The 72089-nt window shown below is 41.3% G+C and overlaps 1 protein-coding gene and 1 long non-coding RNA gene across 2 annotated transcripts in view; both read left to right on the forward strand.

Annotated features, from left to right (window-relative positions):
* Positions 1–7900: 7900 nt before the first annotated feature.
* On the forward strand, positions 7901–55748 carry LOC125481579. The gene is made up of 3 exons (XR_007261400.1): positions 7901–8074; positions 50485–50599; positions 55647–55748. It is a non-coding gene; the product is annotated as an uncharacterized LOC125481579 (long non-coding RNA).
* Positions 55749–63245: 7497 nt separating this feature from the next.
* Positions 63246–72089, forward strand: part of gabrg1 (gamma-aminobutyric acid type A receptor subunit gamma1) — a 93878-nt gene continuing 85034 nt past the window's right edge. Inside the window, exons 1-3 of the mRNA XM_048600314.1 lie at positions 63246–63255; positions 63400–63454; positions 69681–69829. Of these exons, the coding sequence (XP_048456271.1) occupies positions 63246–63255; positions 63400–63454; positions 69681–69829 (214 nt within the window). The remainder of the gene's footprint in view (positions 63256–63399; positions 63455–69680; positions 69830–72089) is intronic.

The raw sequence follows: 72089 nt of genomic DNA on the forward strand, positions 1-72089 counted from the left end.
CAGAAGATACAGAAGCCTGAACACACACACAAGCAGGTTCAGGAACAGCTTCTTCCCGGCTGTTATCAGATTGATGAATGGATTCTCTAGCCTCAAATAAAGATTGATCTTGCTAACATTGGTCTCGCCTAGCACATGCCCTGTGCAGTGTAACCTGTATGCCTCTGTCTAAGTCTCTTTGATCCGTACATTCTTTGTTTGCTATGATATCCCTGTACTGCTCATAAACAAAGCTTTTCACTGTATTTCAGTACACATGACAATAAATCAATCAATCAATCAATCAGATGAGAAGACGTGAGATCAGTCTACTTGCTGTCAAGGTGATAAATTCACTCACTTAAAATAGCATTATTATTCCAAATGGGGATTTTTTTTCTCCTGGCTGTTAGCTCTCATCACAATAATATTATTCACATTTAAACATGGTTCAAAAGCATGGCAATGCACTAAAGTAATGAATAAGTAATTTACTAGATGAATCATTGGAAACCATGTCTACTTACCATTAGGAAGTCAGGTATAAATTTGGGTCAACATACCATCAGTGGAAGAACTAGCATAAGACTTATTTACCTGTAAATACTGTTATTTAAAATGTCTTTGTCAAGAACAGTAAGGAATTTCTTCTTATTATACCAACTAAAAGGAATTACTCCCTTAGTATTGATAAATAGAGCATGAATAAATTGCTAGCTGAAATCTCTTTCATAAACTTGAGTAAGTGCAGACAAGGAGAGATGAGGCCAATATATAACTTTTTTCGGCTCGATCTGAAATGACCGAATAAGTCAATATGGAAACATATTCAAATTGTTGACACATTTCTAGCTTCAGTGCGAGGTGCTGAGTGGGAACCAATTTGAAGCAATACTTTGGACTTGCTCGATTCATTAAATCATTTTGCCATGTCTTCCTTGAGCCATCACTACTTTGTAAAAATTTAAAACAATTTTTTAAACTTAATTGTGTAACTTATGAATTAAAGCTCAGCTATTTGAATGCATTCAGCAAGCCATCTCCCTGCAGTTGTGGATTGATTTTATTCAAAGCACATAGATTGCATTACTTGTCATTCAAAAGGTCGAGTAGGGTTGAGATTTGGATTTAATGTTTTCTTAAAAATGGCTTTGAAGACAAGGGATCTGGAAAATCCAATGGGTAACCTGCTAACCCTCCACCCATGTGAACTTTTACAGAGAGGGTGAGAGGTGTCAGGCAGCCTGACCTCTTTCTTGGCCATATTAAGAGTTAATTAGTGGCTAATTAAGGGTCATTTAAGGGCCTTATCCCATGGCCACTGCAATTGATCTGAGGTAAGGGGAGGCCCACACCTTATGGGAGTACTGGTTACAGTAGCTGATATCTGGTAAAGGGCAGAGGAGGTCATGATTCCTTTTTTGGAGGCCCAAAAGGCCAGGCAAAGGCACCTCATCTCTTTCTCTCAGCACCTGCTTAGGTCTTGTCCCAACGTTAGGTCTCCTCAGGGCCTCTTGAACTAGCTCCCTATCCCCTTGCTGAGACCACTCACTTCAGCCTTACAAGGGCTCCTCAGTGTCAAACTGCCTATAAATCAGCTAGGAGTCACTATTTTCCATTTAGCACTAGGCAGCTATTTGGCCAGCAGCTTTATAAGGCTGATAGAGTGGAGTGTCACCTTGAAGAAATTAGTGTTGCTGCCAGAATTAAATGGCTGTGGGGCAGCGGCATAATTCACAGGCAGGCTCCTCCTGGCTCCTTTATTCTGAGGTGATGGGAAGGGGGAAGAAACTGTGCCTTGTAAAATTCAGCTCAATGTTTCCACGTGGATCACAAAGCCTGCTCTCTTAAATCATACAACACATTATTCATAAGATATAGATTTATAACACTTTCAGACATCAAATTAATGACACTTTCCCAAGATGGGTGGGTTTGGACACACTTCTACAGTAATTGCATATTGGTGAGATTTAGAAGTATGAAATAAATCTCACATGTCACAACAGGAGAGTGGTTTGCAAAGTGAAACATTTGGACAGTCATGAATTCTGTGCAGAAAGCCTCTTGATGCTTGGGTCAAATTTGAGGCTTTATAAATGTAAGGGATAAATTGAGTTTCCTACACTATTTGAACTGCACAGCTGAAGCTGGTGTGGAAATGTAGGCACACGGTAGTATATAAACCTCATTCCCACTATAGATGGTATTTAACTTCTAATGCGCCGGTTAACTCCTTACCAATAATAGCGGAGTGAGTTGGTCTTTTTATAAGCTCTGGGATGTGAATGGGAAGAAGTGAGGCTAGGCCAGCAGGAACCAATAGCATTGCTTTGAAACTAGATATGAGGAGAACTTCTACTTTTTCTGGTTACACATTAATATAATCGAAGAAAGAAAAATATATCTGTTCCAGTGCCTTTGAGTACCATCGTTTAGGTCACATTACATCCAGAAAACAGAAATGAAGTTGCACTATCCATTTGTTTATTTTAAATTTATCATTGTCCTAAAGCAAGCATTACTTAATAAAGTTACTTATTCACTTTCTCAAGGGTTGTAGCATTGTGTCACTTTGGGAGCCAGTGTAAAGTTTAGGAGTGAGGCATCATGCCTGAAAATTAGATCCTACCCCTTTCCTGACCCCACATGTTTTGTTTCCAAAAATCAGACACAAATGGGAACTAGCTTCTCCGCCTGTCTATTTTGCTGTTAACATACATTAAGCAGTCAGAAATTTAGGTAACACCTGGCTGGGAAATCTTCATTCTAACATTAATTCATTAGCAGGATTACAGCATTTCCATGTTGGACAATATGAAAAAGAATTGGAAGGGCTTTGATTACTTTAGAAATGGTCTGAAAAATAGTAGAAAGTGGTACAAAGAGTGAATTGGTAAAAGCACAACAGCACATGTAAACTGAAATGTTTTTCCCACACACCTTAATAGGTAGTGGACTGTCAGAAGAGAAATGAGATCCAGTAAAGATACAAATGAAATTGAAACTTGAGGTGAACTTAGGTACTTCATATACTAGACTATTATTGCCTTCAAGTTTTCGATAGTGAAGACATTTCCTTCCAAATTGCAATAACAGAAGTCAAAATAAGGTGTTTGATATAAATAGGATAATTGTCTAAGCCAAGTTTAAAAAGTTTAAAATTTTTTTTTGAAAGATTGCATTTAGGAATACAGCATTACACAGGATCATGAAAGGAAACATTTTTGTCAATCTGGCTGGCCATTTCACTTCAAAAATGATATTCAATAGATTTTCTCACCAAATCACCTCTTGAACATTCCTTGTGAAATTATATAGGAATAATTCGCACAATGCAGAGCTGGGCAAAGAAGTGGCAGATGGCATTCAACCCGGAAAAGTGTGAAGTGATTCATTTTGGAAGGTCGAATTTGAATGCAGAATATAGGGTTAATGGCAGGATTCTTGGCAGTGTGGAGGAACAGAGGGATCTTGGGGTTCACGTCCATAGATCCCTTAAAGTTGCCACCCAAGTTGATAGAGTTGTTAAGAGGCATATGGTGTGTTGGCTTTCATTGGCAGGGGGATTGAGTTCAAGAGCCACGAGGTTATGCTGCATCTCTATAAAACCCTGGTTAGACCCTGGAATATTGTGTTCAGTTCTGGTTGCTTCATTATAGGAAGGATGTGGAAGCTTTAGAGAGGGTGCAGAGGAGATTTACCAGGGTGCTGCCTTGAATGGAGGCAGGTCTTATGAGGAAAGGTTGAGGGCACTAGGGCTTTTCCCATTGGAACGAAAAAGGATGGGAGGTGTCTTGATAGAGGTGTACAAGATGATGAAAGGCACAGATAGAGTGGATAGCCAGAGACTTTTTCCCAGGGCGGAAATGACTATCACGAGGAGGCATAATTTTAAGGTGATTGGGGGAAGGTATAGGGCAGATGTCAGAGGTAGGTTCTTTACACAGGTATGCAGGTTAGTTTTGATCTTAAAGTAGGATAATAGTTTGGCACAACATTGTGGGCCGAAGGGCCTGTACTGTGCTGTACATTTTCTATGTTCTATGTTCTAAGAGATTCTGCACAGAAACAGTCCAAACTGGTGATTTTGCTCCATTCAGTCACTCTTGTCTTTTCTCATCTATCGGTATAAACATAACTTGTTATTAATATCACCATAATATACTTATTGAGCGATTTATTAAAATCATTTATACTATTTGCTTCAAACACTCCCTGTGCTGGTGAATTCTACGTTTTTACCACCCTCTTCCTGAAAATCAAAAGTGTGAAATGGAGTTAAATTCAACAGTGGAAAGCCTTGAAAAGCACTGAGAACAAAACCAGCAGTTTCACAAGCTCTTTGGTTTAGAACTGCTATCTCAGTAGAGATAGGTTACACTGTTGATAAAATGCTATGGATTTTTCATCACCAGTTTTAGATTCATGTACTTTTTTTTATTTTTTAACTAGTGGGTCCATTCCACAAAAGCCCATTAACTGGGAAGTTAATGATTGTACTTCTATCAAATATAGTATAGCCATCTCCTTCTCCCAAACAGAGATGCTCTGTGCTGCAGAGTGAGTTGAAGCACTCCGAATTAATTACTGTTCACTTGCAGACTTCAGTCCTGGACTTAATGATTTAACTATCACAATGATAATTATCTTCCAGAGTTCACTAAAGAGGTCTTCTTGGAGCACTAGACATTGCAATATTCTGAAATATCCTCCCAATACTGCGCATTAGCTGCTATGATGATGTGCTCTCTTGTGATATTACGTGAACTCTGACAACACTACAAGACTGAGCTCTTACAGAGAACAAATATCAGACGAAGATTTATTCATAGAATAACAAAATATTTTAGAACTCAAGCACAAACATGGGGATAATCTGTACTGATTGACTGACTAACTTCCCTTAAGAATTACAAAGTTCAGTGGTAACTATTTAAGATGGAACTGATACCTTTACACAAGAATATCACAATACATGATGTTACACTGATGGCATCACCTAATTCTTTCAAAAGTACATGTTTACCTGACCATCCATTCATGCAATAATGCTACAAATCCCTTTCCTTCAATGAAAGAAAACAAAGTACTCCTTCATTTCTTTGCATTGTGCAATAACTATTCCATCGCCTTATCAAAATAAAGTGCTCAAAATATCTGACTGTTAAATGATTAAACTATCTTGTTTGTTGGCATTTTCAATCTTAATATCATCTTCTGGCAGAAATGCCTTCTTTTAAGTGCTCCAAGATTTGTGGCTATGAATTGTAGGTTTGAATGCTTTCAAGTATATTTAGTTCACTGCATTTCCCACTGATTTTCCTAAAGATCCCTCAAGTTTTGAAATAATGCTACAATTTCCAGTGACCTCCCATCTATGTCCAGCAGCCACATTTATTGCTATTGTATTAGAGTTAGCTCAGATAGAGAGAGCTCAAATTTTGTTTTCATGAGTGTAATAGAATACTCTCCACTTGCCTGGATGAGTGCAGCTTCAATAACACTCAATAACCTCAACACTATCCAGGAGAAAATGGCCCCCTTGATTGGCACTCCATCTAACACCCTTAACATTCACTCCCTTCACCATCAACACACAGTGACAGCAGTGTGTATCATCGACAAGACACACTATAGAAATACACCAAGGCTTCTTAGATAATACCTTCCAGCATCTAGAAAGACAATGGAAATAGATACAGGGGAACACTATCACCTGCAGTTTGCCAAAGAAGCCACGCACCCTCTTGATTTGAAAATATATTACAGTTCATTCACTGTCACTGGATTAAAATCCTGGGTGTACCTACACCATATGGACTTCATTGCTTTGAAAAGGCAGCTCACCACCACCTTCTCAAAGGCATTTGAGGATGAGTAATAAAACTGGGAGATAGCAAGAACTGCAGATGCTGGAGTCAGTGTTAATACAGTGAGGAGCTGGAGGAACTCAGGAAGCATCAGAAGAGCAAGAAAGTCAATGTTTCAGGTTGGAACCTGCTGTGTTCCTCCAGCTCCACACTGTATTGACTGAGTAATAAAACTGGCCCAACTGGTGACACCCACATTCCATGAAAGAAATTTTTGAAAAGTAAATGTTATTTCTGGAAAAACCAGTTAATATGAATTGACTGATTAATTCTTTGCAACAAATGCATGTATGCTGATCAAAGATAGTATTTATTTAGTCAACATCTTGAAGGTTGATTCAGTCTAGTATTATGGACTCGACCAGGCCACCTCAAAATATTTTAAGAAGGTAGCCTAGGCCCTAACTTTTTCTTATTTTAAAGGTAGATGTGACATACATGTTCCAGATATGATGTAATTGGTCAAACCACTCGATGTTAAGCAAAACACAATTTATTTAAATACTATAGTTAAAATACAAACAAAAGAAAGAGGAATTTAGAATATCTTAACTATTGGAAAACATAACTGAATAATAGAAACAGTACTTATTACTAATTAACAGTTTTAGTGTAGGAACATTCCATAACAATACCCCTTAGCAAAAATGTAAATTCAGGCACAGATTCTTACAGGCAATTCTCCACTCCAGGAGGAAACAACATCAAGAGACATTTCAGAGAATGTAGCAGGTAGGAATCATTTTATTGAGGCTCCAACTCTTCTGGGACCTCAACAGCTTCTGTCTGCTACAGCTAAAAACTAGAAAGCTTGATCTGTGAGAACTGGCCACTTCCCTTCCATTGTTACGACTGTTTTAGAAAAACAACGTAAAAGCCTCCCTGATTGTTGACTTAAGGCATCTCCTGTGGCCACTTTGATACCTCTGCCTTTACAACCTCTCTTCAAAAAAACCCAGGACAAAATAACCTTTTTAAAGTGACAGCATCGTCACACCAGTACATACCTTATAAATATTTTCTAGTCAGCCTGTTCAGCGATGTTATTACACACCTCTGAAGCAGGTGGGACTAGAAACCTAGGCCTCCTGGTCCAGAAGTACCACAGGATCTGCTTAGCAAGGTGTTGGATTTAGTTTTATAGGAACATATTCAGATTTATTATAACAGACCTCAAAGCAGGTAGGACCTGAACCCAGACCTCCTGGCCTGCATACAGGTGCACTACCACTGTGCCACAAGACCCTCTGTAAAGAACTGAGTGCTGTCAGAGAAACCAGTGATTTTGGTTCATATTGGGATTGAATCAGTGACTGACACGCTTTAAAAACCGAAAGAACTGCAGATGCTGTAAATCAGGAATAAAAACAGAAGTTGCTGGAAAAGCTCAGCAGGTCTGGCAGCATCTGTGAAAAAAAATCAGAGTTAACCTTTCGGATCCAGTGACCCTTCCTCAGAACAGGATGAGTGCAGCTTCAGCAACACTCATGAACCTTGACACCATCCAGGAGAAAATAGCTCTTTTGATTGACACTCCATCTAATGCCTGAGGAAGGGTTCTGAGGAAGAGTTACCAGAGTCGAAGCATTAACTCTGATTTGTTTTTAATTGACACGTTTTAACCATCTGGGCTAATTGGCCACCATACCCAGCTCCATTGTACATTTTTGGTGAATACAGTTGCATTCGAATAATTGTACAATTTATTGTCAACACTTATCTACTCCTTTAAGAGAGAGATACATATACTATTTTAAATTCTTAACACATCCGCTTGGACTCATGCTAGACAACGCTGTATGATCAGAATTACATATTGTTAAGCTTTAGATAAGAAGGATTTCACGCAGTATTTTGCAAATAGGACACCTTTAACAGAAACATAACAAATTTTCCATGCTATTGATTGTGAATCACAACTGAGCTTGCAAGTCCCACCCCACTCCACTCTGATTTGTAGGAAAGCTTATTGCTATAATTTATAGACGGGTTCGCGAAGCTAAATGGTTGTTTTCCCTGTCTGTTAGCATTTGTCGGTATAGTTCCGGTTGCAGGCTGGTTTGGATTCTTATACAGCAGCAGAGTCAGGGTTTTCCTATCAATACTGTGTCTACGATGGGTTCAGAGAAACATTGTTTTTTCACATTTTTGCTTTATGCACCTTCTTCTTTTTCCTTCAAATTGTATCTTTCTATTTTGGTGGTGTTTGTTTTGAGAGCCTGGTAAGTGCCTGGTCAAAAAAAAATGTTGCAATTGCGCCTGACAAAGGGAGCTTGGCTTTTTTTCTGCTTGGTACACTGCTTGCACATCAATTCAATCTTATACATAAATGTATGCAGCAGTGTCCTTGAAAGCTGTTTCAGGATAACTGCTGTAACCTATTCAGTATACATTTTATATGTTGTCTCAACATGCAAGTTAAGCAAAAACTGCTGTGGTTGTATATTCTACAATGTTTATTTATTTATATTCTCAATGTGCTGCTAATTTACTCAGTATAACATGCTGTAATGCATATTTATACAATAACTGGGTTGTCATCTGTTAATTACCTGAACATGTGTATTTTTAACTTTTTGCTAATCTGATGGCTAAATGCTACCATGATTTGGTCAATTCTGATCTTTATAAAACAATACACTATAGGATTGGGACTTAATATGCTGTACAGTGTTATAAATTTAAACAAATTTTGACATGTTGTTATAGAAATTAACTTCAAAATTGCTATGATGAAATTATTTGGTGTATTATTCCATTGCAGTGTTTTTATGCAGGTGTTTTAAGTTCTGTTTCACTGGATGATATTCACTCCTATTGTAAGAAACGGTTAACCTGTCTGTTCTGAAGTAGTTTCAAGGGTTCCTTGCTGTTGGATTACTAGAATTATAATTTTTTTAACTTCAGCCAAAAAGTCAAGCAAATTGTGATCCCAACATATTGCTCCCTTTGAGTCATTTGCCAAGGAATTGAATGTTTTTTGTTTGAATATGTTAAATAGTGCCTCACATTTGCTTTAGACAGCCATCCTGAAAATTAAACTTTAAAATATTATCAGTTCATGTATGCAGGTCTTATGGTTGATGGGTGCCATTCTTCAGATGTCTGCCATCAAAACCTCCTGTTTTGTTAAAATCTTAAGCCACCACCTTTAAATGGCAGCAAGTTCATGTCAAGTTTTCTTACATTTTACCCTCCTAAAAGACTTTTGACTGTTTACAAACAGTTACAATTGCTGCTCCCCACAGCTTATCACTTAGTGATGTGGTTACACCAGACTTTTTGCAACATTGAGATCCTTTGACCACAAGCAAAGTTTTTCTGAAGAAACTGTCCATGTTCATCTCCTAACATTATTTACCACCTTGTCTCAGCTGATCTACTACCAATACTACCACCACCACCCCTCCCCAATCTCCCCCCCCCCCTCCACATTTGTACTTTTGTCACCTCAAGAGTTCACTTATTCCAATGTTCTTTTGGTCAAACTCCATCCTCTGCTGTCTAGGCATCAGCTTATTTAAAAAATTGCCTGTATTTTCTCTCCTGCAACAAGACCTGCTTGCAGCTGAGCTGCATTGGCTTAAGACCCCACAAAATCTCAAATTTAAAATTCACACTGTTCCATTCCCTTCATCATCATGTAATCCCCATTTCTATAAACTTTTCTACCTCTGCAGTTCCCCCCCCCCCCCATACTCCTCATTTTGACTCTAACCACTTGTGTATTTTAGTTTTTGACCTTTTTTTCCCTTTGGCAGTTTCACCTTCAGCTTATCTTTAACTTCTCTGGAACTTTCTTTACTTCTTTAAACTTCAGTGAAAGTTTACTTGCTCCTTCTAATGTCTTTCCTTAGTTTAGTGTTCATATTACAATTTGGTGAAGTATTTTCAGGTATTTTTCAATACTGAAGGTCATATGTAATATAAACAGCTATGAATGGAGTGGCCAAGTTACGCGCAAGTGACTGTCACTTGGCATAGAATCTGTAGTTGTAGATTGCGGGATCAAGTTTCTTGAAGTGGGAACCAAATGGGTGTAGAGGTTACGTCTGATAACATTGGTAAGAAACAAAAGTCAAATTGGGGCTCGTGCCTCATTTTAATACATTGGGAAGCTACCAGTACTGTTGTTGGGGGAGCTTATTACTTTTTTGTTTGGTGAGGATGGTGGAATGGTTCCATTATCAATTGCTTGAATCACAGTTCTCTCTAATTTATAGAAGGAGAGCTGAGAATTTCTGGCTGCTGCAGGTCACCTTGCTCTGATTTGCAAATCTTGCTCATTGTGATCCTTCAGCTCCAATGTTCTGCAGGCAGTTAAATAGTGCCACATGTTCTTTAGCTGAGTTGGCTGCTCTAATCGAGTTACTGGTGGGTGTGTAGCAGGCCGGAAGAACTAGCTAGAAACTCCTGAATGCAGCTGAGGATTCACTTTTTGAAAATCAGACTGGTATAGCCTCTTTAGGCTTTGTGACATAGTGGGAAACACTCTCTCTTTAGAGAACAAGTTAGAATCTTACTCCTGGGCATGCTGGCCAAGGAAAATGGATTCAAAAATTGCCAAACAGCTTGCATGAGTCTATAAATCCTTCCAGCGCAATAAAGGCTAGACATTTCTAGTTAGATATGTGCTTGGGGGGCAAAAAAACAATTAGAGGCTCTATTTTAATCTATAGCTCTGGGATGTTAAAGACCTATATTGCCACAGCAAGTTGGACTCCTAAGGAAACTGGCTTGATGGCCAGTGTTTGTCAGATTGGTGCAAACAGTATGGGATTTCACTTCAGCCCCACCTGCACCCCAACCTTCACTTCTAACTGAAGTGGATTTGGCACTTGCCTCTATCCATCAATGGAGACAATGCTGCTAGCGTTTGAACTCTACTTTGAATGAAGGTGTACTTTGTTTATGGATCTGCAAGCAATACCCAATTCCATAATTAAATTAACACTTGTGTTTCTACATTGCAATGGCCACCTCCTGCCAATCCAATCCCCCTTCCTAACTCTTTAAATGAAGTGCCAGGGGTAATTATTAGTATGAATGAAAAATGTTTTTTCACAGGAAAGATGATATTTTAAGAAATTAATATTTGGATTGAATAGTAGAGTGCCCTTTTTCCCAAACTTGATTATTTACCCATTAGAGTCTATTGTTGTAATGGAGGCAGCTACCAAGTGTGCTGCTAAACATTGCTAAAGATTTTATTTCTCTCTACCCTTTCCAGGTCAGGCTTTATTCAGAAAATTCCAGATCGGATCACTGTTTAGTTGGTTTGTTTTGATCCCAGTAGAGACTGGTCCCTTCAAAAAAAAAATTAAACTTCCAGTGACTGACTAAAAGAATTACATAAGCTATAAACTTGACTATAAATAATATAAACCTGAGAGCATCTTTGACAAATCACATTTTTGTAGGCAGCCTTTTATTTAAACTAATTCACTTTCTGGTTATACATCTAAAGTCCCATGTACTTGGCACTTAGAGAAGGAATCAGTCAGTGATTCTTAGCTTCCAAAGATTCACTGCTTCAATTGCATAACTTCTCCAAACTGACTTCCATGTTGAAGGTTGTCCTGGAGATTTCTTCTTTTGCCGAAGCTAAGCAAATCATCCAGCCTCCTTGAAATCCTGAGCTCACTGAAGTATAATTGTATTTTAAATATCTATTAAAAGAATCCCCTATGTATTTAGTGATTTTTTTTTTAAGAACTTTTTTTCCCATTAAAAGAAGACTAACATTGGCATCCAAGACAGCTAATCATTTCAGAACTCCTGGAAACTGTCAGTCAAACTGAACTTGCAAGTCCTATTCTTTTCTGAAGAAGGGTCCTGACATGAAATGTCAACTTTCCTGCTCTTCTGATGCTGCCTGACCTGCTGTGTTCCTCCAGCTCCACACTGATCTCTTGCAGCTCCCACCCTTGTAATAATGACATGTAGAAGCCGTGAAGCACTGATTCTACTTGGTAACACTTGAGGGCTATGTCAACAAACAGCTCCTGAAACTGCAAGCCCTTTTCAGCTGGTGCATAGGCAGGCTGCCTTTGTTTTCAACTGCTAAACTAAGGCCACTTGACTAACTTGACAGGTTGTCAGTTTCATAGACTTTTTTGAGGTCTTGTATCTACCATGAAAGTTGTAAACTGCTCACTGGATAAGACCCTCAATCCAGTACAAATGAGGTTTGTTTTTAATTCAGTGAGTTAATGCTTCTACTGAGCTTGGCTTTCCATCAAGAAAGAGTCACACCAACCCATTTTTTTTTTCCCATTAATGAAACAGTGTTTATCACAAATGGGTTTTGATACTTGCTGTAGTAAACTGTGAATGCTTCACAATCAATAGGTAGATTTTGATCTCCCCAGGGTTGTCAGATGCTCTTGTCATAATCCACAGATGTGAACATTTTACACTACCTCTCCCAATTAATCAACTTGGGCCTCACTGTTCCCACAGAAAGCTACCCAGGCTTGTCAATCTGGTTGGGAGGTCACTACTCCTTTTTTAAAAACGTTAAGTTCAGCAGTCTTGGAGCACACTAACTTGGACACTTTTTGTATTTTTAAACGCTTCGAGCACTTTACTATCACGGTGAACAAGGAAATAATTTAGCATTCTATTGAAACAATGGCAAGAGGCTAATTTGAGACATTATGAAATTGTCAGCTCAATGTGCTCAAGAGACTGAAAAGATCATTTTCTGTTTCTGTTTTTCTAAGAAATCAGTACAGCTATGCCAAGGAACTAGGATAGCAAATAATGCAGGTAAAATTACCTACCTTCACACCAGCACGCCACCAGCTATACTATAAATTTGTTTGCCTTGACCAAGAAATATTGCATATGATGCGTATTTCAAAAGACTGCAGCTGCACACACTAATCAACAACAGAACACCAAATCTAAACTTGCTTGTTACTAAGTGTTTGGTTGCAAGGTAATTGAGTTCAGAACAACTGCCTTTGAATTGAAAATAAATAGATGGACTAAATGCAAAAATAATGTTGATAGATATTGTCTTTGGTACATTGTCTCCAATGTTTACCATTCAACAAATTCAACTCATCCATTGTCTAATCAGTTGTGATATTTTTCACAAGTTGGTTGTCCAGATATGGTAGCACAGCAATATAAGTGCATGTTGTATAATTCAGTTTTATTTGGATAAGATTTCCTCTTATACTCCTGCCATCTGGCATGTACAGTGCTATTCACTACAGTAGGAGGGAGCAGCTGCTTGCATCTATTCTACCTTGGGCCATTTACAAAGCCTCAGGGCATTTTCAGTCGAATCTGACTGAGCTTTGCATGAAGACTAGGCAGGAAACCAAGGACAGCTTCTGGCCTTGGTGCCTTCTCTCTATAGAGCTAAAGAATTATTTTTTTAGACTTGGTTGTGGAATCTCCATTCTGCCTCTAGAAGGTCCTCCGTTATCATCTATGTAGGATGCACAGTGATCATGAAGTCGAATGCTGAGCACAATAACTCTAACTCTATTTAGTAATTGAATATGGGTGTAGCTATCCTTGCCTATTGAGTTGCTTACTAGTGCCATTTCAGAGTGCAGTGGAATAAGGCATGCTGTGGGTCTGGAGTTGCATAGAAGACAGACCAGGTATTAATGACATATTTCCTTCCCTAAAGGACATTGGTTCACTAATGGTTTTTATGACCACTGTGGTTATGTCCCACATAACATCCATTAGGGGCTCTGTTACTAGTACAGTGACATCACCACTGTGCTACTGCCTCGTCTACTTCAAAGTATGATTGGACCTGTTATTGTTTTAGATTTGAATATTACAAACTATTGCTGATCACTCTCATTCACCCCTTACTAAAGTTGAGGTCACAAAACCCTGCTGCTTGTATCTGAACCAATTTCTGCTCACTTGTCATCAAGCAGATTGACTTGCTTTTGGTTCTGAGTAAAGCATGGTCTTGATTTTTAAAATTCCCATCAATGTTTTTTGATACATACATCAAGAATTAAAACCAGATGCTGTAACCAGATCTGGAACCCCCTCCCTGGACCTCTTTTTGCCCTCCCCTTGAGATATTCCTTAAAACCTACCTCTTTGACTGTGATTTGGTTACCTGACCTAAATATCATCTTATGGCTTGGTGTCATGCATTGTTTATAATGCCAAAATGCTTCAAGAGCATGTTTGTTTTTAATTGCATTGAAGATGCCTTACAAAATTGCTGTTGTGCCTGATGCAGGTGCAGGCCCAATTCCATATTCTTAATGGAATGTGGCAATGCAGTGGGAGCAGTATCCTGAGCTAATGGCTTACTGCTCTTGTTTGCTATTCACTGTCTGGAAATAATCATTTAAGCACAATGAATGAAATATCTTTTATTTTGATGTACTGCTAACCATGACATATCTTAACATCCTGAAGATAACTAAAGTCACTATTACAGCACCGGAATTCAAACAGTTGAAGTTTCTAGACTCCAGCTACTTGTTTCTGACCAGTCTGGGCTTTCTTCTGAAGAAGTCACCAAACATTTGTAACAACTTAAGTCAACTCCAAAAGATTGAGAAATGATTTGGTGCAATAAACTAGGATGTTATTGCAGGAGTAGCTACAAGAAGCTATCCGGTCTGCCATTGTGCTAAACATTTTTGTGCTCACATGTCTACTGTAACTTGTTTAAAACCAAATTGGCATCCTGCTGTGCCTTTGACACCTCTTTCTGTTGCCTCCCGTCCCCCCCTGCCAAAGGGGAGTTCTCTCTCTGGTAGAACAACCAAAATATTGAGTTTTTTTGTTTCTAAGTGTCTCTTGCACAGTTCTAGCTTCCTCTTGCAGTTTCAAGTACCACTTTTTTGTCTCCCAGTCTGTATACAGAATTTTAAGCATGTGTTTTGGTATCCACACTTAAGGCTTTTTTGTTTTGTCTCTCTTCAGATCTTCCCTTATTGACCAGGTTCCTGAGATATACAGGAAAGTAGATAGAAAATAATATCTTAAGTTTTTAAAATGTGAATTTCTTTAAGACATTTTTCATCTTTTTTGTAAGATTTATTCTGGGTCTGTCGTTCTAACTTCTGCATCTCACCTGCCATCTTCTCTGTCCCTACATGAACAAACCGAGCTATTCTTTTTTCAGTGTGATACCATCCATTTCAATTTCTACTCTTGTGTATTCTTTCTAATTGCCATTGGTTTTTTTATTCATGCTCCTCCATATACTGTCTACTGATTTTGCAAATGCTGCCAACGATGTACTGCAATTTTAATCTTGCCTCCAATTACTGTCATTGAAGTATTAAAATTCTCAACGTATATTGTGCAGATTTAATCATTTTGTCAACAGTATGTAGCCTTACCATTGTCCTCACTTCACTTGATTCCTTCTACTCTGATCATTGCTATTTGGTTCAAATACATGTTCTAGATAAATCTTTTTTGAAATGTGGCACTCAGTAATGCATCTTTTAACTTTCTGGTGGTAAACTGATCAAACTCTTTTTTTATTCACAACCTGTGAAGCATATACAAATATGCTTTTTTTTTACTGCAAGATCAGATTGCTCTTGGGTTAATTTTTTTTTGCTATTATTCCGGATCAAATCAAGATTAATTTCTGTTTCTCTCCTGATTTTTCAAGATCACTTGGGCTCATTAAACTTTGTTCTAAAATGCTTGTTCTCTATGGGTTTTGGTTTCTTGGACAATTTTTAATGAATGCCTTCAGTCTCTTGGCACATTTGTCTGTTTATTTTTGCTTTTAGAAATTTAAAAAAACAAAATTGCTGAGAAGCCCAGCAGGTCTGGCAGCATCTGTCGAGAGAAAGCAGAGTTCATGTTTCAGGTCCAGTGACCTTTTTCACTGTATTCATTTAAGTATACGTGACAAAGCTACTGAGCATGTGGAGGAGGTGGAGATGAATCATCCACTTTGCACTTCTGGCTTTATCTTTTGTACTGATGTACTGGGCTTCCCCATCATCGAAGATGATGAAATTTGTGAAGCCTCCTCCAGTGCGTTGTTTAATTGTTCACATTGTTTAATTCACAGCTGCATGTAGCAGGACAGCAGACCTCAGATCTGATTTGATTGTGGGATTGCTTAGTTCTATCACTTGTTGCTCGAGCTGTTTGGCATGCAAGTGGTCCTGTCTGATAGCTTCACCAGGTTGACACCTTTCTTAGATCTGCATGTTGCTGCTTCTGGCTTGCCCTCCTGCAATCTCCATTGACTTGGGGTTGGCCCCCTGGCTTTGTGGTTACAGTAGGGTGGAAGATATACTCGACCATGAGGTTGCTGATTGTGCTGGAGTACAATTATGCTGCTGTGAACCATCAACAGTGTCTCGTGGATATCCAGTCCTCAGTTTCTGGGTGTGTTTGCAGTCTGTCCCATTTAGCATGTGATAGTGCCACCTGACACACTGGAGGTTATTCTTAATATTAAGGCAGGACTTTGTTTCTACAAGGACTTGTGTGGTGGTCACCCTTACTGATTTGCTGTCATAAACAGATGCAACTGCAGCAGGTGGATTGGTAAGGACAAGTTAATTATTTCTGTTTAATTCCCTTCTTGGTTCCCTCACCACCTGCTGCAGGCACCATCTGGCAATGATGTCCTTTAGGACTTGACAAGGTCAGTACTAAAATCCCCCACCCAGGATGTATTCTTCAACCTCACCATCCCTTAGTACTTCCTCCAAATGTTCAACATGGAGTGCTGATTCTTCAGCTGAGGGGAGTATGGCATGTGATAATCAGTGGGATGTTTCCTTGCCCATGTTATTCCTGATGCCACGAGACTTAATGAGCTCTGAGGACTCCCAGGGCAACTCCCTCCCAATTCTGTCATTGTGCTGCCACCTCAATCTGTCCTGCCTGTGGTACAGGACATATCCAGGGAGGGTGGTGGTGGTGTCTGGGACATTGTCTGTAAGGTATGATTCTGTGAGTGTAACTGTCTGACTGCTGCCTGAGTCTGTGACTGCTCTCCAGTTAGCACAAGCCACTAAACGTTAACTAGGAGGATTTTACAGGATTGATTCTAAGGCTGTTTGCCACTGTTCTTATTTCTGGTCAATGCCAGGTGGACTATCCAGTTTCATTTCTTTGAGACTCTGTAGTGATTGATACAACAGTGTGGTTTACTGGGTGATTTCAGAGGGCAGTTTGCTGTGGCTAGAGTCTCATTTGGGCCAGACAGAAGTTGGCAAACTTCCTTCCTTCCCTGAAGCTCATCAAACCAGATGAGCTTTCTCAACAATAGTTCTTGGTCATTGGTAGATTTGTTAATTCCAGATTATTTTATTGAATACAAATTTCACCATCTGCTGTTGTAAGATTTTTGAAGCCAGGTCCCTAAATATTAGCTGAGTCCCTGGATTAGTGTTCTAGCAATCATACCAGGCCACTGCCTAGTAATGCAGTGTTTTCAGTTCACCAGCTTGATGATGTCTCATTGTGTATGCCTGGCATGCCTTCCTGCAATCTTCGACCCAAGGCTGACTTCTGCCTCCCCTTCCACACACCCCCCCCCACCCCTAAAAAAAAAAAAAAATTGCCTGTAACATGTGATAGTGAGGGATACAGTAGGCCATGAGTTTTTAAGATTCTGATTGGATGCAATTCAGCTGCTGATGGCCCACTGTCCTTCTTCAGTGCCTGGTTGGAGTTGTTCGTTCATCTTGGTTTATTCCATTTAGTGTGGTGGTTGGGTTACGTGACATGATGGGTATCTTCAGTGTAACCATAGAAAGTAAGACCTGGGAACAGAAGTGAGCTGTTTGGCCCACTCCATCATTTCAAATGAGGTTAGGGCTGATCTGAATCCTCAATTGCACTCTCCTGTAGTTCCCTCCCTTCCCCCCCCCGCAACCCATAACCCTTATTCCTTTAATTAAAATCCATCTATTAAAGCCTTGTGAATCCTGTGTTTCCAGTGACTGGGTGATGGTCACTCCTACCAATACAGTCATGCGCTGATGCATCTATGCCAGGTAGATTGGTCAGGATGAGGTCCTTTTGTTTTGCTGTTGTTAGTTTCCCTCACCAGCTGCTGCAGATCAGCTTAGCACCTTTTTGATCCTAAAGCCCATTTATAATATTGCTTCTCAGTGTTCTATTGCATGCAACATTTTACACTCCCTCTTCTGCATCATACCGTCTTCAGTGAGGATGCAGAGTACTGAAAAGTCATGCTCTTGTTTGTGGAGTGGAAGACATGTTACTCTTTTGGTTTCCTTAGAGGATGACTAAGGGAAGAGTAGAAGCGCTTTGTTATCAAGGTAAATATATAAAGAATTTCTTGGGTTTCCTTACAACAGCTTGCCTGCAGTTTTTCATGTTGTATTTACTTTTTGACTATTTTCCTTGACTACTTCTACACACTAATATTAAAGGCCTTCTGCTAAATTGAGTTCTTGGTATTTGCCTTGTGTTTCCTTTTTTTTTGCCCTGTCCTATTCCAGATATTGCTGTACATCCAAGGTGGGTGTAGATTTTGGAAAAGAAAACCTTTTTCTCATTTGTGGGAGCATATGTTTTGAACCTTGTTTTTATTGCTGACACTGACTTAACTTCAAGTAGCTATTTTCTTCTAAATTTTGCTAAATCATTCAACTTGGTGAAATTGGACTCCTCCACTCCCCTTCCACACCCATATTAAGAACTTTTTTCTTCTAGTCTACCTTCATCCTTTTTCCTTGATCTTATGTTTGACTGTTACCATCAAACTGCTGTTTCTCTAACATTTTAACTTGTCATGTAACAAGATTATTCCCTGGACACAGGCCAAAGCTACCTGTTTTGGGCTTGCTATATACTGCTAAAAAGGAAGCGGAGAACCACCAATATTGCTACTGATTTTAAAACACCTTTTCAAGTTTGTTAGAGACAACAAGGTGCAGGGCTGGATGAACACAGCAGGCCAAGCAGCATCATAGGAGCAGAGAGGCTGACGTTTCGGGCCTAGACCCTTCATCAGAAAAGGGGGAGGGGAAGGGGGTTTTGAAATAAATAGGGAGAGAGTGGGAGGCGGATAGAAGAGGGATAGAGGAGAGGATAGGTGGAGAGGAAACAAACAGGTCGAAGAGGCGGGGATGGGGCCAGGAAAGGTGAGTGTAGGTAGGGAGTTAGGAAGGGGATAGGTCAGTCCAGGGAGGACGGACAGGTCAAGGGGGCGGGATGAGGTTGGTCGGTTTGTTTATACCTTCTCTTCCTTGTGGCTTCTTTTGTGGGTGTTAAGATTTTAAGAATGCTTTTCCAGCAAAATGACTACCCCATCTTTTCCTTAGTCAGTCTAGATTGCCTCTCATGATCATTTGTTTTAAGCATAACATGCGCTCCAACTAATACAAATGTAGTTCTTTATACACTGCATGGACTGCACAGTATCCTTGGGTAAGGCAAGGGCAGTGGGATCTGCCTCCTAGTCAAAACCACTTGGTGCACAGACATGGCGACATTGTGTTATTGCTCCTCAGACCTAGAATCACTAACAGTGAAGTGCTGTCCCTCCTACCTGCCGCATGAGTTTAGTTCTACCATCCTGACAGCAGTCTACTTCCCATCACCTGCAGAAGTGAAGAGTGATCTTGATGAAATTTGTACCGCTACAAATGGACTTGAGACAGAATGCTCTGAGGCCTTGTAGCTAGTGACTTCGACCAGGCCAACCTCCGGTGCTGCCAAAGTATTGTCAACATGTCTCCTGCTGCCATCAGGGGGCTGAACACCCTTGGCAAATGCTACACAACCATCAAAGATACCTACAGCTCCATATCCTGTCAGCATTTTGGAAATTCTGATCACAGTGCTGAGTTCTCCTCCAACTTTCATGCAGAAGTTGAAACATGAGGACACTGTATAGAAAGTAGTATAGTGCTGGCCTGAGGCAGTGGGAGAGTTTCTGCAGGACTGCTTGGAATCAGTGGACTGGACCATATTCAAGAATTCAGTGGCCATCCTAGATGAGTATGCCACTACCATCACTGGTTTCATTAGCAATATGTAGAGGACTGTGTGCCAAAGAAGTCAATTCATATGTTCCCCAAGCAGAAACCATGGATGAACTGCAATCCATTGCCTACTGAAGACCACCTGTGTGCTTCATACTCAGCCCTTCCTATACTCCCTGTACACTCATCGCTGTGATCAAATTTAATCTGGATTCCATCTACAAGTTTGGTGATGATGATACCGTCTTTTGTAGGCTGGATCTCAAATAATGAAGAGATAGACTACAGGACAGAGTGCTTGGTGATGTGGTGTAAAGATAACAATCTCTTTCCCTCAATGTCAGCAAAACGAAAGAACTAGTCATTTGACTTGAGGAAGCAATGTGCAGGACAGGCTGCTGCCCACATCAACAAAGCTAAGGTGGAGATGGTTGAGAGTGACTATCAACAATCTGTCCTGGAACACCCACATTGATGCAATGGCCAAGAAGGCACAGCAATGCCTCCAATTACTCCAGAAGCTAAAGGAAGTGGGCATGTCCATAAGGATTCTTACCATAGAAAGCATTCTATCCAGCTATGTCTCAGCTTGGTATGGCAACTGCGGTGCCCAGGACTGTAAAACTAGAGTTGTGAACACAGACTAGTCTATCACGCAAGCCAAGCTTCCATCCATTGACTCCATCTACTCTTTGCTGCCTCAGAAAGACAGCCAACATCATCAAAGACCCCTCCCACTCTGGTTATAATCTCTTCCAACCTTTTTCTGTCAGGCAGAAGATACAAAAGCTTAACTACACATACCAACAGGTTCAAGAACAGCTGCTTCTGAATGGACCTCAAATTCCAAATCTAATGTTGATCTTGCTTTTTGTGTACCTTCTCTATGTAGCTGTAACATTGCATTCCTCGCCCTGTTCTCATACCCTTAGGCAAATCATACCAAAGTGCCTGTACTGCATGCAAAACAAAACTTTTCACTGTACCTGGGTATATGTTACAATAAATCAAATTAACCTGTCTGCTCCATTTCACACCTGCAGACTCCAACTAGGAATGTTGATCAGTCATTTCTGCTTTTTCAAGCCATGTTCCAGTATAGGGTAGATATCACCATTCAAGCTATTTGCATTCACAGCTCCACTACCTCTTCACTAGACTTCTTGCATTGGTATTTATGCCATTTAAGCACCACCAAATACTTTTTTTGGTCATGTTTTCTGCTTTTTTTTTGGTTGACCAGTTAAATTAATTTTCTGCCTCCCTTGTTTAAATCCCTTCCTACAGCACCAGCAAAACATCCTGCAAATACATTGGCTTGACCCTCCTGAGCTGCAAATACTGTCTAGACCAGGTTCCACTTCACCAAAAACCAAGCATAATGCTCACAGAACCTAAAGCCCTACCACCTGCATCATTGCTCTACTGTGAATAGGACGGCTCAGTACGAGGAAAGATGTGGAGGTTGACTGGACAAGGGGTGAAGCTGATTACACCCCTCTGTCATTTGCTTTTGTTAACGTGAGAAAAGAGAAGTTGTTTGACACTTACTTGGATCATTTCATTCTGCTAGCCTAAGAAGCCTTCCAAATGAGGTTTTTAATGTGGTTTCATGATTTTGTAATTACCTTATTGTGATGAGATGAGGGGGTGTGGTGCTAGAGGAGTGAACTAACCGTCTACCCTTAAGTGAATTAAAAGTTGCGTTTTTAAGATTGTATCAGGAAACACTGGAAGTTTAAATGGATCATGCCAATGGACTGCCTAGTTCTACAGGCAATGGCTAGGGCAGTCTATCCTTAAAAGTTAATGAAGCCCTGGAATTAAATTGACGAAGGATTCATATTGCATTCCAGACCCTCATTAATGTAAAGTCCACCCTTGAGTCGCAAAAATTGAAATTGGAAGGGAGCTATTTGGAAGCTGCTTCAGTTTAAGTATAGAAGAGCAACTGTGTGTGTGTGTGTGTGTGTGATTTTTAGCAATGCGCAAAGCTCATTGTGAGCTGTGAAACCAATTAGAATGAGGCAGATATTTATTTTAATCTCTGATCAGGGAATTTACAGGACAGACAGAACGCAATCATGTGCAATTTAAGATTCCGGTAGGCTCTATATGATGCTTTTGCTACCATTCAAAGCTATGTTCTGGTTTCCACTGTGTACTTGAAGAATCATTTAACAGTGGACTTCTTTAGTTCAAAAATGCATCTTAAAAAGTAAGTCTAAACATAAAAATTCCTGAGTTCAAATTTCTAGACCTTCCTGAGCTTGATTTTATATTTTAAGTCATGAAGAGCAATTGCTATCTGTCAATGGACCTTCTAGTATTCAGTCATGTTATTGCAATGTGCAAGTGGCATACCTCCTATTTCATGGCTAGATAACACCATTTGAAGAATTCATTAGTTCCATGTATCTTTGGGGTATTTAAATGGCTGATTACTGCTTAAATATCAATCCTGGATATCCTGTTTGTAGGATAACCCTAACATTTACAATGATCTTCAGCCAGCAGTGATCAGTGGGTGACCCATCTCAATCTCCTCCTGGGGTCCCTAGCATTACAGATGTTGGTCTTCAGCCAATTCAGTTCACTTCAAGCAATATCAGAAATGGCTGTGGGCATAAACAACATTCCAGCAATAGGACGGACAACATTTGCTTCAAGCTTGCCACTCCACTCTCTGAGCTGTTCCAGTGCAGCTATAACATTCGCATCTACTTGGCGATGTGGAAACATACTCATTATGTAAAGGTAAAGTTGCCATAATCTAACCGGATCAGCAGGCTACTCTATAAATTTGGTAAGCATACAAATATCCTGGCGTCTGTTCTGCCAGTCACGCAGCCCCATCAGATATTTGGCAAGGGCAGGCAGATAGGACTTGAATGTTTTCTTTAAATGGGGACAAGTGGGACGGAAAGGTACTACATTGCTCAGGGGGTTCCCTGTGCATACTGAGAGCAATCCCTTTCTCGGCCTCACCAGCGTATTCCTCCCATCTTGTTTTCAAAACCTGCTGGTGCTTGCTGCCAATCACTGAAGCCTGTGAGTTGCCTTTTATAGCCTGGGATCCATTGTTCCTTTTTAGGGACTGTTTGCATTACCTACTGAGTTCTAGTGCTGCTGGGATTACTTGATTTGTAGAACCATATATTTGGTCCTTAACAAAGGTCATGGACCAGACCAGACCACCTCAAAATAAAGTTTAAAAAGTGGCTTATGCCCTGAGTTCTTTAAAGGCAAATGTAAAGGTCTATTCCAGATGCAATTCAATTGTTCAAACTACTGGAATTAAAGCAAAACACACTTTTCAGACAGTATAGTTAAAATACAACAAAAGACAGAGGAACTTGGAGTAACTAAGCGCTATTGGAAAACTTCACAGAATAATAGATTATTTTACCACTAAACAGTAACTGTTCCAGTATCCCATATACACAGCTTTGGCAAAGGGCAATTTCAGAAAACCAATTGGAGGTCTGCATGTGAGACTTTCCAGGAGGAAAGCTAATTCTGAGAGAGCATGGACACCAGCTTTCTGCTGTAGCAAAGCGATGCCGCAGCTTTTCACAACCTCAGCAGCTTCAGCCACCGAAGAGAAAACAAACCTGGGTTCTGTGGGTGAGAGTTTGACCACACTCGTTCAGGCTGCTTCTATTGTTCCAACCATTTTTAAAAAAAAAACCCCAAGGCTTCACAAGTTTTCTTCTAATGGACTGCTTGCAACTGTCCCCTAATCCCTCCAAGAAACCAGGATGAAAATACCTCTTAAAGCCACTATATCATCTCTCAAACTAATCCTCATGCCCCAGAAGTGCGAACAGTTAGCATCGTTTTTCTCTCTTCTAATCTACTGGCACTCCAGTGGTGTTTGTTCTAAGTTTTTCTGACAATGCTCATTTCATCTCCAGTCAGGCGGAAGTGGCTAAACTATTACTTTATTAGTTTTGGTGAAGTCATTCTCCACTTGCAGGTGATGGAACCATGGGTAGAGATTTGTATGAAACAACATTAGGATGAGGGCACTGGTATCCAAGTCAATGTGCTAGCCTATAGGTTGCACATGCTACTTTACTTCAGGATGCAGTAAAGAAATTATCCAAAACCTTGGTACAGATCAATGCAGGATGAGGTACAGTGGTAAAGAACATTGGGTGCCACAATGGGGTTGGGAATCCAGAATCTGGTGTTGGCTGCAATGAAAGTAGTGTACAGAGAAATCCAACGAGTCCTGTTAGTGAGCATGAGAGAAATTATAAATATTCAATGAGCAAATGTAAAATTTCAAATGCCTTAAGTTGTTTTTAATTGGGAGGAATCCTTTATTTGGAGGGTTGGGGAGGGGGCAAAGAATGTGTTTTGTTTATAGAATTGAGTTTTTTTACCTTGAAGGAAAGCATCACTTTTTTAGTGAAACCATTAAATGTAATGAACCAGTACACTTTAATGTACGTAAGAGTTTACTTCAATGGGAATTGATGTAGATCACATGACTACTGGTGATTTCTCTTTGCTCCTCTCCTGTGAGCCCAAGCATAGTGTAGAACTGAGGCTTGCACTGACAATGGTAAGCACCTCATTGCTCCAGGATCCATCCTAGTGAGAAAGGGGTGGGGAAGTGCAGAAATGGCTGATGGTTGTGGACCACTAAATATGGTAAGACAGATTATTGTTGTCACAAACTTGCTTTCAAACTTTACATGAAGCAGGAACTGTAGAAAATGGATTTTACTGTCCTGCATTGGAACATCAATTAAGGTAGTTTGGAATGGCAATACAAGCATTCCAGGAATTGGGGGTATGAGGTGCCATTTGAGGTATGTGGAATAGGAATACATTGTGGGGCTGGTGACATGGAAAGACTTTTTCTTATAACTTGCCTTTCATCATAACATCTCTGGGGCTGGTCCTCCGTTACAATTGCAGAGGACTATCTCTGCAATAGCACTGGCTAAGTTGGGAGTTTGGGGTGTGGGTCCTGGGTGCAGAATCAGAACTTAGTCCTGGCTGCCACTTTTACACATCAAATATCTCATTGACTCCATGAAAAGCCAGCCCAAACTTTGGGGAAGACATGACGACCAGTTTTTAAGCAATATTGTCCAGTGTGTGTTATGCTATGCTGAATTCAGGTGAGTGTTCTGTGCAACTTAATGACATTCTTTTATCTATTGACTAACTTCAGGAAATTGCATGTGCTCCTCAAGGACATTGTTCACGGTACTTCTCAGATTGGCTTTTAATGTCTATTTCTTGTCCAGTTTGCCCTCTTGAATTTAATCTGTCAGTTCTCCAGAGTGAATTCCATTTACTACTTTTTTTTGGCTACTTGATCACTCAATTTAATACATAGACTCCTACATCCAAGATTAAATCATTAGATTTACACCAATAAAGCAAGACATCTGGTATTGAGCCTGCAAAGTCACACAAATCACTAACCAGCCTCTCAAAAACTGAATAGGTGCTTGGCCAGCAACACTGCATCTCACATGATCATCTCTGAATTTAATCTCCTCTTGATATTAAATGATATTCCCTCACTAAAACTTTCAGAACTTTGAGAGTTATCATTAATTTGGAACCAGTATAAATGTTGTGGACATAGAAGTAAGCCAAAAGTTGGTAATGAGTAAAGCATCTCCTTCAGTACTTGTCCAACATCTACAGGATATAAATCAGGAGCATAATGCCATGCTGTCAATTTGAATTGTTTGAATGCAGCTCCGACAACACTCCAGAATTTTAGCACACTGTCCAGGAGAACAGCACTGCAATCACTGACTGCTTCAGTATCTGCAATTTGTGCTGAACATTGTGGAAACAGCCCCACGTCTAACTTCGGGAAGGTCATTTGAAGCAGCTGATGATGGTTAGCACTGGGACGCTACCTTTAAGAAATGCCTGTAGAGTTGTCCTATAGCTGAGATGACTGACCTTCAACCATAACCATCTTCCTTTTTTGTCTAGTATGATTCCAGCTAGCAGAGTTGTCCCTAATTTCCACTGACTTCAGTTTAAAGTTTTTGATAAGATTTGTAGCTCAGGTGGTGGATGAAATTGTAGACTTGCTCACTGAGCCAGCGTGTTTGCAGACATTTTGTCACCCTGCTAGTTAACATCATCATTGTGCCTCCGGTGAAGTGTTGGAGTTCTGAAAAACAACCAGACGTGATGCCAACCACCCCAACAAACCAAGGCATATAAATAACAAGTGGGATAGAATACCAACGCATCACTGGAGGTGCACCAATGCTACCTAGCAGGGTGACAAAATGTCGACAATCAAACACTGGCTCCGCGAGCAAGTCTACACCCTGACTTCAATTTTGCCTGAGCTGTTTGATGCCGCACTGTCAGATGCACCCTTGATGTCAAGGGCTATCGCTCTCATATCTCAAATCTGGAATTCACGTTTGCTTTTGTCCATGTTTAAACTAAGTCTCTAATGAGATCATGAGCTGAGTGGCCCTGTCAGAACCCAAACTGAGTCAGTGAGCAGGTACTGCTTGATAGCTCTGACACCTTCCATCGCTTTACTGATCTAGAATAGACTGGAGTTGTAATAGAATGGATGGGAGTTGTATACAGGATATACATGGGCAATTTTCCACATTCCAGTAGATGCCAGTGTTGTAGCTGTACTTGAACTGCATGGCTGGAGGCACAGCAAGTTCTGGAGCAAACACTTTTCAATATGACACATTTTAAGGATGTTGTCATTCTGTGGCCTTCGCCATATCCAGTGCATTCAGCTCTCTGTGATATCACAAATTACATTGGCCTTCAGCCAATGTTTGTGTTGGGGGATTAGGAAGAGCTTGAAGTAAATCTTACTGTGTTCTAGCTGCAGATGAGTGCAAATGACAAACATTTGCAATGTTGTGTTCTAGTGTGACTGACTGTACTACTGGTGCTTGGCTGCTCTGTATATTTGAATAATTAGCAGCAAAATTGGTCATCCTCACTATGTAGTGAAGTATTCCATGTGTTGCTTGATTTGTAAGAAATGGCTTTAATAATTAATCCTTGAAGACACAAGCAAACACTCCCCGATTAAAGTCATGGAATAGTTCCTACAACTGTTTGGTTTTGTACTTTTTTAAAGCACTGGCTAGCAAAAATCACAACAATAATGTAACCTGCAACTGCTTTGCTATTTATCTTCAATTTTCACTATTTTAAGTTCTCATTTAATATGTACATTAATGGCTTATCTCCACTTGAAATCATTACCTACACTGTAAACTAAGTTTGAGTGTAGTTGTGTTGCATATTGTCACAACATGAGCCTAAATAAAAACCAAAAGAACTGTGGATGCTGTAAATCAGGAACAAAAACAGAAGTTGCTGGAAAAGCTCAGCAGGTCTGGCAGCATCTGTGGAGGAGAAAACAGTTAACGTTTTGGGTCCGGTGACCCTTCCTCAGAACAGAACTCATGAGCCTAAATAATATGGATGTCCAAACTGTGTTGCCAGGGACCGGTTAGACGAATTAGTAAGGATGGACTACTGTCGGGTTCAGAGTCTCCCACAAGAGTTTGGATACCATGCTAATTCTGGATATAGTTGATTTGAAATCTGTCTCCTCACCTGCCCATTTTTGACTTGGTATGGAGCCCTTCAGATGATAACCAGTTGGCCTATGGCCTCTTGTGGACCATAATTGATCTGCTTATCAAAAAATTTCACTTTGAGGTCAAGGGAAAAAGTGCCAGTCAATAACGTAGCTATTTTGTCCATTGAACATCTTTTTTATTGGTTTTTATCTGAACAGTAAGGCATACTTTTAACTAATTCTGACGAGTTAAGTTAAATGTATTTTGTGGTCTTCTGGGGTGAAGCATAGCACTAACTTGTTTAATTTGAATGAAATAAAATGAAAGTGGTTTACATGGCAGACTGTATGGGAATTTTTAGACAATTGTAAAGTCTAGTAGACAGTTCTTTTACACCTGGAATCCCTCGGAATTCTCCACTTTTGTTGATACTTGGGGTTTTGTGGCAATCTTAAGTGATAGTTACCCTGGAGTTAGCCCTTCTTCATTCCCCCCAGTAGTCTACACTCATGGCACGCTGTAACCCCTCTGTCTTGCCTTGTGTACTTGGGAGTTTTCAAACTAGCTATGGTGCTGGATCCTTTACACTAACTGACCTCTGAGAAGGGGGTGTTGTTTTATTTTACCCTATCTGAGGGAATGGAAGGGTGACACCACATTTCTAAAGGGACTGGATTGTCTCTCCATGTTTGAGGAGATTGCCACTCAAAGTCACCCAAAAGTTTCAGATCATCCTACTTGTGCTTACTCAATGACCAATTGTCCCAGACCTCAATATAAATTTCAAATGATTTTAAAGCAGAAAGAATCAGTTGGAAATGAAGCAATATAACATGCATGTTAACAGCTGCTGGAGTTGTGAAATGGCCACTAGTAAAAATAGTGTTTAGTGTAATTCCATTGAATGAAATGTGAAATCAAATTGATTTTGAAACTGTGCTAACATCTATAAACACTTTTTTTGTGTGGAGTGACATGAAAGGAGCTCAAATGTTAGGTAGATGGAATGGCCTATTTTAATGCAGTTGTATTGGTGTATTTTTTAGAAAACACCCTTGTAAGCATACCCCAAAGTTTATGTTTGTTTGTTTTTTTTTCAGAGTATAATGGAGACCTAGCTTGTGGAAGTATCTGCCACTGGAATTTAGTCACTTTTTTTTCCTTAAAGACACATGCTGTATCAAACCGTCTCTCTCAGTACTTCTGGTTTTGTTTACTGAATTTGCATTTTTTTAACCCAATTATTAACAAAGTAAGCATAAAGCTACTTAAATGGAAAAATTAGCAAAACCCACTAATTTTTAAGCTTTTATTCTGACAAGTGCTTTTGTGGTTTTAAATTTTCCCCATTAGTTTGGCTGTCTTGTGGGAACACTCCTAGTGCAACAGCTTTCTCCAACATGAAATGGAATATGTACTGAATCCAGAAGCCTGTGAGACCTGGGAGTCAGGAAGACTTTCTTGATCTGGTCATGCTCCGTTGGGAATTCTCAACTCATTGACTTGAGGCTCTTCACTGAGGAAGAGGGTGAATGCTGAGTCATCTCTGCAGATAAATAGTGTTTTTTCCCTCTAAATTCTTTGCCACTGGATGGTCAGGCAGTTAAAATCCACCAGGAGACTTGCTGATGACTCTCTCTTGCCCCAGTTTTCAACTTTGATTTGCTTGTCTGTGTCAGTGGTTTAAACTTTCCTGTCAAATCAGGGCTGATTTTTGAGGTATGCATATAGGATACAGGATAGAATGATGATGTTACCCAGCGGGGTAATGAAACATCTGCGAACTAACAAACCAGCTCGGCGAGTGAACTGACCACAGCATCCACAACCCAAGTTATAAATCTACTCAAGATCTTTATTTAGGATACAGGTCACACAATTGCTTCAGATGAAGAGGAGTTTGAAGGGTCCAAAGGGAAGCTTATTCACGCTGTCTGATTTTTTTTTTACTCTGCAATGGATGGCTTCAAGCAGGCACTTATCTGGGTAAATCATTCAGGTTTCACAATTCTAAAGTCAAGGCTTGCTCCACGTTTGTACCCCTCCTGCCTAATTCCTGACCCAACTTAGTCAAGATTGTAGAGTGACTATTGATGTTGCAGCATTGACAGTGAATTCTACCACTTGAGGCATTCTGGCTAATCTACTTTTGATAGTCATTTTTAATACTGTGTTAACTGGATGTGGCGATGAGATATAGACTAGAGATGTGTATGACAGTAAAGTGAGAGCTATGACTACTAGAAGAAACTAAACTCCCCTGTTTTTTTAAGGGTAAAGGAGGAGCTTTTCATCCTGGGATTGGAATAAACTTTGGCATTTAGCAAAGGAAATCCAAGGAATTGATGACATTCTATTTGTTCACTAAAATAGCAAGAAACATGAAGACATTGTACACATAATTTGGACAGATTTTAGCTTCAAGTCCTCCATCAAAGGCAGAAATGGGGAAATTTGAGAAATTGCAATGGCGTATAAGCAAGAGAATTTTCTAGCTGTCCTCAGAAAAAGACAATCTCCCAAAATTTAAGGTTAATATAGAACTAGAAGAATTCAGTTTTGGAGTGAAGGTAATGTCACCATAATCTGCCCAGATCATGGGACTGCAGTCACTAAAGATATGACTGGTGGTTTAACTTCAGCACCTTCTTCATGCCTTGGGCAAGAGGAAAGGTTGAAAGAGTCCTTCATGATAACCTCAGATGGTGCAGGAATTGAACCCATGCTCCTGGTATACAAACCAGCTGTGCAACCATCTGAGTTAATTTGGGATTAAAGTTGTTAACTCAGACCCAAAGACCTTCAGCTGAGAGATCACTAATATCCACTATCATGATCATATTCTACAAACTCAATCTTCCAATCTGCAGGCTCAAGCCCTGCGCAATTAGTAATTAAAGTGTATGGGTTGGCTAATATACTAGCCTGGATTGAGGATTGGTTAATGGTAGGAAGAAGAATAACTGGGAGATTTTCAAGTTGGCAAGCTGCAACCTGTGGTATATCACCAGAATCAGTACTTGGGAGATGTAATATTTCCAAGTTTACAGTTGAAGTCTGGCTGAATGTGATTTGAGGACACAAAAGGACTTCAAGGGGATTTAGCATGATGACTGAGTGGGCAAGAGCATGGGAGATGGAATATAATGTGACTAAGTGTAAATTTATTCACTTTGGTAGGAGAATGAAGGTGCAAAGTATTCTTGAATGGAGAGTAATTGATTGGAAAGTGACATCCAAAGGGACCTGAGTCTGCTTGTTAGCTCATTGCTGAAAGTGAGCATGCTGATGTAGCAAGCCATTCAGAAGGCAAATAGGACGCTGATGAGATTGCAATAGAGGGAGTGCAGCAGGGAATTACTAAAACGATTCCTGTAAATGGTGTGCTATCCTGTTGAGTTATGAGAAAATGAGTATGTGCTTTTGAGTTTTAATTCCTGAAACCTGGAAGTTTCTTAGAAACCAGTAGATGCAGAAAGGATGTTGACCCTGGCTCTGAAGTCTAGAACCAGGGAACAAACTCAGAATAAATGTAGGACTGAAGTGAGAACTTCCTGAGTGATGAATCTTTGAAATTCTCTTATCCCAGAGGGCTGTGTAAGAGCAATCACTTCTTCAAGATGGAGAGATTTCTACGTAATGACATTGGTCATCAGGTATGGTGATAGCATGGGAATATGGTTTTGAGATCAGTCATGGTCTAGAATGGTGGAGAAACTCCAGTCCCAGGTCTGGAGTGTTAACGTTTCAAGCACAGTTACTCTACTTTTTTTTATCCTGTTGACAAAGCAGGAGAAAGAAGTGGGACTGATGAAGCTGCCTGGAGTAAAAGGCAGGGACCTTTCTTCCTATTAGAAAAGGAAAGATTGGTGTGAATACTAGAAAATTGGTCAGCTTTGATTAGAGCAAATCCAGGTAAACAAAACACTGGGAATGGCAGGAAGGGGCCAAGGGAGTGCCATTAAAATGGACGACCGTGGTAATGCTGTGAAGCTGTTGAACTGAGTTCTGAAGGCTATAAAAGTGGAAAGGAGGTGGTGTTGTTCCTCAGCTTGTGTTGAGCTTTATTAGAACATTGCAGCCAGGTCAAGAAATGTTAGTGTGAGAGCAAGATGATTTATTGACGTGACATGCAATTTGGAAGGTCATTTGTTCTTGGAGCAGAGGTATTCTTCCATGCAGTTTGGGTTTCTATCCCTCCTGTGTAAAGGATGCTGCATTGTAACCCAGCAGATATAGTAGACAAGATTGAAAGAAATACAAGTAAAACACCGCTTCACTTGGAAGGTGTTTTAGGCCTTTGACAGGGAGGAGATGAAAGGACAAGTGTTACACTCTACGCAATGGCAATAGAAATGTGCCATGAGAAACTGAGGGATGTTAGGAATGATGGAATGAATCAGGATGACAAGGAGGGAACAATCACTGCTGAATAGAATTGGGAAGGGAAGATGCTTGAACTGGTGGAGCATGATCCTTTTTTTTTTTGAATATGGAGACTGGGGTGAAAAGTGAGGACAAGGGGATCCCTATCAGTCCTTCGGGGAGGGAAGGAAAGGATTTTATTCTCTCAATTTCATGAGATGAGTGAGGGCAGAAGCACAACTAAGGGCCCTGTCAACAACAGTGTTGGGCATTACTTCTAAGTTAGCAACGTTGTTGTCCAATGCATGTCCTCCAATGAAACCAGGAGGATGGAATGGTGTCCTTTTGCAAGAATTGAGTAGTTTCTTATCTTCTAGGTGAAGGCTTGAGGAGCTGATAGGAAAATAAGAGTTGGAGGCCAATCCGCCACATTCCTTAGGTCTGGAATAAGTGTTCAACTTTTACTTGAACATGGAGGATAATTCCAATCTCTCTCCAAGTCAGAAAATCAACAGGACCAGATTGGGCAACTGCTTTACACTAAACTGCATTCTGCCTGCTTCAGGCTGGCTCCTGGTACATTTACAAACTGGATGACGTGTAGTGAGAATAGAACTGTAAGCACTGCACAATTATTTTTGGGTTATTACCTGCGTCTTTCCAGTTGGGTGAAGTGACTTAATCAACCTCTCTATAATAATCGCCTCTTGAAAATGATCATTTAACAAGTCTGATCACACTGAAGCATCTGACAAACTGATTTGAAGCCAAGTGAAACAGTGTCGCTTACTTTTTAAATGTCTACTTGAATGCTAATTACATTTGAGTTTGTTCTAACTTTTCCAAGTTGTCTTGTTTGGTGTCATTCAGAAATATAGGTGTTTTGTGTCCTCTGGCGTTTCTGCTTGGCTAACATGTACTGATTTCTATTTACTTTAATGTTCAGTGTCATTACACCTCAATTTTGTGTAATTTTCACATTCTCTGAAGCTTCAAGGTAGCATTTAAAATTGTCTGCATTTCTTTGACCAGATGCACTTTCTTCCTCCTTTCTCAGTGCTGTTTTTAGTTATGCAAGATGCTGCTGACAATTTAATTGCTGTCAACCAATAATCAGGTGATGGACGAGTAATCGAGAGACCCATAGAACAGGGATTTGAGTTTGAATCCTACCATGGTAGATGATGAATTCAATCCAAAAATATCTAGAACTAAAGCAAGTCTACTGCCAATTGAAAATCAGTGAAATCGTACAGGATTTAAGATGAAGCAAAAATGCAGTGGCAGACATTTTAAGGGACACTTCAAAATAAGTATCTTCCTTTCGTAACAAATTCCCAAAAGCAGCATCTGAAGAATTGCAAAGCTTCAACAATACTGAGGGGAAAAAAATCATAACTGCACAAAGACAAGTGGCAAGTCAGCTGATTGGTCGGAACATGAAGAATGACAAATCACTAAAAGATTAAGAAGACATTTCTCAAAGCTAGCTGGGAATTTATCAGTAGTTAGCAAGAATATCATGTGTCAACAGAATCAAGAACAGCTTCATCCCTGCTGTTTATCAGGCTTTTGAATGGGTCTCTTAGTGCAGTTGACCTTTCTTTGCACCTTCTCTGTAGCTGTAACGCCTATATTCTGTGTCCTGTTCAGGTATCCAGATGTAATTGTCTGAGGTATGATTTGTCTGGATAGCACACAAAACAATACTCTTCTCTGTATCTCAGTACAAGTGTCAATGATAAAACCAAATCAAATATCTGCATCTTTTTAAACATAAACATGAAAAATGTAAATAAATTGTCATCCCCTAGACTGAGAATGGGAAGTTAATTGATGGATCGATGAAAAGAACAAATATTTACTTCTGTCTTCATTAGAGAAGACAAAGATTCCAGAAATAAGTGTAATTTAGGTGGCAGGGAAACTCCGTTGTAATGTCTTGAAGGAAGCATTTACTAAGCAAACTGAAGGAGCTGTAGGCTGACCAGTTTGTCAAAATGTAAACTGGCTCCTTTAAGACTTGGAATAATGAGCTGCTAGGTGCATTGCTCACTTTGCAAAAATCCCTCATGAGAAAATACAAGGAGGGTAGGAGGCAAAAACTGGAAATTATTGGTCACTTAACTTGACACCTGGCATGGGTAAGGTGTTAGACTCTCTAGATATTCTAACTGTATACTTAAGAAAAATTCCAGGTAATTGGAAAGAGCCGTTTTTGTTTTTAAAATTCCGGAGAAATCTTGCTTAATTTATTGTTAAAGGAGTAACATTTAGTGTGAATAAAGGGGTGCCTGGCAAGCTTTCACATGCCTTCTGAAAAGTTAAGAACAGATTGCTGTAGCAAACGTTATTGTGGAAAAATAAAAACACAATTGATTGGTATTCTATTAGCCTTGGTAGAAAATTTAGCAAATATAAATTGGTATCTGTTTAATTGGAAGGATGTGACATTGGCACAATAAATAGTAAGAAGGACAACTTTAGACTCCAGACCATCTATAACATCTTGGTGAGATGGGTAGAATTGTGGTAAATGATTACACTTTTTTAAATCCTGAAATCTGAAGTATTACACTTGAAGATTAACAAGGCAAGGAGTATGTGGTACATGAGTAAGGGAATACAATGGAATTATAGGATCATGGGGTTCTTGGTGTCCATGTCCACAGACCCTGGAAGGCAATAGGATGGATAAGGTGATTACAAAGGCATTGGATATTTGCCTTTTATTAGTCAAGGTGTTGAATAATAGAGTAGGGAGGTTATGATGGAGCTGTATAAGATTCGTTGGGCCATTGCAGACCTGATTGCCTATAAGAATGTTTGTTTGAGGATGCAGAGGAGATTCACCAGGATATTGCCTGGGCTGGAGTGTTTCTGCTCTGAAGAGAACCAGGACCAGTTGGATTTTCTTTCAACAGAAAAAAAACTGGGAGGAGGACTGATTATGGGATGTTGATGGAAAGAAACTTCCCTGTTGGGGTAGTCTGTGACCAGTGGACATAGATTTGGGCTATGGATATTTTGAGGGGATTCAATTTTTGTGCTCACTTGCAGGCAAAGTGGGGGAGGCAGGAAGCTATACAATTTAAGTATTTGGATGAGCACTTCAAATGCTGTAGGATATAAGGTAAGTGAAGGAAAATAGAACTAGAATAGATGGGTGCTTGCCTGGTGCATACATGAGGGCAGAAGAACATCCATGCCATGCTGTATAACTGACAATTGGAGCCCTTTCACCTCTCTTCTGGGGCCTCATCCTTTGTACCATCTACGTCAGTTACTTAGATGAGAATGCAACATGAGCTAATGTGCTTTCAGATGATACCAAGAAAGGTAGGTATGAGATGAGAAAGCTATAAGAGGTTGCAGACAAATTAGGTTGAGGAAGTAGGGAAAAGTCTGGCAGATGGAGTATAATGTGAAGCTCTTCACTTTAGCAGGAAGAATGAAAAAAGCAAAGTTTTTTTTGAATTAAATGGAGAATTGGATGCAGAATTCTCAGTGCAGGGGACTTGGTAGAGCACTAGTCAAAGCTATTAAACAAGCACAGCACATAATCAGGAAGACTAATGGAATGCTATCCTTTTGAGAGGAATTGAGCATGAAAGGTAGTTGTGCTTCAGTTTAAAACAGGCCATTGGTGAAACCACACTTCAAATAGTGTGCAGTTTTGGTCAGAATTAATTCATAGAAGTGTTTTAAATATAATGGAGATCATTTAGTAGAAGTTTACTGGATTGGTACTTGGAATGGGCTGTTCTGAGGATAGGTTGGACAGACTGGACTTGTTTCCACTGTTTTAAGAGTAAGGGGTGACCTGATTTAAGTGTATTAAATCCTAGGTGGTCTTGACAAGTTGGACAGGTACAGAATAGTTTCCTTTTGTAGGTGAGTCAGAACTAAGGGACACTGTTTTTAAATTTAGGTGTTGATTTTAGGACAGATGAGCTTTTCCCCGCCCACATATTGTGTGGCTTTGTAAATCTCATTCCACAGGCTGTGGAAATGGGGTTATTAAATATTTAGGACAGAGTCAATTAGGTAGGTAGTTGAGGGTTTCAAATGTTCCAGATAGCAGAATGTGGAATTTTGAACACCAGTAGATCAGCCATGATCTTATTGAATGGTGGAGTTGCCTAGCGGAGCTGAATGGTCTGCTTCTCCTCCTATTTTTGTATGTTTTGTAGATCATAAAACCCATCTTATTTGCTCATTTTTGAGGAAAAATCTGTCATCTCAAACTGGTCTAACCTATGCAAGACTCCAGACCCACTTCAACATAGTTTACTCTTAATTGCCCCCGAACAGGTGCTGGCCAGCCAATCCATTCAATGGGTAATTGAAGATATGCAATAAAAGACACCCACATCTGATAAATGAATTTTAAACTGTTGCTTCACTCTGATTTTTCAGACTTTTCTTCTGTGCTTGCCCATAGATGGTGCCTGTTTGTAGTGTTGGTACAGTCTGGTTAATTTTTTTGGCAAAACAGCGAATACTCACTTTGCTGACTGTAATAGACTTTAAGCACCAGGTAAGGAAAATGTCCAATTCCATTATCAGAGTAATTGGTGATTGCAGATAAAATGGGAAAATATTGCATTTCTAAAAGCATGTTTCTCTTTAGGGGAACTGTATGTTTCCACTTGTAACAGGGCATAGTGTTAGAGAGGTCAATTTTCAGCAATTCTGCCAATGTTCCACTTCTTACCTTTCCTGACAATCTTTAGCATTCCTTTTGGGTCCCATTCTCTTAACCAATGTTCAGGCTGGAGTCTATGACAACAAACATTGGCATTTTTTTTTAATAAAGCTCTTAGACACACCAAATCCCAAGGCGCATTTTGTAGGAGCATATTTTTTAAAAAAACTGACCCATGTGCACATGACCAAATGCTTTCATTTGAAAGGAAAGGTTTCCAAGAACATCTTGAAAGAGTTTGGAAGATTTTAAGCAAGAGATTTACTTGCTGTAGAGCTTTAGCAACTTATCAACAACAGTCAATGCAAAAAAAAGTTTAAAAATCCCTCATACCTTGGTGTTTGTCATTGGCATTGGCTCTTGTTGGCAGCTAAAGTCAGATATGTACACCACAAATGAGACATTGGCAGCTGACCACCACAGCAATTATCTTCACAGTTGGTAAAGCTCTGACTCTGTTCATTGTTGGATGGTGTACCTGAATTGACTGACCGTGGCAGTTGTTCATACTTCCCATAGATGTAGGAATAATTTTGCGAAATCTTCATCTTTTTTTGACTGCAGAATTCAACTAAACGGTATTGTAGGGGTTCTTAGCATTTTCTGTTTCTGAAGCTCTCTAGACTGCGCTTTGAGAAATTCACAGCACCTCATAAAATAATAAGCACTTACATAAAAATCAGGTGCCATAAAGATGGTATTAATTGAATGATTAATATTTGAGGGGCTGGGCCTCTGGTTAATTCAGTTGGCTAGATAACTAGAGTATGATTATGGAATAAAGCCAATGGACTGGTGAGAAGTTGGGGAATGGGACAACAGGCTTCCTTTTGTCAGAGATTTACCATCCACTTGTTGGGTTAAATGTTCTCTGATTTAACAATCCTATGATACTATGCAAAACTTCTTGGAATATGAAATTACTGCATTAAGCATATTTCAGTGACAATTTTTCCCCTTGTTTTTAAGTAATTGGTTTTTTGGCTCCTGCTACTTTACAATTCAAGTTGGTACAGTTACTCCAGTTGGGAAACCTGAAGCTGACTTACAATGTTTGTGAAGTTGCTGTGGAGATTGCCAGAAGCTAGGAGAGACTCGATGTGTAGTTTTTGAAGATTATTAGAAACGTTAGCAAATGGTTACTGGAGTCAGAGCTATAAATTTTTAGATTAAGGCCAGCAATGTGTCATTGGAGCTGACAGTGATGTCAAATACTGTACCAGTTGTTGCTTCACCACCATTAAAGAGACAAAGTAATACAGTTCTCCTGAGCATGGACACTGTCTCCCTGACAACACTGACCATAAGCTTTGGCCAGTGTTTTTTATGGTAGACACTCACCCACTATAGGAACCTTGCAGTGAGTTCCTTACATAATTACTTGGTAGTCCAAACTCGATTGTTATTCAGAGACATGATATCAAGGCTTTCTTGCACTCATCTGGGTAAATGGACCAATTTTCAAATCGAGTCACTGCCATGGAGAGTGCCTGGACAAATTAAACAAAAGCTTTTGACCCGGAAGAGGGCAGCAGATTGGTGCTGATTGGCTGATGTGGGGATGATCTGCATCAGTGTAGTCACTTCTTCCAGAAGGTGGTTTGCGGAGGGGCTGTTGTCAGTGTGGTTGCGAAACGGTGGGTCTGGTGGACTGAAGTGCATCTGATTCATTGCGAGAAGTGTAACAAGTAAGGCCGATGAACTTAGAGCTTGGATTAGTACTTGAAACCTCTGATGTTGCTGTCACAGAGACTTGGTTAAGGGAGGGACAGGATTGGCAGCTTGACGTTCCAGGGTACTGATTCCAGGCGGGATAGAGGGGGATATAAAAGGGGTGGGGGAGTTGTGCTACTTGTTAATGAGAATATCACAGCTGTACTGCAGGAGGACACCTTGGATGGCTCATACAGTGAGGCAATATGGATGGAGCTCAGGAACAGGAAGGGTGCAATCACAATGTTTAAGGTCTGCTATAGGCCTCCCAACTGCCAGCAGGAGATAGAAGAACAGATATGAAGGCAGATTTTGGCAAGATGTAAAAGTAACAAGTTTGCTGTCATGGGTGATTTTTAACTTCCCCTACATTGACTGGGACTCGCTTAGTGCTTGGGGCTTGGATGGGGCAGAGTTTGTAAGGAGCATCCAGGAGGGCTTCTTTGAAACAGTATGTAGATAGCCCAACTAGGAAAGGGGCCGTACTGGACCTAATATTGGGGAATAAGCCTGGCCAGGTAGTCACTGTCTCAGTAGGGGAGCAGTTCAGGAACAGTGATCACAATTCAGTAATCTTTAAGATACTGATGGATAAAGATCGATGTAATTGTCAGGTGAAGGTGCTAAATTGGGAGAAGTCTAATTACAACAATAGGCAGGAACTGAAGAATGTAGATTGGAGGCAGATGTTTGAGGGCAAATCAACATCTGGTATGTAAGAGTCTTTAAGTGTAAGTTGCTGGGAACTCGACTGAAAAGTTCCTTTTTTTTAAGGATGAAAGAGAAGTATGGCAAATTTGGGGAACCTTTGGGTAATGAGAGATATTGTGAGCCTACTCAAAAAGAAAAGCATTTATCAAGGCTAGGAGGCTAGGAACACACAAGGCAAGGGTGGAATGCAAGGCAAGGGTGGAATGAAACTTAAGCAAGGAGTCAGGAGGGCTAAAAGGAATCATAAGTCATTGGCCAACAGGATTAAGGAAAATCCCAAGGCTTTTTATACATATGTAAAGAGCAAGAGGGTTGGCCCGCTCAAGGACAGGACCAGGAAGGGAAGGGAATTTGTGTGGAGCCAGAGGAAATGGGTGAGGTATTAAATGAGTACTGATGCAAAGTATTCACATAAAGAAGGACTTGGTGGACGATCAGTCTGGGGAAGAGTGTGTAGATTGTTTGGGTAATCTTGATCAAAAGAGAGGAGGTATTAGGGGTCTTCAAAAAACATTTAAGGTAGAGAAGTCCCCAGGGCCAGTTGGGATATACCCCAGAATACTGAGAGGCAAGGGAGAAAATTGCAGGGGCCTTGAGGGAAATCTTTGTATCCTCACTTGCTAAAGGGGAGGTCCCTGAGGATTGGAGAATAGCCAATGTTATTACTTTGTTTAAGAAAGGTGGCAAGGATAATCCAGCTAATTACATGCCGGTGAGGCTTATGTCAGCGGCAGGGAAATTATTGGAGAGGATTCTTCCATAGGATTTACTCCCACCTGAAAATCATGGAGTATTAGCAAGAGGCAACATGGTTTTGTGAAGGAGAGGTTGTGTCTCACTAACTTGATTGAGTTTTTTGTTTTGAGGAAGTGACGAAGATGATCGATGAGGGTAGGGCAGTGGATGTTGTCTACATGGACTTCAGTAAGGCCTTTGACAAGGTCCCTCATGGCAGACTGATACTGAAAGCAAAGTCGCACGGGGTCAGAGGTGAGTTTGCAAGATGGATTTAAAAAAAAAACTGGCTCGGTTGTAGAAGACAGAGGGTAGCAGTGGAAGGGTGCGTTTCTGAATGGAAGGCTGTGTCTAGTGGCATTCCTTGGGGATCAGTGTTGGGACCTTTGCTATTTGTAATATATGTAACTGGGTCTGATTGGGAAGTTTGCTAATGACAAAGGTTGGTGGAATTGCGGATAGCGATGAGGACTGTCAAAGTATACAGCAGTATATAGATCGGTTGGTGACTTGGGCAGAGAGGTGGCAGTGGGAGTTTAATCCAGAAAACTGAGGTAAGGCATTTTGGAAGGTCTAATCTGGATGGAAGTTATACAGTAAATGGCAGAACCCTTAAGAGCACTGATAGTGTTGTCAGATCCCTCTGCCTGACCATAAGCTACACAGGTCACTGAAAGTGGCAACGCAGGTGGAAAAAGTCATCAAAGCATATGGTATGCTTGCCTTCATCGGTCAAGGCATTAAGTTTAAGAATTGGCAGGTAATGTTGCAGTTTATAGAACCTTAGTTAGGCTGCATTTGGAATATTGTGTTCAATTCTGGTCACCACACTACCAGAAGGATGTGGTGGCTTTGGAGAGGGTACAGAAAAGATTTACCAGGATGTTGCCTGGTATGGAGCGCCTTCTCTAAGGATAGGTTGGAGAAACTTGGGTTGTTCTCATTGGAATGACGGAAGTTGAGGGGCAACCTGATGGTAATCTACAAGATTATCAAGGGTATGGACAGAGTGGACAGTCAGAAGCTTTTTCCCAGGGTGGAAGAGTCAGTTACCAGGGGACATTGGTTTAAGGTACGAGGGGCAAGGTTTAAAGGTGATGTACGAGGCCAGTTTTTTAAGAGGGTGGTAGGTGCCTGGAACTTGCTACTCGGGGGGGATGGTGGAAGCAGATACTATAGTGACTTTTAAGGGCATCTTGACAAATACGGGAATACAGGGATACGGTCCCCGGAAGGTTGAGGGTTTTAGTTGTGACTGGCAGCGTGTCAGGCTTGAAGGGCCGAAGGGCCTGTTCCTGTGCTGTAACTTTTTCTTTGTTCTTTTAGGATAACTATTCCTGTTGCATTGTACTTTTTCAAAACTGCCTTGGTTTTTTTCTACAGAGGAGTGAGCTATGCATATGAATATTTGTAGCATCTAGCAAGTGCAAGTTGGTCAAGATGAGCATGACTGAAGATTCAGTTTCACTAGTGACTGATTCGTTCTTAAGATTGAAGTGAAGATTTTCTTGCAAAGGGTCAGAATTCCACAGAATCATTTCTTGGAGTAGCGGAACCAGGATTATTCTACTCTTTTATGAAGGCAGAGTTGGATTGGTTCCCTTGCTTGTTTCTCATTTTCCACCTACCCCTGTACCTTTATATCCTTGATTAATCAGATTTACCCATGAACATATCAAATGGCAATGAGCTTTCAAAAAGTCTGCTACCCCTAATTTGTATATTTTTGGCAAGTAGATTCTTCATTTGTATGTTGGTGCCCTATTTGTCAGCATAAATTGTGATAGGTAATCTTTGAAAGCAAACCAGTTCTTCAAGCTCCAACACACACAGACTGTTGGAATGCAGAAAAATTAATGCCCAATTAATATTTACCCAACATTAAGAATATTAAGTTTCACAACTTTATTGTTCAGAGGTTTTAATGAATGAGGACCTCTCCTTCCAAACCAAGATACCTTCAAACAATGGTGCAAAGATGGCCACTGTTTTCCATGTCAAAGTACAATTTCACCAAATTCCTTTATATAACAAATTTGAAGATGCCAATAGTGCAACTGATGACATATCAACTCCCATATTCAGGATATTGGTGGGCGGTTTGAGGTACAGTGATCCACAAACACTAATTTATCTGTTTTAATTATGTACAGGAAATGGGGTTTTCGAAGTATATCTCTCTTCATCCTTGCTATCTGCATTCAAATAGGCTCTCAAAATGCACTTCTGTACTATAAATCCTTGATCATTAAATGTAAAATAACTTGTTCAAGATTTTTGAACAATTGTTAAATTTGTTACTCATCAAGACATTTACCCTGAGCAGCAGCTTTTTGTATTTGGAAGGCAGATCCTTTGTAGTTCTCCCTCCTTTCCTTCCTACATTCTCACCTAGTGATTCTCACATTAGTGGGAAAGGGTGAGAATGTTAAAAGGGCATGAGCAACCAGCATGAAGACAGTTATCCCACTTGAATGAAGACACATAAAAGAGATTATTTGCCTGTAAATGAATCAGAATATCCTATTTATTGACTGTAGCTTTGCATTCAACATATAATTCCAAACAAACTCTAGGACTCTGCTTCCCCCTTCTGCAACTGGATCTTCAACTCTCCTGACCTGCAGACTACAGTCAGTAAGGATCAGCAACAACACCTCCATGATAATCCTCAACACCAGTACCCTGCAAAGCTGCATAGTCAGCTCTTACAATACTCTTATACATACATGACTGTCTGGCCAAATTCAGCCCAATTCCATTTACAAATTTGCTGATACCACAGTAGTGGGTAGGATTTGTAAACAAGACAGTACAGGAGACTGCTTAGTGGCATGGTGTAAAGACAACAATCTTTCCCTCGCTGTCAGCAAAACAAAGGGGCTGGTCATCAACTTCAGGAAGTGGAATGAAGTACATGCCCCTGTCTGGATCAAAGGTGCTGTGGTGGAGGTGGTTCAGATCATCAAGTTTCTAGGAGTAAATATCATTGATCTATCCTGGTCCGTCCATGTCAACACTGCGGTCAAAGCACGCCAATGTCTCTACCCCCTCAGCAGGCTACAGAAAACCAGCATGTCCATAATGACTCTCTACAATTTTTGTAGATGCACCATTGAAAGCATCCCATGCTTGGTATGGCATCTGCTCTGCCCAAGATTGCAAGAGATTAGAGTTGTGAACGCAACACAGCCCCCAATCCATCACAAAAACCAGACTTTCTTTTTGTTGACTCTGACTCTGTCTGCACTTCCTGCAGGAAAGCAGCAGACCTACTCAAGACCCCTCCCACCCTGCTTATATACACTTCCATCTCCATTGGGTAGAAGGTACAAAACCCATGAAAACATGCCCCAACAGATATAAGAACCCAAGACAACAAGGTGCAGGGCTGGATGAACACAGCAGGCCAAGCAGCATCATAGGAGCAGAGAGGCTGACGTTTCGGGCCTAGACCCTTCATCAGAAAAGGGGGAGGGGAAGGGGGTTCTGAAATAAATAGGGAGAGAGTGGGAGGCGGATAGAAGATGGATAGAGGAGAGGATAGGTGGAGAGGAAACAGACAGGTTGAAGAGGCGGGGATGGAGCCAGTAAAGGTGAGTGTAGATGGGGAGTTAGGGAGGGGATAGGTCAGTCCAGGGAGGACGGACAGGTCAAGGGGGCGGGATGAGGTTAGTCGGTAGGAGATGGAGGTGCGGCTTGAGGTGGGAGGATGGGATAGGTGGGAGGAAGAACAGCTTAGGGAGGCGGGGACGAGCTGGACTGGTTTTGGGATGCGGTAGGGGGAGGGAGATTTTGAAGCTTGTGAAATCCACATTGATACCATTGGGCTGCAGGGTTCCCAAGCGGAATATGAGTTGCTGTTCCTGCAACCTTCGGGTGGCATCGTTGTGGCACTGCAGGAGGCCCAGGATGGACATGTCGTCTGAGGAATGGGAGGGGGAGTTGAAATGGTTCGCAACTGGGAGGTGCAGTTGTTTATTGCGAACCGAGCGTGGGTGTTCTGCAAAGTAGTCCCCGAGCCTCCGCTTGGTTTCCCCGATGTAGAGGAAGCCACAGCGGATGCAGTATACCACATTGGCAGATGTGCAGGTGAACATCTGCTTGATGTGGCAAGTCTTCTTGGGGCCTGGGATGGGGGTGAGGGAGGAGGTATGGGGGCAGGTGTAGCACTTCCTGCGGTTGCAGGAAAAAGTGCCGGGTGTGGTGGGGCTGGAGGGGAGTGTGGAGCAGACAAGGGAGTCATAGAGAGAGTGGTCCCTCCGGAAAGCAGATAAGGATGGGGAGGGAAAAATGTCTTTGGTGGTGGGGTCGGATTGCAGATGGCGGAAGTGTCGGAGGATGATGCGTTGGATCCGGAGGTTGGTGGGGTGATACGTGAGGACAAGGGGGATTCTTTTTGGTTCTTATTGTGTGGACGGGGTGTGAGGGATGAGTTGCGGGAGATGTGGGAGACACGGTTGAGGGCGTTCTCGACCACTGAGGGGGGGAAAGTTACGGTCCTTGAAAAACGAGGACAACTGAGATGTACGGGAGTGGAATGCCTCACCCTGGGAGCAGATGCGGCGGAGGCGAAGGAATTGGGAATAGGGGATAGCATTTTTGCAGGAAGGTGGGTGGGAGGAGGAGTATTCTAGGTAGCTGTGGGAGTCGGTTGGCTTGAAATGAATATCGGTTTCTAGGTGTTTGCCCGATATGGAGACAGAGAGGTCCAGGAAGGGGAGAGAGGTATTAGAGATGGTCCAGGTAAATTTAAGGTTGGGGTGGAAGGTGTTGGTGAAGTGGATGAACTGTTCGAGCTCCTCGTGGGAGCACGAGGCGGCGCTGATACAGTCATCAATGTAACGGAGGAAGTGGTGGGGTTTAGGGCCGGTATAGGTACGGAAGAGGGATTGTTCCACGTAACCTACAAAGAGGCAGGCGTAGCTTGGGCCCATGCGGGTAACCGCTTCCCTGCTACAATCAGAATTATGAATGGACCTCTAATATAGAGTTGATCTTTCACTGCACCTTTTGTAGCTGTAACACTCTTCTGCATTCTGTTCTCGTACCCTGATATACTTATGTAAGCCATGAATTGTCTGGTTATGCAAAACAATACTTTTCTCTTATATTGGTACAATATTGTGACAATAATAAATTGAATCAAATCCGTTGTCCTTCCTGCCCATCAGGTCTGCGCTGACTTTTATCCTAATTCTACTGACCCAGCAATTGGTCAATGGCCTTGAATGTATGACATTTCAAGTGCTCATCCATACCCTGTTTTAAAGGTTGAGGTTTCCCACATCTATTGCTCTGTCTCCAGGCAGTGTATTCCAGATTCCCACCATTGTTTGAGTGAAACAATCTTTCCTCATCCCCTCTAAACCACCTGCACTTTATACTTTTTAAAAATGATGCCCTTTGTTATAGACCCTTCAACTAAAGGGGACTAGCAGTTTCCTCTCCATGTCCATGCCCCTCCATCTTATATACCTCAATCATACCCCACCTCCATTTTCTCTGCTCTAAGGAAAACAGCCTGAGCTTACCCAGCCTCTCTTCATAACTGAAATACTCCTCCTCCTCCTTCCCTGGCAATACCCTGGTGAATCTCCTCACACTCCATCCCATGCAATCACATCCTTCCTGTGAACAGCCCAACATGGATTCATGGCGACAACGTCAGTGGAGTCAAGATGGTGCTGAAGAATGGCGACATGGGCCCAGTGGTATGGCTCTAGAACATGGCTGAGCCTGGATACCTGATGGCGGAGGTAGTGGTGTTCTGGCTAAGGTGGCATTTGGGGATCCAGGCCACTTGAGGGATAGCACTTGTGGCTTTTTTCCTGGCAGCCAGGACTCCTGTCAGAGGCGGGGTGGGGGGGAGGGATCTGGACACTTCCTTTTCTTTTTGGCTGTTTCTTTATTTCAGCTTTTGTCTTTTATATATTAAGATGGCACTGGAGAAGGGTGACTTTGTACTCTTTCCACTGTACTCATGTATTCCTGTGCATGTGACAATAAAAATCTAAATCTAAATCTTGAGCAGTTTTTCACTATGCTTACTCCCATCAGGAAGTTAACCAGTTTTTAGTCAATGCTATGATGTCACTACACAAATCTTTCTCAATACTGTTTAAATAAAGCTGGATGTGTGAAGCTGGACTTTTTCCCTGAAAGGAGGTAAATTTGGGCACTGGGTCCCTCCAAATTCTCCTGCCTTCCACCTCCTTAACCTTTTTTCCTTGGCCTGTGCTGGAACTACTACCCTTCCAGCTGCAGAGTGTAAATGCTGGTGAGCATGAGAAACTGGTTTCCTTATCTGTTGTGTTCCTGTCAGCTCCCATCACTGGGCCCCAGGAGCAGTGGGAAATGATGCTTGGTTTGGTATCCCAGCTGCAAGGCCATCCATCTTCCTAAGCAACAAGGTGCAGGGCTGGATGAACACAGCAAGCCAAGCAACATCATAGGAGCAGAGAGGCTGACGTTTCGGGCCTAGACCCTTCATCAGAAAAGGGGGAGGGGAAGGGTGTTCTGAAATAAATAGGGAGAGAGTGGGAGGCAGATAGAAGAGGGATAGAGGAGAGGATAGGTGGAGAGGAAACAAACAGGTCGAAGAGGCGGGGTTGGAGCCAGTAAAGGTGAGTGTAGGTAGGGAGTTAGGAAGGGGATAGGTCAGTCCAGGGAGGACGGACAGGTCAAGGGGGCGGGATGAGGTTGGTCGGTAGGAGATGGAGGTGCGGCTTGAGGTGGGAGGAGGGAATAGGTGGGAGGAAGAACAGGTTAGGGAGGCAGGGACGAGCTGGACTGGTTTTGGGATGCGGTAGGGGGAGGGGAGACCTGTCCGTCCTCCCTGGACTGACCTATCCCCTTCCTAACTCCCTACCTAACTCCCTACCTACACTCACCTTTACTGGCTCCAACCCCGCCTCTTCGACCTGTTTGTTTCCTCTCCACCTATCCTCTCCTCTATCCCTCTTCTATCCGCCTCCCACTCTCTCCCTATTTATTTCAGAAACCCCTTCCCCTCCCCCTTTTCTGATGAAGGGTCTAGGCCCGAAACGTCGACCTCTCTGCTCCTATGATGCTGCTTGGCCTGCTGTGTTCATCCAGCCCTGCACCTTGTTGTCTCGGATTCTCCAGCATCTGCAGTTCCTACTATCTCATCTTCCTAAGCAGACAGGCCCAGGAGAAGCCTAACTTCTGCCTAACTTCTATAATGCCTAATAATGGAATTCCCAACCACAAATCTAGTTTAAAGGCTGACAAGTGACGTGAGTTTTACAGGAGCAGTGCAAAGCATGTTAATATCTGGTTCTATTGCTTGAAAAAATATTAATCTGCTGTAGATAATCTATCCTTTTCAGACACTAACACACACATGCACAATTAGCAAGCCTTATCATTCGTTGCAGGCTAACCCAAGTTTAAATCAATAAGTTACATTAGTGAGTCTATAGTCAAGTGAATCACAATAATTGAGTGCAAAAAGTTAGGATATTTACGCAGACTTCTTGCTCTAGCAATGAAGTATTGCCTGTCTAAAATACACGCTGAAATTCTTGCCAGCTGCTTTTTAGGTGATTATTTTAAGTACTTTACAACTCGAGCAGAAGTGTCCAGATTTGTGATTGTTAACCAAGTGAGAGAAGCTCTTTACGACATGGCTGCAATGGAAAGTGGCTTCAAGTAATTCAGCCACACACAGGCTATAAATTGTTTAATTTGAGCTTGATGGGTCATTGCAACACAGGACTGCCTGCTGCCAGAAAGTGAAACAACTGCCTGCTTATCTCCATGTTGGTATTGGCCTGGCTGGAGTGGCTCTTACCTTGTGTATATGCCATCTCATTTTAGATGAGCAGTGCTTTGTTCTCCAACTTCAATATCTTTTAACGTCCTGAGGACCTGCACTATTGGACTGATTATTTATATTGGAATCAAAAAGAGGTTTTTGGAAATGCCATAGCCCTGGGACAATTCTTTTAAAATTCATTTAGGGTGGTATTCTGGCTGAGGAGATGGACTTTTGAGCAATAATAGTGCAGGCTTCACAATGGGCAGGTAATGTGCTTCAGTGAGTTATTACTAAAAGTAAGTTTTGGACACAACTGCAGTTTCCAAAACAATAAGAACTGACAATTGTTAACTTTTTTAGTGTGTTTGCATACAGGAAGGTATTCCAGTTTTTGCTATAAGAAGTACGGCACAGGAACACTCCCTCCAGCCCTGTGCCAATCGTTGTGCCCTGCCTAAACTGAAAAAACAAACCTCTTATTTGGTCTGCATCCCTCTATTCCCTCCCTATTCGTGTAACCATCCAGATATCTCTTAAATGTCGCCAATGTGCCTGCTTCTTACCAGCACCTCTGGCAGTGCATTCCAGACTCCTACCACTGTGTGGAAAAGCTTTCTTTCACATCTCCCTTTAAACTTTTGCCCTCTCACCTTGAACCTGTACCCCACCTCACCCCGTTGTAATTGAAGCTTCAACCCTGGGAAGAAAGCCTCTGACTATCTGCACAATCTATGCCTCATAATTTTGTAGACCTCTAAGTCAGCTCCACACTTCCCTCCAGCCCCACCACACCCGGCACTTTTCCCTGCAACCGCAGGAAGTGCTACACCTGCCCCCACACCTCCTCCCTCACCCCCATCCCAGGCCCCAAGAAGACTTTCCACATCAAGCAGATGTTCACCTGCACATCTGCTAATGTAGTATACTGAATCAGCTGTACCCGTTGTGGCCTCCTCTACATCGGGGAAACCAAGCGGCGGCTTGGGGACCGCTTTGCAGAACACCTACGCTCGGTTCGCAATAAACAACTGCACCTCCCAGTCGCGAACCATTTCAACTCCCCCTCCCATTCCTCAGACGACATGTCCATCCTGGGCCTCCTGCAGTGCCACATCAATGCCACCCAAAGGTTGCAGAAACAGCAACTCCTATTCTGCTTGGGAATCCTGCAGCCCAATGGTATCAATGTGGATTTCACAAGCTTCAAAATCTCCCCTCCCCCTACTGCATCCCAAAACCAGTCCAGCTTGTCCCTGCCTCCCTAACCTGTCCTTCCTCCCACCTCAAGCCCCACCCCCATCTCCTACCTACTAACCTCATCCCGCCCCCTTGACCTGTCCATCCTCCCTGGACTGACCTATCTCCTCCCTACCTCCCCACCTACACTCACCTTTACTGGCTCCATCCCCGCCTCTTTGACCTGCCTGTCTCCTCTCCACCTATCTTCTCCTCTATCCATCTTCTATCCGTCTCCCCCCTCTCCCTATTTATTTCAGAACCCCCTTCCCCTCCCCCATTTCTGATGAAAGGTCTAGGCCCGAAACGTCAGCCTTCCTGCTCCTATGATGCTGCTGTGTTCATCCAGCTCTACACCTTGTTATCTCGGATTCTCCAGCATCTGCAGTTCCTACTATCTCCTCTCAGCTGCTGTCTTTTCCACTGAAAACAATCCTAGTCTTTTTAATCTTTCCCCATAGCCAATGCCCTCGAGATGGATCAATATCCTGGTACAACTTTATCTGCACTGTCTCCAAAGCTTCCGCATCCTTCCGGTAGTGGGGCGACCAAAACTGCACATGTTAGGCCGCATTTGGAGTATTAAGAGTTTTATATAGCTGCAACATGGTTTGCCATCTCTTGTACTCCATGCCTGGCTGATGAAGACAAGCAAGTCATATGCCTTCTCAATCACCTTGGCCACCTGTGTTGCTACTTTTAGAGAACTGTGGACCTGCACGCCCAGATCCGTCTGTATGTTAATGTTCCTAAGGGTTCTGCCATTTACGGTATAATTCACACCTAAATTTGATCCTCCAAAATGCATCACCTTGCATTTGTCTGGATTAAACTCAATCTGCCATTTCTGTGCCCAAGTTCCCAATCTTTCGATATTCTGTAGTATCCTTTCACAAGCGTCAGCACTATCAGCAACCCCACCAATCTTCATGGCATCTGTGAACTTACTAATCAGACCATTAAATTCCTTCATTAATCTTTTATTTTATCACTCACCTGTAGCTTGTGGGCAGGTCTGGCTGGGCTGGCATTTTTTCACCACTCCTAATTGCCCTGGAATTTAGTGATTTGTTAGGGCCACTTTTGGAAGGTCAGACAAGAGTCAGTCACCATATAGGGGTCTATAACACTCGTAGGCCAGGCTGGATAAGGATGAGAGAATTTCTTTTTAAAAGCCATTTAGGACACCCCATTCATATATCACTGGTCCTTTTATGGTCTACATTCTAGCTCATTGCAAACCCATTCCATCCCCACCCCCACTTCCCTTTTTTTTTTAAATCCTTTGCACCCTCCATGTAGACCACCAGTTATCCATCATGCAAAATCGTCAGGATCCATGAGGGAATGAAACAGAATCTGGTTCAAGGAAAGGGATGTGTCTATTAGGTGGGTTATAGGGAGATGTGTCTGGGAGGGATGCTCTGAGATTTGGTGTGGACTCATTGGGCCGAAGTCCCTGTTTCCACACTGTAGGGATTCTATGATCTAAAATGAATGTAGTACAGATATCACTATATATGAAAATATACTCATTAGTAAATGCTCACAGTGTATTTAAATCTCATCATGTACTTAAGCCTTTGACAGAATTGTAGCATTCGCTTAGTGTTGCATCAAGAAGTTGAAATATTATGAACTTCATGTCCCATGGTGCCAGGTAATAGAAGCAGTTGAGCAGCAATTGTACTATACTGTTACTCTTTTGGGTTATGCTAATGAATAGCTATTGAACATGTAAACACTTATTTACAAATCAGAGATATCGCTTGTGGGGCTTTTTCAAAACTTTAAACAGCAAGGTATTTAATTTGACTATCTAATGTCTCCATTGATATCATCCACCATTCATAAAGATTCATGTCTTTTCAAGTTGCATAGTGTGGGAAATGGACCTCACACCCCGGAGAACTTGGCTCGGAAACCATACGCCCCTGTTGGATTTGGCTTCATCTGTGGATCCTACCTATAAATGGGGGTCGGGGGAGGTAAGTACATGGCATTGCGGAGGCTTCCTTGCCTTTTGGTTGATCTGATGCCCTTATACTTCAAGGGTCCAGAATCAATGTTCAGAACTCCTAGGGTTTTAAAAAAAATCCCAACCTCTGCATACTTGCCTCAAGAGTGAAAATCAAGGCCAGTGTCATTTTTTTTTCATGGCCTGCACATATGCTGAGAAGAAAGATTCCCATTTTCATAATTAGTATCCCCATCATTCCCAACTTTAGGGCTGGCATAAGGCTGGCAAGCACTGCCAGCCAGGAAAAAGGAATAAAGACAGGAAAATGTTCCCTAGGAAATGTTCTACTCAACAGGTCTAGTAACATTTATTGTGACTGTAATGTTTATAATTGTTATGGGGAACTTCGATTCTAAAGTTGAGGTGAATAGGTTCTTTTGTTTTCAGTTCTATGAAGATGACTTTCTTTTAAGTTTCTGAAACTCATTTATTTTAGCAGCGGGTCAAAACGAATTCCCAAGAAATCATGTAGCTTCAGCAATTACCTAGCCTTTTTTAGCTGAAGTGTTCACTGATTTGAGCTTTTTGAACCCAGAGAGAAATGAATAAAGAGGGACTGCAAGCAGATCATGATCAAAGACTTGAGTTGTCCTTAGTCCAATTACACAGCTGGAAAAATGCCTGAGCTTTTGTTATCTTGTGTCTGACTATCTCAGACAGTAGTGGAGAAATTACAATTGGTAAATGTGCAGAAATTCGTCAAAAGAAAATGCTTCAAACCTCATCAGTTTAGTAATAAATTTAAAGAATGAAGATGGGTGTGGGACTTGAATTCAGTCTCTTAAAAGTTGAGTTTGCTTTTCCTGTTTATCATGAGATTTCATCAATCTTTCCTTGTGTAAACACATTTTTATTTGGTTAAATGCACCTTGGCAATCTCATGTTATGTTCAGTGACTACTGTGATGATCATGAAGCTTGGTTGGTTCACATTCACTGTCTCCAGAACAGGAAGGAGCATCTCATCTGTAAAGTCCCAAGGGTAGTAGTAAGATTTTAAACATAATACCTCCCACACCCCAACCACCACGTTTTCTACTCTGCAGGATTCTGTATGTTACTGGAGCAGGCAGGAAACTGGAGTTGAGGTCAAATTGAGATCAGCCATTATCGTATTGAATGGCGGAGCAGGCTCACGGGGCTGAATTGTCCACTCCTAGTTCTCATGCTATAGGCTGAATGGCCGAATTGATATGTTTGTTGATGCCATCAGATGTGCATGCAGTTTTAACTGCAGACCCAGTCAAGACCTGAGGAGTTTTGAGACTGCTCACAGAACTGTCAACCAGTGGGATTCTGTCAACTGGCAGGTTCTCTTGGCCCGCAAAGCAAGCTTGCGTCTTCTCTGTCCCAGACCTCCCATCTGAGCACACTTTTCTGACTGTGCTGCGTTTATTCCTTCTCAAACATTCCAGAATCATTTGAGTCCTCAGCAGTGGCTCAACATTGCCACCAGTTTGCATTCTACCCATTGACCGTGATCTCTTCCCTCTGGCCTCAGGTGGAGTCAGTGCTAGTGTCTCATGATGAGATTTGGGCCCTACACTCCGAGATAATGTCACTGCCTGACTGCTTTAGGCAATACCTAATACTTTGAATTGAAATCAGGCTTTAAAGCTTCATAAACAGTTGATTGTATGGGCGTTTGAGATGCACGCTAGCATGTGGGTATTTGTTTGCAGATAAACTGTGGTACTTTGTCCTGTTCCTACATCCTCCAGCAAACTCAGTTACGAGGTACTGAGTCACTAGTAGTTTCAACTTGTTTTTATGTTACTTCTGAGATTCATGGAATTATTTGTATTCTCTAGATTTTTTTCATTGCTAAATCCAACACAGTACATTCTGCTATCAGCAACAGAAGTAATCATTTAGTGAATATTAGACTAATTAATTCATTAAAAAAAAAACACAACATTGCAGTTTCTTCATACTACAAGTACACTTGGAAAGATTGACTGACTGTGACTGATTGATTGCCACTCCTCGGAAAATCAGCCCGAGGGCCAGTTGGCTCCATTTTGTTTTGAATTGAATTAGTGTTGTTGTCAGGTACACTCAAATGAGTACAGCGAAAGTTTGCAATGTTGCTGTCTATGGCGCCATCTTAGGTACAAGATACCTAAGTACAGACACTTAAGTATTTGGTACAAAATTGAAAAAATAATAAAAGTCCAACACAAGAATAAAGAGGGAAGAAAAGTACACTATATTTAAAGTACTTTTTGCCCCAGTCCGTGTCAGCACCTAGCCTCTAGACAGCGTCAGGCCAAGTCTCCAGACCACGCCGGGGTTCAAAACTTGGCCTTGCCTCCCCATGCTGACCTCCGGTCCACGAGAGACGCCCTTCCTCCATTCCCCTCCAGTGTTTTTCTGTTAAGAAATAGCTCCGCACTTCTCCTGGTAGGAGATTACAATCATGGCTCTTTCAGAAATGCACAGCGTAACTGAAATCTACCTGCTGCATTTGTAATGCAGGTGAAGTATAATTGGATAAATGCGAGCAAAAACAGGAAGGCAGATTTCTATCTGAATGGTGATTGATTAGGAAAGGGGGAGATGCAATGAGCCCTAAGTGTTCTTGCACACCAATGTTTTGAAAGTAAGCCTATGAAGATGGCAAATAGTATGTTGCAGTTTCATTAGTGAGAGGATTTGAATACAGGAGTGAGAATAACTTGCTACAGTTGTACAAGGCCTTGGTCAGACCGTACCTGGAAAATTGTGTGTAGTTTTGGTCACCTTATCTGAGGAGGGATGTCTGGGCCATGGAAGGAATGCAACAAAAGTTCACCAGACCGATTTCCTGGGATGACAGGACTCACCTTTTTGAAGAGAGGCTGAATCAGTTGGGTTGGTATTCACTGGAGATTAGAAGAATGATGGGGAAAGAATCTCAAACCTATAAAATTCTAACAGGGCAAGACAAGGTAAATGCAGGAAAGATGTTCCCAATGACCAGGGAGACCAGAATCAGGGATCACAGTCTAAGGATATGGGGTAGGCTATATAGGACTGAAATGAGGAGTTTTGTCACCCAGGATCTGTGAACCTGTGGAATTCGCTACCTCAGAAAGTGATTGAGGCCAAAACATTAAATGTTTTCAGGGTTGAGTTGGGTATAGTTTTGATGGCTGAAAGGATCAACGTTTATGGAGAGAAAGAGGGGAGGCGATGGCCTAATGGTATTATCGCTGGACTGTTAATCCAGAGACCCAGAATGTTCTGGGGACCTGGGTTTGAATCCCACCATGGCAGATGGTGGAATTTGAATTCAGTAAATATATGGAATTAAGAGTCTAATGATGACTGTGAATCCCTTGTCGATTGTTGGAAAAACCCATCTGGTTCACTAATGTCCTTTAGGGAAGGAAACTGCCATCCTTACCTGGTCTGGTCTATGTGTGACTCTAGACCCACAGCAAAGTGGTTGACTCTTAACTGCCCTCTGGGCAATTAGGGATGGGCAATAAATGCTGCCCAGCCAGCGATGCCCTCATCCCGTGAATGAATTAAAAGGAAAGCAGGAACAAGGTACTGAGTTGGATGATCAAGCATATTGCATGATGGAGAGGGCTTGATGGGCCAAATGATCCACTCCTGCTCATATATTCCATGTTTGTAGTATAAATAAAGATTCAACTCTTCTTAGCGACCTTATGAATACTGAAACCTCAATTAATGATTACACTGTTTCTGCTTTAAAATTCTCCCTTCAGTTGGCATGGCTGTAACTGGTTTGTAGAGCTTTCTTCTTAGTGAATTCTAAGCACTTCCAGAGCAAACACATGGGAGCTGATGGGATGGAAAAGATAAGTTTTCTGCCTTTTGGGATTTTCTTCTGAGCCACTTGGGACACTTTTTTGTTTTCCCCAGCCCAGAATTTTTGGAGACTAAATTAAAGGCACTTTTTTTTTTGTTTGCTTTGACTGAATCTGCTCAGATTGTCTGGCCTGGTTGTTTTCTCTCTCCAGCTTTTTACCTAATACACTGAATTATACATTATTAAAAATGATTTTAACAACTATCATTAAAAATGTATTTATCAACGCACCTCACATTCCCTGGTACTACTCGCAGAACAAATCTAAAGTGAAGCTAAAACTAAGTCTCCCTTTGAAGGTAAAGTTGCCACAGTCCATATGCTGCCCCTCATGAAAGGTGCTGGTTTAACCAGAGAGTCACCATACCTCAGGCCAAGGGAGAGGTTAAGAAGGTCCTTCCATAGTAACCTTAATCAGTATAGGATTTGAACCAATGCTGTTTGTGTCACTGCATCTCACACCAGCCAACTGAGCTAACCAACCTCCTCTCCTTAATACACATTATAGATATACAAATTAAACTTAAAGCTGCACGTAGTTTTCTCAATGTTAGAACCCAAATTTACAAATAAAAACAATATATCGTGAGTCTTCCTTTTTTTAATCTCCTGATTTAATGAATGCATCTCAGTTTATTTTCATAATCTCCAAAAACGTTAAGACAAACCCTGGAGTTATGAATCATCAGCCTCTGCTGCATTGTGGCTGCTGCGCAGTCAAAGCACTCCGTTCTTAAACAAACAGAAATTGCTGGAGAAACTAGGCAGGACTGGCGGCATCTGTGGGGAGAAAGCAGAGTTAATGTTTTGAGTCCAGTTCTGTCCTCCCTGCTGAGTTTCTCCCAGCAATCTATTTGTTTTTGTTTGTTTGATTTCCAGCATCCACAGTTCTTTGTTTAATGCTTAGTACTTAAATTGTGATATACCTGGTGAGGACACGGGTTCAGCTTTTAGGTGCATTTTTGAATCTTTTAGACTTTTCAAATACTGCTGGATTGCTGTTATATGATCTCAATGTTGTTTTCAATGTATCGTTACTACACTGAACCAAAACTAAACAAAAAAATGTCAGGATCCATTAGTTTAATGTGATCTGGGCATGATTTAAACATTTGCTCAATTTAGCCTTTGGCATTAATTTTGCGTAATTGTTGAGGTGAGACCTTTTTTTTTATCTTCCTCATCCTCTGCAGGCAAGGTGATGCTTTCTGGATTCATGGATTTCCCTCTTCTACAAGCTAAATGCAACAAGCTAACCCTTCTGCTGTCCAAAGAGCTCCATCTCTGTCAACTATTGAAATGTTGAAACATGGTCCCATATTTTATTTGGTTATGGTGATCTTGAATTACCTGCAAATTGATCAAATGAAAAACTTTTATTGATACAAATGTGCTCCAGTGTTGTGTTTTTTTTTAATATCCTGCATCCTTGGAAACCCAGTCACTTTGTAGACATACTGGGCCCTGATTTCCAAATGGGAAATGACAAATGGGTTGCCTCTGGCAAAGAAAGCAGGAGTGGTTGATTTTAATGTATCTGTAAATAGACAACTGAGTTAATATTATGAATCTCACCTAGTAGTAGCTTCAAATGATTTGGGAACAAATAGTTGACTATTTTTAATGGTAACAGAGCAAGCTAGATCCTAGCTTGAAGGTCTGGGTTGAAGAGGTAACCCATTTAAGTGATTCCTCTGACTGAATTGAGTTATCTGGTTAGTTACATCTGTGATTTTGAGACTTATAATTCAGTGTTGTCCGCTGTAACAACGTGCTTTGTGTTTGTCCAAATCACCTTGATGATCAGTAAAGTGATAGCACAGTTGTTGACACTTTCTATCAAGCAAATGTACGCAGCACTAAGCTGCTCTCTGATGCTCCATTTGAGTTATGCCAGGAGTACTCAGCTCCTGACCTCAAAACAGCCTTGGTTCAAACATAGACAAAAAAGGTGAATTCCAGTGAACAACTGAGAGTGACAACGCTTGACATCAAGACTGCATTTGACTGAATGTCCTGCCTTCAAACTGGGAATAAGCTGCATCGTGTTGTGTGGCACTGTGCTAAAAGGGATAGACTTTGCACCAATGTAACAACTCAAGACTGGGCATCCATGAGGTGCTGTGGGCAATTAGCTGGAGTTGTACTCCAGCACAATCTGCAAACTGGCATATCCCTCACTCGACCATTAGCATCAAGCCAGGGGATCAACCCTGGCTCAATTGAGAGTGCAGGAGGGTATACCAGGAGTGGCACCAGGCATACCTAAAAATAAAGTGTCAACTCTGTGAAGCTGTCAAACAGCATAAGCAGCAACATGAGAGAGCTAAACAATCCCATAACCAGTGGATCAGATCCAAAACAAACACAGATTGCTGGAAAAGCTCAGCAGGTCTGACAGCATCTGTGAAGAAAAAACAGTTATCTCAGCTCCAGGACATCTCTGCAGGAGTTCCTCAGGGTAGTATCCAAGGCCCAACCATCTTTAGCTGCTTCATCAATGACTTTCCCTCATCATAAGGTCGGAAGTGGGGATGTTCGCTGATGATTGCTCAATGTTCAGGACCATTTGTGACTCCTCAGATACTGAAGCAGTCCATGTTCAAATGCAACAAGATCTGGACAATATCCAGGCTTGGGCTGACAAGTGGCAAGTGACATTCACACCACACAAATGCCAGGCTATGACCATCACCAATAAGAGACAATCTAATTATCACCCCTTGACATTCAACAGCATGTACCATCACTGAATCCCCACTATCAACATCCTGGGGGTTACTATTGATCAGAAACTCAACTGGACTTGCCACATAAACACTGGCTACAAGAGCAGATCAAAGCTAGGAATACTATGATGAGTAACACACCTTCGCCGCCCCCTAAAGCCTTTCCGTCATCCACAAGGCACAAGTGAGGAGTATAGTGGAATACTCTCCACTGGTGTGGATAGGTGCATATTTGACAACACTCGAGGTTTGACACCATCCACGACGTGATTGAAATTATATCAACAAACATCCGCTCATTACATCATTGATGATTGGTGGTAACAGCAGTACTATTTACAGATGCACTGCAGAAATTTGCCAAAGATTCTCCAGACAGTATCTTCCAAAACCATGACCACTTTCATCTCGAAGGATATCAGATATATGGGAGCACCGCTACCTGCAAGTTCCCTTCCAAGCCAGTCACGATCCTGAAATATATTGCCATTCCTTCGCTGTCACTGGGTAAATATCCTGGAATTCCCTCCCTAATAGCATTGTGGGTCAACCCACAGCAGGAGGACTGCAGCGGTTCAAGAAGGCAGCTCACCACCTCCTTCTCAAGGGCAACTAGGGGTGGGGAATAAATACTTGTCCAACCAGTGATGCCCACATCGCCTTAGTGAATGTTTAAAAAAACGCTCATGGATAGGCTTTTGCATAACTACCATAATACTGAGAGACAACAGTACTTGTAGCTGCAGGGGTAATGAGTGGTACCATCCAGGAGATATAACAAATTCAAATCAAATAGGAAGAAAAGAACAGCAAAAAGCAATGTGGGCAGATGGTAGGTAGCATATGGAAGAGAAGCAAGTATTCTGAGGAATAATGTTCAGCTTATGGATTATAGTATTCAGCATGAAATATGCATGTATTGCTGCCCTAACTTGACATGCAAGGTCATTAAAGGTTACAGGAGAGGTTAATATTGTGATTAATAAAATAATTAAATAAACTAATACAGTATCCTCAGCTTTATTAACAGGGATATAGAGTATAAAAATGTGGAAGTTATGCTTAGCTTGTATAGGTCGCTAGTTTGGCCTCAACTGGAGTAATGCATCTGGATACCAGACTTTAGGGAGGATGTGAAAACATTGGGGAAAGTGCAGGAACATTTACAAGAATGTTCAGGGAGGAACATAACATTGGCTCTGAAGATAGATTAGAGAGAATCAGACAGTTTCTTGGAGAAAAGGCTGAAAGGCGATTTGATAGACGTATTCAAAATCATGAGGTTCTGGACAGAATCGATGGAGAGAAACTTACCACTGTTGTAATGATACAGGACAAGCGGATGGAGATGTAAAATAATTGGTAAAAGGAGCAATAGCAACACCAAAGAAAAAAAAAATTAGTCATGCAGCACCAGGTTAAGGTCAGGAATGCATTGGAGAGTCTGGGCATGCAGCTTTATTCAAGCATTCAGAACAGAATTACACTATTAGTTGGTAAAGAAGAATGAACAGGGTTATGGGAAAAATGTGGGAGAATGGCACTGAGTGTGTCGCTCATTTGAGGAGCAGGTGTAAACACGATAGGCCAATTGGACTTCTTCTATGAATCTATGAAACAATGGAAGAAGTAGAAATTGCCCCGTATGCTAGTTTAGGACCAAAATTCAGGCAGGAGTTCAGGATTACACTGCTGGCTTCGAAGGACATGTGGGACCAAATAATTTGTCTGCTTTATTAAAAGAAAGTGAATTAACCAAGAATGATCTGAAAAACTGCAGAGGATCTAACTTGTGCCCAGTGTGCAGTCTACAGGTTCAAATTTGTAATGTGTACTGAGATCACCTCATGCACATGCTATTGAGTCAAAGAGGAAGTTATTTTTCTCTGCCAAATTGGGCATCCTGTGCCAAGTGGGCTGAGGCCCAAACTCTGAAATCTGCAGGCTGAGCACAGTGCTGGCAAAGGTCTCTCCTGAAATGCACCAGTGAGGAAGTGTTTTCAAAATTTTTACTTTTATGAGATAAACTGGCAATTAATAAAAGGACGACTGGAAACAGCAGCCAGCATATCTGCATACTAATCACCTTCTGTGAAAAGGCAATTGTGGATACTATAGGCCACAGAACATTAGTGAGCATAATTGAGACAGACATAGCTGGTGACATCGTGATAGTATCAAAAACAGAAATTACTGGAGAAGCTCAGCAGATCTGGCAGCATCTGTGGAAAGAAATCAGGGAAAACATTTTGGGTCGACCCGAAACATTAACTCTAATTTCTTCACAGATGCTGCCAGACCCGCTGAGCTATTCCAGCAATTTCTGCTTTTGCTTCTGATCTACAGCATCTGCAGTTCTTCTGGTTTTTATTTAGTCATAGTATCAGGGGACAAGTAATCCAGAGAATCAGGGTAATTCTCTGGGCACGTGGATTTGAATCCTACCTACCATGCCAGAAGGTTGGATTTAAATTTGATGATTACAAAACTCCAGAATTAAAAATGAGTCATTAATGATAACCATAAAATCATTCTTGATCATCATAAAAACCCATTTTTCACTCATGTCATTTAGGGCAGGAAAAGCTGCTTTCTTTACTTGGTCCAGTCTGTATCTGACTTCACTGTACCCTCTGAAATAACCTAGCAAGCCATTCAGTTGTATCAAACCACCACATATCTGACAAATGGAATTAAACTGACTGGTTGACGTTGGGTGGTCCAATGCACCACAAATTCCAAAGGTGCACACAGCCTTATTGACCTATATCAGTGCCACCAATACTGAGGAGCTGGCCAAGTCTTAAAGGATATAGTTGCTACAGTAACAGGGGGCTGAGGGAATCAACAAAAGAAGAAATGTAATGGATCTCATCCTTGCCTATCTATCTGTAGCCAGGGATCAACCCTGGTTCAGTGAAGAGTGCAGGAGGGTGTGGCAAGAAAAGCACCCGGCATTAATGCAGCATCAACTTTGTAACATTACAACAACACTACCTGAATGTCAAACAGCTGAAGTAGCATACAATAGACAGGATAAGTGATTTCACAGCTAACAGATCAGATCAAAGCTCTGAAGTCCTGCTACATCCAGTCATGAATAGTGGGCAATTAATAGAGGATAAGGCTTCACAAACATTCCCATCCTCAGTAGGTGAGGGAGCCCAGCACTTCAATGCAAAAAGATAAACTGAAGTATTTGCATGCGTCTTCAGCCAGAAATGCCAATTGGATGATCCATCTTGGCCTTCTCCTGTGGTTCTCAGCATCACAGCTGTTAGTTTTTCTTTCAATTTAATTCATTTTGCATGATATAAAGAAACAGTTAAAAGTACTGGATAAGCCCTGACAACAATCCAGCATTCCTGCTGAAGACTAGTGCTCCAAAACTAGTTGTACCTCCAGTTCCAGTCCAGCTCTAACACCAGCATCTTTCCAGCAATGTGGGAAATTGTCCAGGTATGTACTGTCCACAAAACACAGGAAATTCCCAGCCCAGTCAATTTTTATTTATTTGTTCACAGAATGTGGGCATCAGTGGCCAGACCAGCATTAATTGCCCATACATAATTGCCCATGGGACAGCTGAGAGTCAACCACATTACTGTGAATCTGGAATCACATATAGACCAGGGCAGGTAAGGATGACAGAGTTCAGTCCCTAACGGACATTAATAAACCAGAAGGGTGTTTGGGACAATCAACAATGGTTTCGTAGTCATCATTGGGCCAGCCCTCTGTTCTAGATTTTTATTGAATTCAATTTCACCATCTGTTATAGTGGGATTTAAAACTGTGTCCACAGCTCATTGGCCTGGCTTATGGGATTTGCTAGTCCAGTAACATTACCACTATGCCAGTGCCTTCCCCTTTGATGCATCCTCATTCTGAACACTCAACACATTTCACACATTCGCTCATTTCTTTGTATGCCCTTTTATACTCTTTTGAAACTACCAAATTGAGTTCAGCTCATAATGGTGTTTCAGAAACTTCTGCACATCAACCAAATATTTGTAATGAGCTTAGTTGTCAAAACGAACTATAACAACCCCAGACAATGAAATCTAAACTGAAAGAACAGATCATTTTTCTCCCAAGTTATAGTAGGTGGCTTGTCATTCAAAGAATCCAGAAGCAGGTGGCTTTTTTCCCCAAGTTAACACTGAATTTTTATTTGGATACAAGCTCTGCCAGTGTGATATTGGTTGTGGTCTTGTCCATTAGAACCATCTGAGATGCCTTGAGTAGGTTCACTGTCACCAATCCTTCTTATTGGTATTAGAATAAATTAAATGATGTCAAGTGGGGAAGGATGCTCACACACAAATCTTCGGCTTGGTCTTGATTAAATGGACTAGGTTTATTACATAGTACTTAATAGCTCATTACGTTACATATAAGTTACATACCCAGGCTTCAGGCCAGACTTAAGAGTGAATGCACATTACTGTTAGTTATGTATATGTAATGTCGAAACTGAACTGAACCAGAACACTAGTTCACTCCAACAGCAACAGCCTCTTATATTCAGAAACAAATTTGAAAACTGCTGGAGAAACTCAGCAGGTCTGGCCACATCTGTAGAGAAAAAGCAGAGTTAATGTTTTGGGTCTAATGACCCTCCTTCAGAACTTCATGTCATTGAACCCAAAACAATAATTCTGCTTTCTCTCCACAGATTCTGGAAGATCTGCCAAATTTCTCCAGCAATTTCTGATTTTGCTTATGATTGCCAGCATCCATAGTTCCTTTGGTTTTTAGTCTCTTAAGTTCTGCCCATCAGAATATATCTTATGATATTAGTTAACCCTTTTAGGTATGAACTGTTTTGTGTGACCATTCTCCTCGAACCATTCTTTGGCTATTAGATTCTTTCTTCACTTTTTTTAAGTAAGTGAAGTACCTTTATCACCAAGCCATCTCCTCTGAGATTGCTCACTTTGTAACTGGCTGATGATTTGGCTGTGTTGAAGGTTTGCTGCTTGAGGAGGGAAATCACAGGTTCGGTTCATTGTCACACTGGAAGTTTGGATCTTTGGTTTCCTTTTGCAGGGAAGGTTTCAAATGTTTTGATGTTTCTGTAGAATGTTTCTTTTCCCTTGAGAATCTTTTTGTTTCCTCAAATCACGTTCAAGAAGATGGCGTGTTTCTGAAAAGGAAAGTGATCTTTTTCAGGTAGTAAAGAGGAAGATTTACGTGTGATCTTTTCATTCTCATATGCCTTTGGATAACATCTTTTTTTTGAGGTTCAATTATAAACAGTAAAGACAACTGCTCAGAGATAGCAAGACTGCAGATGCTGGAGTCAGAGTCAATACAGTGTGGAACTGGAGGAACACAGCAGGCAAGGCAGCATCAGAGGAGCAGGAAAGTCGATGTTTCGGGTTGGGACCCTTCATCAGAAGTAGGGAGGGGGACGGAAGCTGGGGAATAGAGGAGAGGAGGGGTGGGTATGGGGGAAGGTAGGTGGGATGGTGATAGTTGGATGCAGGTAGGGAGTGGTGGGGATCGGTCAGTGGGAAGGGTGCGGCAGATAGGTGGGAAGGAAGATGGACAGATTGTATCATGTCAAGGAGGCAGGGATGAGAGGGAGGGTTGGACGTAGGATGAGGCTGGGGGTGAGGAGATTTTAAAACTGCTGAATTCCATATTTAGGCCATCGGGCTGTGGGCTCCCGAGGCGGAATATGAAATGCTGCTCCTCCAGTTTGTGGGTGGTGTCATTGCGACACTGGAGGTGGCCCAGGATGGACATGTCATCAAGGGAGTGGAGGAGAAGTTAAAATGGTTGGTGACTGTAAGGTAGTGTTGATTATAGCGTACAGCGCGGATGCTCTACGAATCGGTCACTGAGTCTGTGCTTGGTCACATTGGGAGCAATGGATACGATAGACCAGGTTGGAGGATGTATAGGTGAATCCCTGTTGGATTTGGAAAGATTGCCTGGGGCCTTGGACGGAGGTGAGAGGGCGAGGTGTGGGGGCATGTATAGCACCTCCTACGGTCTCAGGGAAAGGTGCCGGATGTGGTGGGGTTGGTAGGGAGTGTGGGGCGGACGAGGATGTCGCAGAGTGAGTGGTTCCTACGGAAGGCACATAGGGGTGGGGAGGGAAATATCTCTTTGGCTGTGGGGTCGGATTGTAGGTGGCGGAAGTGGCAGAGGATGATACGTTGGATGTGGAGGTTGGTGGGGTGGTATGTGACTGCTGTTTTAGGACTGCAAATTCGAAACAAATGTATTAAAAGCCTACTTATGGCTTACTCCCAGTGGTTGTGTTGTCAAGAATGTCTGATGATCAGTTTTAGTAGTTTTGTTTTCTGGTTGGAAGACGATTGAGTAATTTCTGCAAACATGTAAAATCAATGCTATATTCTGATCTCCATCTTGAAGAGTTGTATTTTAGCATAATTGAAATTGAATGATATGTATTTCCTCCTTGATGCAGCACTCATTCTTCTGGCACCCATGCCGTGTACCAGTTATTGAGTGGAGTTAGGTATTTAGCGGATTAAATGATGGAGGTTCTTCAACATTCTGTAGAATTTTAAGAAGAAAGCATGTTTCTCCTCAGAAATGAGAAGTCTTTGTTTTTGATATATACCTGTTTCATGTGCTAATGGCTTCATGATCAAGACAAGATCGTGACAAGACAAACACATTTAGGTTATGAGACAACAAGGTGCAGGGTCCCTTTTCTGATGAAGGGTCTAGGCCCGAAACGTCAGCCTCTCTGCTCCTATGATGCTGCTTGGCCTGCTGTGTTCATCCAGCCCTGCACCTTGTTGTCTCGGATTCTCCAGCATCTGCAGTTCCTACTATCTCTGATTCACATTTAGGTTATGATCTGGCTAGAGACAGTGACTTTAAATTTTAAATGAGAAAAAGTGTGAGATTCAGAGAAATTGCAAAGAAAACAAAAGTCATAAATTCCACGGTTTCAAACAAACACCAATAAACTTTACTATGCAATGTTAGAATAGTAATAAAATCCGTAACACCCAGGAATAATATTTGATAAATATAGGTAATAAACTAAGCTATGACTTGAGCACCCTACAGTGCACACTAAGTAACAAATGGATGCAAGATGGAATTCTCTCAACAATTTATGCCAAATGTTAATGTCGCTTGGTTAATTACATTAAACTTCACAACAGAAACACAGTTCTTCTCAATTGCTGATCTGGCTTTGATACGTTCTCTCGAGCCACTCTGTCATGGACTACATGAATGATTCTGCTTGCTCTGGTCACTTGCCTTCCTTTCCTAGGTCTATGTTCCCCTGTACTCTGGAAACTTTACTCCCTCACAGGCACATCAGCTTTTTACAAACAGTGAGCTTCACCAATCCAGTACTATTCATGGATTTTACTGTCCTTAAACTATACACAATTGAATCCGGTGAGGACTGCTTATGGGTTTTTAAAACCCAATTGTAAGCTGTAATGAACTCATAATTGTATAAAGACTTTTTTTGAGTCCCTCACAACTCTTAGTACTTCCTGAACCTTGACCACAATACTAGCTGCCCAATGGCATTGTACTGTTTTTCTGCTTTTCTGCTTCCAAGATTTTCCATCGTTATAGAACAAAAAAATTGTTTTTGATTCAAAATGGTGATTTTTAATAAGTGTTTCTTACGCCTTTGATTTTCTGACCTAATTAGTTAAATTTTACCAGGAACAAAAACAGAGTTACTGTTAAAGCTCAGCAGGTCTTGGCAGCATCTGCGAAGTTAAAAACAGAGTTAACATTTCGGGTCCAGTGATCCTTCCTCAGAACACAACGTTCTGAGGAAGGATCACTGGATCCGAAACGTTAACTCTGTTTTTTCCTTCGCAGATGCTGCCAAGACCTGCTGAGCTTTTATAGCAACTCTGTTTTTGTTCCTGATTTACAGCATCTGCAGTTCTTTCGGTTTTTAGTTAAATTTTACCACTGATTTAATGATTTTCTTAATGATCAAATGTTTACTGCTAAACTTTTGTTCACCAGCTTTTTCCAACAATTTTAACCGAGTACAATGCCTGTTTACTAAATATAGTGAGTTAAGCTTTCTTTTTTTATTTTTCAATCTTGATTGTTTCTTTGCACGTAAGGAAAAATGCTTATTATTAAGAATTTTTACACTTCGACTGATGAATTTTATTTATTTCAGTATTGATTACTTTATCCTAGATTTAAGATTCATAATTTTCTCCTTGTAGCTTTTGTAAGACTCTCCAGGGTCTGCACAAGCTTATTCGGTAGTCCTAACAATTCCTGGCTTCTTTGAGCTTCTACCAGGAGGCTTATGCAATATTTTTAACTACTCGCTGCTACATTCACAGAAACTGACTGGCTTTGTGAGCTATCATGCTGCTGAATATTTAATGATGCACAGTTTTCTGGCTGGAATCCCTCTTCTTTCTTCTTCTTGTTCTTGGATGGTTATAGTTTTTGTAGAGCTGAAAATTTCTTCAAAAGATCACATTTAGCATATTATATGAACCAATGATGCCTACCAGCTGTCTCCATCATACATGTGGTGAAAGCCATACTGCTATCACTGTGATATATTTTTGGAAACTGGCTCTCCGAGCATGGTATCTGTTATGATCATGTCCATCAGAAGGGTCTGAGATACCTTAGGTAGATTGACTGCAGTATTTTTTTATTCATAATTAGTCTGTTACTGATAACAACTGATAATACGATGCCCAAAAGAAGTCTACAGTAGAAGTGAGGCTCAGTCTCGATGAACCGACAAAATTTACTGCATTGTACTTAATAGCCAGTTATGTTACACCAGAGTTGCATGACAGTCCTTATTAAGACCTCAGTTTTGACTTAAGAGTGAATATACATTTACTGTTAGTCAGAAACCTAAAATAGGTACAGGGGTAGGCCATTCAGCCCTTCAAGCCTGCTCTACCAGTCAGTACGATCATGGTTGATATACTACCAAGTACTCTCTTCCTGCTTTTGACTTGTATCCTTTTGATCCCTTTGGTCCTAAGAACTTAGACTTAACCCATAGACTTAACACTGAATTGCACCAAACTGGAATACTGGTTAGCACCTCCCAGCAACAGACCCTGATATGTTGATGGATGAAATTTTACTCATGATGGCAGCTAAATCTTACAGATAGTAACTGCTTTGTACACCAATTGTTGCAGACTTGTTTCCTATATTTCAGTGCTGTACACATTATGTTACTTCAGGTCATTACACTAGAGTTCTCAAGCACTGTAATGCCCATGAATGCATCCACAATGCAGGTGAATTTAATAATCAACTTAACTTTGCAGGATAGAGTTCTGTTATCAGTCTCTTCCCCCTCTATCCTCTCTCTCCCGCTCTTGATTTGGTTTTCCAAAGATTTCCAAAACCTGCCTGAGACACTGAAAATACTAAGGCACAAGTTACAGATTTCCCCCTAGTCTAGTCAATGTTGACCATCACAGGCTGGGCATGTGGGCTCTCAACCAAGATGTAAACCAATCACCTTCCAGCTATTCGGAGCCCTGTTTGAGAGGAAATTTCAAACTTTCAGTCTTACCACCTCTGTGATGTTGATTTTTTTCCCATTCTTTCCCAGTCATCAAAGAGTAATGGTTCTTGCTCCAATCGCACAGATCTTCTGTGAGACCATTACTGTTCCTGCTTGTTAAAGGAATAAGAGGGCATACATTGTGAGTAAGTTTCAAAAGGAGCAAATCTAATGTGAAGGGAAGCATTTTCACACAGTGAGTAGTTATGGTATGTCATGAATGTAGATTCAATTGAGGCAATCAGGAGGACATTGGATGATTGTTTGGATAAAAACAATGTGTGAGGCTATGGGGGAAAAGTTAGGTAATGCGGCTCATTTAAAGAGCCAATACAGACATGATCAGATGAAAGACTGTAACACTTCTGTGATTCTGTATTGAATCAGTTTTGGTTTTCGTAGCAAAGTAAGTACACACTTGCCTTTAGAGGGGGTGTTATAACTGTTAAATAGATGCTTTGGATGAGAGGGCTGCCCTATAAAGGAAGATTAGAATAGTCCCATATCTTCCAGAAATTTTGATACATGATCTCCTTATAATGTATAACACGACTGTGTTGATTCAGGGACTGTATCTGTGCTTAGAGGGCCTACAACTAATAATATTTAATCTTGGAATAAAGAGATGGCCATTGAGAAGTTTGATTAAGAAGAGTTTTGTCACTCTTTGCGAATCTTTGGAATTTTCACTGAGATCTGCAAATGACCGGTAAATGATCAGTTATAGAATATATTCAAAATTGTGATATGTTCTTGGAAACCATGGGAGTCTATGATATGGGGACTAAGCAGGAAAGTACAGATGAGGTTGTAAATGAGCTGTGCTCACATTATACAGTGGAGCATGTATGAGGGGTTGTATGAGCCTCTTCACAATCCTCTTTCTTCTGATCCTGTATGGTACCACCACTGCCATTGTGTAGCCCATGCCATGATGATGCATTCTGTGCTTGGACTTTCAGAATTGCTTAAGATCATCTTCATGATCATCTCCAGTCTCATGTCAGTGAAGATCAGTCACCTTCCACTAGCCACACCAAAGACATCAGGGTTGGATGGTATTGGCAATTGAGTACACTGGCTAGCAGCACAGATTTTCATACCTTCCTGCATGCCTGACACTTGCTTCTGCCTGGCAATGAAAGCTCAATAGTGTGAGACTGTTGGTGAGTGAGGAATTGTAATTGTGTTTGTTGTATTCTGATAATCTCTTTACAATAGTCCTGACAGACAGATACCATTTAAGTTTTCTGACTTTGTCGTCTTAGCCCTAATTTGTTCATTATGGAGTTGATGGCAAGTGCTGTTGCTTTGTAAGGGTGAGATTGTACAGTATGCAGCAAACCAGTATGAATCTTGATCGCCACTTTCCTGACTTCTGCACTGTTGTTCAGGTAGTGAAATCATTGTTTTTGCATCATCCATTTTCCCTCTCTTTTATGTTGTCAGCGTGGTTCCCACTGTATACATGCTGTGTGCACGTGCATAAATCACAGCTGAAGTTGAAAAGCATCTTGTCTCTTCCCTTGCTTCTCTCTGGCAAGGGAGAATGAAATGTAATTAGTTCTCAAAGAAAAGAGTGCGTTAGTGACCTCCCTTAACAACCAATGGCCAGCTGTAAAATACTACAAATATTACCGTATCCAGGCTGGAAGGAGCCAGGCCATAACAGTTCTTCAGCAAGTCACCATAATCATCACCGACTTTGTATTTTCAGGCCACAGCACTGCCGATTTGTGTTTTATCTTCAGGACGCTAAACACTTCTAGTCTGTGGGTGGGTAATTTGCAACCAGCAATCCTTACTTCTAGATATTTCTAAATCAATTGGATTACACTTGCTCAGCCCCATTTCCTGCAAGGATTCTATTCCCATTTTTCCAGTTTCTTTATCTCTGTCGCATCTGTTCCAGTGATGTCACCTGCCACTTGGGTGCTTCTGACGTGACCGTTTTCCCCAACTAAGATTGGGTGACCACTTTGCAGAATACCTCCCCTCTGTCCATAGAAATGCCCCTGACCTTGCAGTTGCTTGCTATTTCAATAAACCTGCTGTCAAGCTGACATTTCTGTCTTAGGCCGGCTGTTCCATCGAACACAATGTAACAACACATCATTTTCCACTTCGGCACTTTATAGCCATGAAGTTTCAATATTGAATGCCACAACACCAAAGCCTGACCCCCACGACATCTGCCCTCCATTTTTATTACATTCTTCTCACCCCACCACCATCCTGTGTCTAGTTTGTGTTGTTTTCTCCGCACTTGCCTTCTAAACGTTTGTTTAAACTAAATGGACACAGGCCTAACCTGTTCACCCTTTTCTCATAATACAAGCTCTTCATTCTGGGAATCAGATGCGTGAACTTTCTGTCAATTGCTTCTGAAAAAGTTGTGTTTTGGTTTCAAAAATGGAGACTAAAATTGTCTACAGTATTTCAGATGTGGTCCCACGATCGCTCTGTACAGCTACCGTAAAATGGGAAGAAACTAGCTAACGGATTACGAGCTAAAAGTTTTATATTTATGATAATTGGCACAAAAGGAGAAACAAGAGTTATTTTCTAATGCTGTGAGATGTTATAATCAAGAGTACACCTTTTTTTGCAAAAGTGCGGAAGCATATTTGATAATTTTCAAAAAGGATTGCATGAGTACTTGAGTTGTTAGGTTATGGGGGAAAATCAAAAAATGAGATTAATTAGATTGTTCTTTCATTGAACCTTTTGAAAGGATTTTTATGATTCAAGGTATTTCTTCAAATACTTTTGTGATGACATTCAGCCAAGAAATATATTGAAATACAAAAACATTGAGTGTTACATAGGTAAACAATGGCAAGAAGATTATTGCGTTCTCTATTTTTGCTCTGAATTTGTGGCTCACTGTCATTTCCTGCTGTAGTTGTCTTTTATCCCTTCTTAACCCTGTTTCTGATGTGCATTTTTTGTGTATCTAGCGCAAACAAAGTAGATGATGAAGATTATGAAGATACAGTGTTAAATAAAACATGGGTCCTGGCACCAAGAGTTCATGAAAGTGATGTCACCAATATTCTGAATGACTTATTGAAAGGATATGACAACAAACTTAGACCAGATATAGGAGGTAAGATATTTAATGTATTATTTTAGTCATATAATGTGATAAAGCTAATAATGTGAAAAACTAAAAGCAATAAGGAGGGAAAAGATGAAAGATGAGAGTCAACTAGCTCATAATATGAAAGATTGCAAGAATTTTTTAGATATCTAAAAGGTAAGAGAGGCAAGAGTGGGCATTGAACTGCTGGAAAATGAGGCTGGAGAGGTAGTAATGTGGAACAAATAAATGGTGGAGGAACTGAGTAGGTAGTTTACATTAGTTTTCACAGAAGACATCAGCAGCGTACCAGAACTTCAGAAGAGTCAGGGGACTGGAGGCCTGTGACTAGTGGTATGCCTCAGGATTGGTGCTGGGCCCATTGCTGTTTGTTATCTATATCAATGATTTGGATGAGAATGTACAAGGCATGATTAGTAAGTTTGCGGATCACACTAAAATAGGCAGTACCGTGGACAGTGAAGAAGGTTATCAAAATTGCAGCAGGATCTTAATCAGCTGGGGAAGGGGGCTGAGAAATGGCAAATGGAGTTTAATATAGAAAAGTGTGAGGTGTTGCATTTTGGAAAGTCAAATCAAGGTAGGAGTTTCATAGTGAATAGTAGGACCTTAAGGAGTGTAGTGAAACAGAAGCACTTTGGAGTTCAGGTGCACAGTTCTCTGAAAGTGGAATCACAGGTAGACAGAGCAGTGAAGAAGGCTTTTGGCACACTGGCCTTCATCAGTCAGGGCATTGGGTACATAAGTTGGGAAGTTATGTTGCAGTTGTACAGGATGTTGGTGAGGCCGCACTTGGAGTATTGTTTCAGGTTTGGTCACCTTTCTATAGGAAGGATGTTATTAAACTGGAAAAAGTGCAGAAGAAATTTACAAGGATGTTGCTAGGACTCAAGGGACTGAGTTATAGGGACAGGTTGGACAAGCTAGGACTTTTTTCTTTAGAGCATAGGAAACTGAGAGGAGGAGGATCTCACAGAAGTATAAGATCATGGGAGGCATGGATAGGGTGAATGCACTCAGTCTTTTTCCCAGGGTTGGGGAATCAAGGACTAGAGGGCATCAGTTTAATGTAAGAGGGGAAACAATACATGGGAACCTGGGGCAACTATTTTACACAGAGGGTGGTACGCATATGGAAATGAGCTGCCAGCAGAAGTGGTTGAGGTGGGTACATTATACTTTTTTCTATTTATTTTGTGGGATGTGGGCGTCGCTGCTGGCCAGCATTTCTTGCCCATCCCTAGCTGCCCTTGAGAAGGTGGTGGTGAGCTGCCTTCTTGAACTGCTGCATTCCTCCTGCTTTGGGTTGACTCACAATGCTATTAGGGAGGGAATTCCAGGATTTTGACGCAGCAACAGTGAAGAAATGGCAATACATTTCCAAGTCAGAATGGTGAGTGACTTGGAGGGGAACTTGGAGGTGGTGGTGTTCCCATATATCTGCTACCCTTGTCCTTCTAGATGGAAGTGGTCGTGGGTTTGGAAGATGCTATCTGAGGATCTTTGTTGAATTTCTGCAGTGCGTCTTGTCAATGGTACACATGGCTGCTACTAAGTGTCGGTGGTTGAGGGAGTGAATGCTTGTGGATGTAGTGCCAATCAAGTGAGCTGGTTTGTCATGGATGGTGTCAAGCTTCTTGAGTGTTGTTGGGGCTGCACTGATCCAGGCAAGTGGGGAGTATTCCATCACACTCCTGACTTGTGCCTTGTAGATGGTGGACAGGCTTTGAGGAGTCAGGATGTCAGTTACTTGCCGCAGTATTCCCAGCTTCTGGCCTGCTCTTGTAGCCACTCTGTTAATGTGGTGAGCCCAGTTGAGTTTCTGGTCAATGGTAAACCCCAGGATGTTGATAGTGGGGGATTCAGTGATGGTAACACCATTGAATGTCAAAGGGTGGTGGTTAGATTGTCTCTTATTGGTGATGGTCATAGCCTGGCATTTGTGTGGTGTGAATGTCACTTGCCACTTGTCAGCCCAAGCCTGGATATTGTCCAGATCTTGTTACTTGTGAACATGGACTGCTTCAGTATCTGAGGAGTCATGAATGGTGCCGAACATTGTGCAATCATCAGCGAACATCCTTACTTCTGACCTTATGATGGGGGGAAGGTCATTGATGAAGCAGCTGAAGATGGTTGGACCTAGGACACCACCCTGAGGAACTCCTGCAGAGATGTCCTGGAGCTGAGATGATTGACCTCCTACAACCACGACCATCTTCCTATGTGTCAGGTATGACTCCAACTACCGGAGCGTTTGCTCCCT

Source organism: Rhincodon typus, chromosome 1 (assembly GCF_021869965.1).
Source record: "Rhincodon typus isolate 14 chromosome 1, sRhiTyp1.1, whole genome shotgun sequence".
In the NCBI taxonomy this organism is placed as follows: domain Eukaryota; kingdom Metazoa; phylum Chordata; class Chondrichthyes; order Orectolobiformes; family Rhincodontidae; genus Rhincodon; species Rhincodon typus.